At 48.1% G+C, this 72,089-nt stretch overlaps 1 protein-coding gene across 1 annotated transcript; it reads left to right on the top strand.

Annotated features, from left to right (window-relative positions):
- The first annotated feature begins 25,635 nt into the window (after positions 1 to 25,635).
- On the top strand, positions 25,636 to 67,166 carry LOC119443068 (uncharacterized). Its single transcript, XM_037708211.2, has 2 exons — positions 25,636 to 26,472; positions 63,330 to 67,166. Exons 1-2 carry the CDS (start codon positions 26,462 to 26,464, stop codon positions 65,827 to 65,829), a joined length of 2,511 nt encoding a protein of 836 aa, XP_037564139.1. The 5' UTR covers positions 25,636 to 26,461; the 3' UTR covers positions 65,830 to 67,166.
- The last annotated feature ends 4,923 nt before the right edge of the window (positions 67,167 to 72,089 follow it).

The raw sequence follows: 72,089 nt of genomic DNA, 5'->3' as shown, positions 1-72,089 counted from the left end.
GGCGAATCGGGAATATTTGCGAAGCGAGCGAAGATTCGAAGGCCAGCGCACGTTCTTATAAGACGCGCGTATACACGCGCGTCAGATTCGTTCTTTCTGGCAACGAAATGCGTTTCCGAGTCGTGCAATTTGTCCCGAGTCTGGTCGCTTCTGATTCCACACACGCTTCAGTGCAACGGCAAGCTAAATTGAATAGAGGAACGAGTGCGTGGGTATGGAAATGAGCCGTTAATTTAATGTGGTACCGCAGTGGTGCTGGAACACATTCAATGGATTAATCTACGCCATTTGATGAACCCTTTCGGTGCACAATGTCCATTATTCAGTATGTGAAATAATGTGTTCCCCAGTGTACACTATTCTGAGGCCACTGCAGTCATAAAGAAAAGAGTAACAATATATATACACGCTGTCTGGCTTCACATTTTTTTGGTGGGCGCTTCGAACGTCCGATATGCGTTCCCGGTGCAGCACTGACCTGATAATGGCAGCCAGCAAGACTTATATAGTGAAGGTTCAGTGTTTGTTGTAGCGCGGTAAAATTAAAGCGAACATCTGCTTCATTTGCTTCCTTGCCATTCTACAGTCATGTTTCGTGGAAGCGTCGGCATTGGCAGCAATTAAGGCTGTGAGATTAATTGTACGTTTTGTATCTTCGCTCCATGCGCGGCACTCTCATCGAATGGGATCACTGGATCCGTGAACACGGATGTCGAAATATCTGGCTTTCTGTAAATTGTGCGCTTGTGCGCTTTGCAGCAGCCTGAAAGTTACTCATTTAGATTTTACGCTACAAACGATTAATAAGACAAAATATCGCTACCCTGCTCAAACGAGCTGTCAGAAATATTCGATGTAGTTGTTTCAGAGACGAAACTATAGTCCTTTAACAAACGCCGGTCCTCCATATAGGCAAGCTCTCAGCACCGGTTGTCTTGTTTGTTCAACCGCAAGTAAAGATAAACCGTCGCGTATTCAGTGACGCGCTGACAGAACGCCGTAATAACGTACACCGGCAGTCTGACGCAATCATAGCAAGCTTGAGTTATTCCATTGTGAAAACTCGGTCGTGCCGGCGAGCGAACACTGAATGGCGCAAATCCGCTTTCGCTATATTGCGCGCGCTGAAACCGGACGTCATTGTTGCTCGTATACAAAGCCGCTCTCTTATTTTGGTACACTTCGTCTCGGTATAGTGCGATGCAATAATGTCGAAGCTGCCGGTCTGAACAACGAGGTAGGAAAATACGTCTCAGTGCTCGCCGTTGAATGCACTTTTTCGCAAAGTAAGCGGCTGTTCTTGCATGGTTGTGCCTATAGCGTGCTATACTATGCCTGCAGTCGCGGAGATCTACTGCGTTATGTTGACTTTGATCTTCGCTGATCTCACTAGGGAAGTTAGGGCCTGGATAATTCAATCCGAATAACCTAATAAACATCTGCTGCGTGTATTTTACCGCAGGGTAGTCAAAGAGCAAGAAGAAAAACGAACGGGGATCCCGTCAACTTCAAGTTGACGATGACTAAACGGCTTCTATTATACAGGCGCCATTGTCATTCAAGTCTTCATTCCACAAGCTCTGCCTGTGGACGCCGAAAATGCTCAATTCAGGGCTTGGTGTTTAAAGTGCGTTTCTTCCAGCCACCAGAAATGCACTAGTATTATTCGTCGCTTATGTAGGAAAGCCGCTACCGTATGGTTATACATTTAGACAGTATATCTTATAACCGTAAGTAAGGACGCTCACAAGTCGTTCCACGCCCCGAGCATTCATAGTGCATGCTGCACGTTACAAGCGAGACCAAAGAGCCCTGGCAGTCCGAGCGATACGGTTCGCGAGTCGATGTGGTCTACGTAGTAGTAGCAGGTTTTACAGCTGATCAAAGACCGCCGGAGGTCAGCAGGGTTTCGCGGTCAGAGAGGCCTTTTGTCAAGAGCGAGAGCCTCGTTTCGCGTTATGGCGGCTGCCTGGTCGGCGAGTCCCTTTGAGGATTCGCTGACCACCACGGCGAACCCTCCTCCACTCTCTGCCCTACTCACGCAGAGCAAACATTCTGGAATGTCCGCAGTTATTTTGCTTTTATTACCGCACGCAGGCTAGTCCCAGCCGTATAGCGCGGCCTTTCTTCCCCTGTTAATTTTTTTTTTTTATGCGAGAGCGCCAAATGGCCCATTGAGCGAAAAAGCCGGCGGCGTCTGTAGCAGCTAAACTGCACCTAAGTTCCCATTGGCTGCAATGCCGCGTCACGTGACGTGCATGTCTAGTGACATGTCTAGTGTCTAGTTATCGCTAAACGAAGCTCGGATGCGCTCGGCGTTGCGAGCGCAAATCTACGTGGACGAAGCCTGGAACCTGCAAGCGATTTCTTTATATACTTTTCGCCCGAAGGAGCGTGCATGCTTTCTCGCTCCATTTTAACCAAAAGTTTCGTTCTGTAACGAAACTTATTGCATAGTGAACCTCTCCGTTCAGACATCTAAGACCATGGTCAAGCAAAACGCAAATTCAAAATCCTATGAACTGAAATAAACTAAAACTCTAGGCCCTTCGGTAACATTGCAGCTCGAGGTTCGGAAATCATGTAGTAATATCCGCGCGGCCCAGATGACACACGGCGCCTTTACGCGTTCGCTTTCTTTGCATTAGCCAAGATTGTGTCACTTTCGTTCTTGCTCTCATACAAGCAGGTTAGTGTTTCACTTGTTCAGGAACCTGCACCAAGTTAGAGCAGCCAAGCCTCACTGCACGACTTCTTGCTTTCTTGTTCGGACGGTGAAGTTTACTTGCTTATAAAGGTTGTTTCCCATAATTGTGCCCCGCCATTTCTTGCATCATGTCTCCTTCTAGGAAATAGAAAAATATTACTAAATTTAGGCATGCGCATGAATATTTCCATGTGTTTTCAGTACATTTATACCCGAATTGTTAATAAGAATTTTGCATGCAATACGTCGGGTTTTCGTAATATATGTTGCAGCACTCTGCACTAACGGCTCTGTGACTTAGTCTGGCTATAAGCTGTAGCCGCAGTTATTCCAAGTACTGAAATCAATAGGAGGTGTCCCCTGGGTCCCAAAACAACACCAATAGCCACAGAACTACGCTACAACAGCGCAGGAAACCAAGAACGATGACAGACAGAAGGAATGAACACACATCGCAATTAAGCGTTGACGAACAAATGGAGGGTACGTCTTGTTGCGATGAGAGCAATAAATAAGAACAACAAGCAACACGTGAAAGCAAGAGTGCGTGTTGTCGCGAGTACACGTCACACGACGAAAATAAGCGGGAAGAATGCTTAACACATATTTAGGGGTGTGCGACTTTTGAGGCCGAATCGAATACGAATCGAACATTGCCAGAAGCAAATAGATTCGAATACCGAAGAGTTTTTGAATAGTCTTCGAATAATCAATAGCCTTTATCACAATTAATATAGATGATCACCTCCTAGTATATTTAAATTAGCGAGTTGCTGTCATTACGTAGTACATTATGAAGTGTCGTTCATTAAAAGTACAAGTGAAGCATTACGAGCGAACAAGTTGTTTCATCGCATGCACAGGACTCTTCGGAAAGTGCAAATGATCGCTGTATAGCCTTCTTAAGTTTTATGTCTTTACTGTGCCCGCGGGGCTGAAACTTCACCGTGCTTTCGCTCCCACTTTATATTTAATGGCATGGACGCACACGTTTTTAAAATATTCGAAAAGTATTGGAAAAATATTCGCATTTACGAATAGTAACTATTCGATTCGACGACCGAATATGTTCGAAGTTTCGAGTATTCGCACACCCCTGCAAATCTTTGTTAAGTATTTCCGCCTGGCGGAGGAGGGAGGCAAGACTGGATCAGCTGACCTCTGGGGGCCACACGACCCGGGCACCTCAGGCGTTAGCCGGAGGCGACTGACGGGCCGCTCGAAAAACGCGAATATCCCGTCGCACCACTGTCTCCGGCGGCGTGAACGCGTTCACGGCAGGCCTTGCCAGATTGCATAATTCGACACGTCGCCATCGGATTGAGCGCAATCAGATGGGGAGATCCACTTCCGTGTTTTTGCGGCTGCCCCCAAGATCTCACCTGTTACGTGCAGCGCTGCGGAAACGGAAATTGAGCGAATACACACGTCTTGCTGCTTCGTGAACAAAAAAAAAAAAAAAAGACACTGTCAGGTTGTTAGATTCCGAATCCGAAAATTTCATCTCTACTGCGCTGACTCAATCGCAACGGTTTTGAGAATTATTTAATTCCTCTTTCAATTGAAGAGCGATGATGGCCCCACTTGGCAAAGCGAATTCGCATTTTACGTGTTGTTCCCGCCGTACTTGGTTTTCAAGCAAGGAGCTGCTGTAGTTTACGCTGCTTCGCAGAGCCACGTGAAATGTCTGGCTCAATTTTTCATAGCCAGAAAAACACATCTAGTGCCTATTGAAATTTGCCTTTCTCGCTATACATAAAGCGATGTTGATCACTATGCAGACTCTCGTTGCAAAACATTATGTGCATGAACGCTTCGAAGCTAGAAGAGTAGAGGTTTCGCATCACGGTAATTTAACACAGAACCGAAATAAGCGCATATGGATGTCAGCAGATCTGACCCGAAAAAGAAGAAGCGCGTGTCGCGCATTGCAACATCAGGTTGTCCCACACACGTCACAAAATAGAAAGTCAATGCCTACATTAAATGTCTTATTCCTTCAAAAAATGTGTGCCGATCAAATAAAAATGAACATCATTACCTACTATATGCGTCGAAGTGAAATTGCTTTCTGTCATGCAGATTGTTGCAAGCAAAAATATACTCGGTGACATCAGCTTAGTCAGATGCATAGTTTTGAAATATGTTTACGGCTCTCAGTGAGTGAAAGTGCCGAGGTATCTTCGTAATACTAATTGCCGCAGGAATTGTTTTACACTGTAAGGAATTTTCTCTTGATACGCTGGGCGAAGGGCAAATATAAGCACCGTTTCCCCGTGCATTAATACCTGTTTGACGAATGATTTACGTAAGGTTCTAGTAACGTGCCGTCGGACAATTTTGCCTCCTCGCTCACCGCACGCGACAGGGGCCGTCTCTGAATTGAGCTGTTCGAACGTCGATGCGGGACAGGTTTGCCCCGACCGCACCTTCCAGGGTATGAGGAGGCAGAAGGCGGCTCGCCCGACAACAACGCTTTCAAGGTGGGCGGAAAGCGAAAACAGCGCTAAATGTTTGTGCAAACGGGCTCGAAACACCTGTGCCTGTGCGCAAAAGCTAGTACAATTTAGGAGTTATTATTTATTCTCGTTTTGCAAATTATGATTATTTTCTAAAAGTATGCTCATAACCGTCTAAATTACTACGAATTCACGGCAGGCATTTTCCGGGCACCTCGTTTATATAGTATATTCCACATCACCCCAGTTTGCTTCCGTTCTCAGATCCACAAGTGCAAACATTTTGTTTTCCTTTGGCACAGCAAGGGGACGCTGTGCATGCCGCCTATTGCTTTAGCGTTCTACGAGCACATCAATCGGCGGTGTGTCAAAGCTAACGGGAAGTGCCAGTCGAAGAGGTCATGAAGTGCTCATGAAGCGTACGTTGCCGAAAAGTTCAAGGTACTCGTTATTTTCCGTGTAAGCGTTGAAAGCTGCTTTCTCTCTTGACTGTGAGAGAACAATAATGCGCGAGGCAGGTGTTTTACTTCGTCGAACTTATTGAGAAACGTTTACTTGTTTGACATTTAAGCAGATACGTTCTAAAAAAAAAAAAAAAGATGAAGCAAGAAAACGTTAACATGGAAAAGGTAGGCTGGCCTCTGCCTCCGGAAGTGGCACGACGCGCGCCTACCTCGAAGTAGAGGGGAAGGAAGGAAGCGCTGAATCAGACAGCACAGCACAAGACATAAGCCTGCACAAGTCAGCACGAAACACAGCGCTGACAAAAGAGTGAAGTTCACATAACTGCAAGTACAGTGTGGTGAACTGAGTCTTCAAACACTCTGAAAATAAAATTTCAGAAATTGCGCCAAGGTTAGTGACACATTAGTAGTAGTAGTAGAAGTAGTAGTAGTAGTAGTAGTAGAAGTAGTAGTAGTAGTAGTAGTAGTAGTAGTAGTAGTAGTAGTAGTAGTAGTAGTAGTAGTAGTAGTAGTAGTAGTAGTAGTAGTAGTAGTAGTAGTAGTAGTAGTAGTAGTAGTAGTAGTAAACAACTTTATTTCGGAAAACCGTCGGTTTCCTACGATATCTACATCCTAAATATCTACATCCTCACCATCGCCTTTGTCTCACCTGTACATACAACGCCCACTCATTTTCTCGCTTTTGTTTTTCCTTTTCCCACCCTTATTCTCCTCCTGGGACGTTTCTGTGCCCGACCATTTTCCCTAAACAGAGTAGCACGTAGGTCACTGCACAAACGCCACCAGAAATCTCCGATTTTCATTGGCTGTCTCTCTTGTTAACACGAAGAAAACAAAGCAAAATAGATCAAATGAGTCTCATATTCGACAGTGCCGCTTAGATGTCTAGAAAAAAAAAAAAAGCTGAACAAATATATTCCGTGCTTGGTCTCGGTGAGATGCACATGCGCTCGGGAAAACAATGCTGTGTGAAGAAGTGCGGTTGAGACCACAAATGCGATATTCACGAAAGAGCGTCGCACGTTGTTCTGCAAAACACTCTAGCCGAGGAAGTGTTTTGCATGTCAATGCAAGCTAAACACGTACATACTCGTTGCGAGCCGCTGCCGAACCTCTTCAGCCACGAGTATACGCGTAACAGACGTCCGATCAGAATTTGCAGTAAAGAGAGAGAGAGAGAGACAGAGAGAGAAGTCATAGGGGAAAGGCAGGGAGGTTAACCAGGCTGAGCCCGGTAGGCTACCCTGCACTGGGGAAGGGGGAGAAGGGATTGAAAGAGGAGAAGGAAGAGAGAAGTTCACAGTTCACACCTTGCACATGTACAGTCAAGCGTTCATAGCTGATTTTCATCACAGGCGGTCATACAGGCTTGTGCACTTCAAAAAACGCAGCAGCGCCTTTGTAGCCCTGTACATAGAAGACGCACGAGGCCACGGGCCCAAGATCTTCTCCTCCGTAAAAGGTCTGTCGTCTAAGTGCCCCAAAGCAGTCCGAAGGGCAATCCTCTCTTCTTCGTATCTAGGACAGTCACATAAGATATGTCTGGTGGTTTCCTCAATACCACATGTGCTGCAGTTGGAAGTGTCCGCCATTCCAATTAGGAATGAATAGGAGTTTGTAAAAGAAACTCCTAATCGCAGGCGGCCACAGTAAGGTTTCATCATGTCGTTTAAAACCGGGTAAAAGTTGCAATTGCATCTGTGGATCCATGGCATATAAGCGCCGGTTAGTAAACTCTGGTGTATTCCATTTTCTTAGAGTTATAGAATGGGCAAGACTGCTGAGGTGCCGCGCTGCATCCGTTCTTGACAAAGGTATTGGTATTCTTTCATATTGGGCATGTGCTTCACGGGCAGCTTTGTCGGCACATTCATTGCCAGTGATGTTGCAGTGCCCTGGTAGCCACTGAAATACAATGTCGTGGCCTCTGACCACTGCTTGATGGTAGCGTAATCGTATCTCTGCTACCAATTGTTCATGTGGGCTGCGGCGCAGAGCTTATAAAAGTGACTGTAGGGCTGCCTTCGAATCACAGAATATAGCCCAATTATTTGGTGATTTTTCGTGCACATAAAGCACAGCGCTACGGAGGGCGGCAAGTTCAGACCCTGTCGATGTTGTGACGTGGCTGATCTTGAATTTCTTGCAGAATGATGCCGACGGAATAACTACTGCACCAGTAGAGCTGGTCAGAGTCGAAGATCCATCTGTATAAATGTGAATACGATCAGAGTAGGAATCATGCAGCAGATGTAGAGCAGCTTGATTCAGGGCACAAGTTGGCAAGTCGGACTTCTTTGTAACTCCCGGAATGGAGAGCCGCACTTCTGGCTGCCGGAGACACCATAAAGGACAAGGTGATCTTGCTGCAGGCGTGAAGTCTGATGGAAGAGAAGATCGATAGGAGGTTACAATGCCTGAAAAGGTTGCATCTGGTCTACTTTCTGGGAGAGAAGCAAGGCGTTGAGACTGTAGTCGGGAAAGGTGTAGAAGATGATTTCGAAGGGTGTCTGTGGCGACATACGTTCTGATGGGATGTTCCCTGGCGATGGCAATTGTTGCAGCTGTTGAAGCGCATCGCGGTAGGCCAAGACAAGTTCTAAGTGCTTGAGCTTGCATGCTCTCAAGCACTCTGAGGTTTGTCCTCCGGGCGCTTGACAACACCGGGGTGCTGTAACGCAAGAAACCCATAAAGAGTGCTTTGTATAATTGCAGCATAGAGTGCACCGATGGTCCCCATGCTTTTCCGGCGATGGCTTTGAAGAGGTGCAGTAAAGATGTTGCATTATGAGTCGGAGCACGGCCACGAACGCGAGGATCATGCAGCGGCACATGGATCAAGACGCTTTCGGAAGGCAGGTCGTGCAATCATAAATGAAGCGTCTTGAAAGTTGCGTGAAACTTCATTCAGAGCATTGGTCACAATCAAGGTAAATTGAAGTAAGCCTTTCTCGTTTCCTTTGTACCAACCAAGCAATGGAATGAACTATTCAACAACGGCTCCTCTGCTGGATTTCACAGGCAGTGCCTGCGACGCTCCTGACGAGAATGACTGTCGGCGTTTACTTTCTAACAGGCGACTGAGAGCGGCACGGGAGTCGTCGAGAACGAGGAAACTGCTGCCAGGAAGTTCATCGAACACTCATTTTGCAGCCATGCCAATTGTAACTACTTTTGTCATCGTTAGGGAGCCTGTGAAAGGCATTTGCTCTAGTTGGCGGTGGTTTGTTGCGGAACAGAAAAACCTTGCATCGGTGAACACATAAAAAGTGGAGTACTTTTCTGCTGAAATGTGGGAGTCGTGCAGTAAGAAGACAGCGTTAGTGGCGGTAAAAGATTGTTTTTTTTTTTCTCTACAGAACAGTAGACCGGCCCGTTCAGTCTCGGATGCGTATGTGATGTAAAGCAACGTTTTAGAAGAGACGCGAAATGCTGCGTCAAAGCGTTTACGTCACAAGCACGCCACAAAAACTGGCAAGAGGAAGTGAGGTAGGAAATGAGTGACGAGACAATATAGCGAGGAAATTTGTAACAATACACAGAGGCACGCGTGACTGATAGGACGAAGTGGAAGTAGCTCGTCACACACACCGACCATGAACATAAATAGCATGCAGCCGAAAGGAAAAGAATCACTTTGTCGCTGTCGAAAAAGCGCTTGGTTTAAAGCACATTCCTGCCCAAACTCGTAGAGTGTGTCTCCAGCGTGACGCGGCTTTTGCGCAAGGTGAACATTGTCGTAACAGAAAAGCACAACTCACCCTCTTCAGCACGACCAGTGATATAGTAATATAGACGGATGGCATCTTTTTGCTCTTTACCTCGACCACTGGTTGGCTCCCTTTTACTATGTAACATGACATATTGCCCCGCAGAGCTGTGACTAAACCGTCGGAGTATTTTCGCGGGCGCTGTCAGCTGCTGCTAGGTGTCGCGGGCATCCACAGTGTGAAGATGAATGGGTCAGCGTTTTCATACTTCTGGACACGAAGCGGCAGCCTTTGAACCGTATCTGTGCGCATAGCGATGAAAAACGCGTTGTTGGCAGGACGCCATACTTCACGGGCGGGGACGCCATACTTATGCGGGGAAAGGGTTTGAGGAAAAAGGGTTCTTGCTTCAAAGCGACTGTGTCTAAATTCGGCAAAAAAGTAGCAGTTTGGCCATCATTTTCACCGCTCCCACGACGTCACTGTCACACACACACACACACACACACACACACACACACACACACACACACACACACACACACACACACACGCACACACACACACGCACACGCACACGCACACGCACGCACACACGCACGCACGCACGCACGCACACACGCACACAAACACACACACACGCGCGCGCGCGCGCGCCAACGGAAAGGGGGAGGCTGTCTGGGCAGCGAATGGACCGAAAGGAATATAATATTTGACAGGCAAAATTGTCACCCACCCGACTGTAGCATAAGCGACAATTTTAACTATCATGAATCTTCAGCCGCCGCGGTGGCTTACCGTGTATGGCGTTGCGCTCCTGATCACGAGGTCGCGGGATCAATGAGAGGTCGCGGGTATTTCGATGAGAGCGAAATGAAATAAAAAGAAATCCCAGCAGAACCCTTCTCACGATGAATATCGACGTTAATGCGATCAGCAATTATGTAGCGATCACACCATATTGCCAACGCCGAAACGTGTAATGCAGCCGGGTTCCTCGCGCTTCCCACTGCACACGCTCCGTACTTGACGCACTTTCCGGTGGCCACTTATTTATGTTTGTATGTAAGTGTGTTTGTACCTAACCGTTTTCCTGCCTATACATACCTGGTTCAATGGGTAGTCTGTGGTCGAATGGGTAGCGCACCTTGCTGCTGTGCTGAGGGAACAGGGTTCGAAGCCAACCATCGGACCAACTTGGGTCATTGAGTATGCGGCAATGTGGACACACGTGCCGCTCTTCAAGGAACCTCTTTCACGCCGACATGGGTCACTGTAGATGATTAACTGGGTATAGGCACCGCTGTTCGAGGAAACTCTTTGACACTGACTTGGAGCACTCGGTCTGTGCTAGTCTCCTAGTGCACCTCTTTGATGGATGCTCCTTAGGTCACTGAGTATGTACCAGTAGGTGTGTGCCGCTCTTCAATGACGAAAAAATGTCTTACATTTCTTCGATGCTGAGCGGTATCGAACCGACGTCACAATGGTTCCTCAAGGATAGCAACCCGACGCATTAGCAGGCTGCGCCGTGAATGCACTGGGTACGTGCCGTTCTTCAATGAACATCTGGCCAACTTGGGTCACCGATCACGTGCCGCTGAGTGTGCGGCAAGCGAGGGAACAATTCTCAGCGTTCGCAGGCACCGGCGCATCCCGCTTCTCGTCTCGGAGGCCACGCGCGGACTTCTCGGCAGCGCCACTAGGTGGTGCAGCGTGTCCAAAAAGAACCGCGCGAGAGAGAAGCCCGGCATCCACATGACGCGTTTCTGAGCGTTTGCACGCGCCGGCACACCATGCATTTCTAAGGCCACGCGCTATAGCTTCGTGGCGGCGCGTCGAGATGGGCCAGAGTATTAATTTCTAATAGGCAGCCTACACGCAACGGCGTTGCATGTAGGCTCCTTAATTTCTAAGGCCACGCGCAGAGTGGCGGCGTTCCTAAAGTCTATCGTGAAGCCCCGTAGATCGCAGGAATCTTATAGTAGCGCGAATAAGGCCTTCTGCGCGGATGTTCTTTGAGAGCACTAGCCCAGAGCTTTCAGTTCTGATAGTGGACGATTGTCCAATTGGTCCATCACTCTGTACATCACTTGCCTCTCGGCCCTATAGAGCGGGCAGACACAGATAATGTCTGCGAGCGTGTCACCACTGCTGCATGTGTCGCACGTGGGGCTGTTGGCCATTCCATAAGGAAGGCATTAAAAATTTGTTTAGGCTACGCCTAGCCACATTCGGTAGAGCATGATCTGTTCACATCGTGGTAACTCTGGCGGTAGATGCATCCGTATATCAGGAGACAACGAAAGACACATGGTGAAAGCGTTCGAGTCCCACAGGGGCAAAGCACGTTCACGGGACATCAGTCGCAGCCCAGCCGCTGTCTGTTCGCGAAAGCAGAATCAAGATACATTGAGCACTTTCATGTGCAGATCGGACGGCTTCATCGGTGTAGTCATTACCGCTGATGTTGCAATGACCTGGAAGCCATTCAAATATTATGTTGTGTCCCTTGTCATGGCTGCGATGATATACCTCTCGTATTTCTGACGCCAGTTGTTCATTGGGTCCGTGGCGCATTGGGCTTTGTATGCACTGAGGGGCTGCCTTGGAATCACTAAAAACTGTCCACTGTTGCGGTGTTTCCTGATTAATGAAATCAAGTGCAGCACGGAGTGCCGCAAGCTCTGCACCCGTCAAGGTTGGTAACGCATGAAGATTTTAACTTGATTTCTTGAGATTTTGCAGCGATGATGACTGCATCGGCAGAGCTGTTGAGTTTCACCGAATCAACTATGTAGACATGTTGCCGAAATCGTGCACGCTGTAAATGTGTTCCAATGTTGCTTGCTTCAAAGCTTGCAACGGCGTCCCAGCTTTCTTTTTAATGCCCGCAATTGTCAGTTGTACTTGCGGCGGGTGCAGACACCACAATGGGACCGACAATCGTGTAGCAGGCGTGAATTGTGTTGGCAGGTAGGACTCTCTCTCTCTCTCAAGTAGGACTGATGTCTTACAATACTTTTGGCAACTATTGAATGTGGCCTCTCTGCTGGCAAGCAAGCAATATGGTGTGAGGGAATCCGAGTCACGTGTCGGATGTGTTCTCTCAGCACATCTCTAGCAATGTAGACTGCCATAGGAGAATCTCTGGCAATGACCACTGCCGCAATCGTTGATGTATTGTTTGGGGAGACCAAGACAAGTTCTGAGTGTTTGTGCTTGTACACTCCGAAGTCTGCAAATATTAGTAGTGCAAGTATTTCCTAGTACAGATAAGCTGCACCACAGGAAGCCCAAAAAATAGCACGTGCTTTATATAGTTGCAACATTGATGGTATTGTTGCTCGATCCCCAGGACTTCCCGCCCAGAAACGCGAGAAGGTCCACAATGGCGGCCAAACGCTTTGTCATCGACGAGACGTGAGGGCTCCAAGACAAGTCTCTGTCAATGATGACGCCAAGAAATCGGTGTGCTCGTCTCTATGGTACATTTTGAAGGAGTGTCCTTAGGGACGCCCGAGAGAGGAATCCCCTGCAATACACGCCTCATACACAACTCGTTTCGACGGTAGCAATACGTTGTGTCGGTATATTGATTCGATGCTAAACGCGTTACCGTCGACAGTCATTGTGAGACGGGTACCACCGAACTGTCATTGAAGAGCGGCACATTGGCAGGCACATGCCCACTTACTCAAGTTGGCGTCAAAGAGGCTTACTACATAGCCAGTGCTCCAACTTGGCATAAAAGAGTTTCACGCAACAGCGCGCCATACCCAATAACACAAATTGGTCGGACGGTTGGTTTCTAACTTTGTTCTCTCAGCACAGCGGCCCAGTGAGTTACCCATTGGACCCACTCTCATTCTACCCTGTCCCAGTGACCCAAGTTGTCAGGAAAAAGGTTAACGGCACAGACAGATAGACATACAGTCAGCCCCCAAAAAGTGATTCAAGTACCTTAAAAATGCTAGTCGCATTAAAACGCTCGTGTACCGAGCATTGGGTGCATGTTAAGGAACCCACAAGTTGTCGAAATTATTCCCGAGTCCGCCACTACCGCGTGCCTCATAATCATGTCGTGATTCTGGCACGTAAAACCCCAGAATTTATTTTATCTGGAATATTCCTCCAACTTGAGGGCTTCCGCACAACTGAGTTGCTATTTCAGTAATTATTAGTTCACAAATGTTCGCCTGGAGTGGTCTAGATGTAACTTATCAACAAAGAGGGAATTCTATTAGGGAACGAAAAAGTGTACGAGTCAATATACCGTCTATATATAAACCTGCAAATACATTTTTATAAGAATGATGCGCGATGAAGGCGCTTCTGGTCATACTAAGGGTAACAACACTTCGCCAGTCGTTGCATATAGGTTTGGGTGGGTTTATGCGTGTTCATGCTGTGCGTTCGTGCTGATGGTGTGCGCGTAAACAATATTTCTTCCGTCATCTGGAGTTGTCTGCCAGACCTGCATGTCTGGTATCTATGGTTGAACCAAACTTTCAGCTCGTATACTCGTTATGCCTCGGTGCCCGCGGTGGTTTCGGTTGAACTCGGAGAGATAAAATAAAAATAACCAAAAACATCATAAACATTTCGTCTCGGGAGGGAGGAGCGGCGTGATTGGTTATAACTGAAATGAGGTTGATTATACGCATACACTCTTTATCAAGTTTCGCGCACGCACAACGTTTAATAGGAAGCTCGCGCTCGGCCGCAACTACGGCGCCACCTATTCAAATGCATATAAAACGCAGAAATGTTTTTCTGAGATAACCCATTGGCCAATTTCAATGAAATTTGCGGCATTTGAGAGAAACATTCAAATTCCAGTTACTGTCGGAAGCGGAATATTGATTTAGGGCATGAATTATTTTACAAACATTCCCGAAAATTGGTAAGATTAATAAAAAAAGTAGAAGCACGAAGTTTACTAATCCGTAAGTCTGCACCAAGGACAGATATATCAGTTTTGTAATTTGCATTCGTCAGAACATCCAAAGCGGACAAATTTGATGTATAAGTTTATATCTTACGAGAATTTGTTACCATGTTTACGAAGGTTTTGCAAAATGCTACTCACATATTAGTGGTGTATTCGAGAGCCATGTATAATACATCAAATTTGTTTGCTTTAGATGCCCTATTAGATGCAATTTATCGTTTTGTTATTGTTGAGTTACAGTGTTCGTAACTTGATGGTTTCGTTTCCTGAAAGTTTGCGTTTTTCAGCAATTTTTATTAAAACAATTGACGGCCTAGATTGAAAATTCGCTACCAGCAGTCACTAGATTTTAACTTTTTATTTTCAATCCAACAAAGCTAATCAAATTTAGTGCAGTGATTGCCGAGAAAAACCATTTCTCCTTTCCCGTGCATTTAGATAGGAGCCCCCGAGCTTCCTCTTAATTGCAGAAGCATGCCGCTGTTACCCGACAGCCGTGCGCACTTGTGCGTATCGCAAGTAGCCGCGAGGCGACTTCGCGGCTCCAGCGTGGGACCTCAGCGTTCGGGCGTGGCCCGTGTGAAGCGCGAAGGGTCGCGTCAACTCGGTCGGGCCGTCGGCAACGCGCTGATGACTGCCGAGCGCCGCAGAGCGACGCGGCCAATTACGCGCCAAGTGGGCGACACCACCTTCGGGGTAGCGGGTGTCGCCGCAGCACGACGTTTTCGACGAGGGCATGCGATAACGCACCGGCCTCGCTGGTCGAGGGAGAGCAACTCGCATTTCACCGTGGGACGCTCCAGTAAGCGAGAGGTCCCGTCCGCGTGCCGCGCCTAGCGGATGTCACTTTTGCTAGAACGCCCTCGATGATAAAACGGTTTTGAGGCTGTCGGTGAAGCGAGAAGTGTAAGGTGGAACTGCTCGCAAGGTGCGACATGCTAACTTCTCTCTGTCACGTATTACTCGGCGTTGCTCGATTCAAGCCTTATCCTCGCATAATCTCGTTCGTATCTCACTTTAATACGTGCAGTCTCGTCGTGAAGTAACTGTGCTGAATAAAAACACTGCTGTGCTGATTGGCCCGAGAATCACGCCTCTAGTCACCTCGACTATCTTCGCTGCGAGTTCTGCAGCGGTAGCATATGCGAAATATTGCTGAAGACAACTCAGACGCAAATCAAGATTATGGCACCGATTCACATACAAATTCAAATCAAGTATAGTCTTTAGATAGCTTTCCTGTAGAATGCAGCTTATTTATAATGGTTATGATAAACAGCATGCCCCAGCTATTTCTTCGTGAGCGAACACTAGCAAGTACTACGCGATCATGTTTTTGGGCTTCGGATTTACTGCGGTAAATTGCTCTCCACGTGGCAGCTATATGCTGCAGTGTTTGCGTTCATCAATAATCACGACAAATCTTCCGCAACGACAGCAGAAAGAACGATGAAACTTAGTATTGCCCAAATGAAATTGATACTTCTGTCGACCACTACAACGGTTATTTCTTCGTTATACGTAAAGATGTGGGAAAGAGCGACGCGTGAGTGAGGCGTCTAAGCCACACAGGCTCCTTCTTGTCAAGACACTTGTTTCAATCACGTAACCACGTCTACCTTCGGTCCGAAGGGACATGTAGATAACAAAGTAAATACGTTTCCACATATTGTGCGTATTTCCGCCTGTATAATAGGCCGGATATGCGAGAGAGCGTGTACAGCTCCTGACGTCACTAGAGAAAAGAAGAGCTGCTCGCGGCAGACTCCGCGCGTCTCGTTGACGAAAAAGAAAAGAGAAGCGCCCTGTAAAGCTGCTCGCTGAAGGATTTCAGCAGCGTTACAGTCCTTTCCCCGTAACCCACGACGCGTCGTCGCAGGAGGAACCGCAACCTACACTTTCCTTCCTGTCCCGCTGTTCGCAGCTCGAGGGGTGCGCAACACGGGGAGGAACAAGCGAAACGTGCGGGCCGTAAAACGGCCACTTTCACGCCCGGCGGGCGCGAGAGCGTGATTGCGCGCCTGTTGCCGCGCGGCTCCTGTTGGCTTCGCGGCAGCACTGCGTGCGACCCGCGTTGTGCGGACGCGTGACGAGCGAGGATCATCTCGTCTACACCTGTCGCGTGGGCCTCCGCGCAGTGTGTAGACGTCGCACGCGCGGACTGGGCGGGCGTCAACCCCACCTATAGACGTTACCCCAAACTGGCACCAGCGCCACGATACACCGCCAAGCCAATAGAGCACATGTCTATAGTCGGAGTGGTTTCTAAATACATGGATAAGTCATTTTACTACAATATATGATCGGAGGACGCAGCGTGGAGCTCTACAGGCGATGTTTTTAGAGCCTGTGAAATACACCACTCCTTATAAGAACGCCAGGGTAAAGAGTGAATACTGCCGCGTCTATTCCTCATCGAACTCATCATCATCGCTCATCAGCGGCCTCTGCGCTGACGTCACGTAGGGTAGTGATATTCTGACTCACAATCAACTCGACTCAGGCACAGGTAATTCATTGCCGTGCGTGTGGCGAAGTGCAAATGCTAGCAGCGAAATGGGGGCATTGAAGCTACATACGTTATTTTTTTTCCAGAAAGGCACTGCGTTACTGATGTTGGCAAAGGATATGTCGAAATATGCGTTATGGCTGGGATTCTCGCAACGAGTACATACGTGTATGCCCTGGTAACTTACCGGCCTCAATTTGGCCACGGCAACGCGCTGTGCGGACGCGTGACGACCGCGTTTGGTAACGGGAGCGCGTCCGTGCGTTAAATTTTCACTTGAAGAGTTGATTAGTGACATTGAACAAATCAAAGAGTTTGTTGGCGATTATTGCACCATCTACGCCACTGCAACGAACCTTGTCCAGCGAGCACTGGCATTTTGTTTCGAATCTCTTACATTTGAGTTGAGGCAGACGTCGCTGAAAACCCGAGCACCTCTGTCTAGTTCTCACCTGAGCAAAACAGAAAAAAAAAATAAGTCGTGTGTGTCAGCTTAGAAACGCTACGCATTTAATAGCGGTGAAATCACATGCCGAGGTCGATAACTTCTACAGTCGGACGCAAGAGATTGGCACTACTCAATTAATCTCCAACCTTCTTTAAAATTCCCAATTAAACAATACTTTCATGTGAGACTGAAATTGCTTCGTAGGATGGCGATCTGCAGTCATGCACATAGTTGCCAACAGAAAGGACGCCATCATTCTCACAGGGCGCCATCAGGTTGCGGGCCGTTGGGTGTAGGAGAGCTCCCGCGATCTGTTCGTCTTTGCCCGCACATAGCAGAAGGCCAGCGGGTTGTTTGACGGCGTCATCGTCTTTAATCGCAGTTAAAACGCGGAAGTCTTGTCGTGCTCAACGCGAGATAAATCTTTTTGGCCCACGCGACCCTAGCATATTACGGGACGCCTCAAAGTTGTTGGGGGTAATTGCGCAACAGCTGGAACACGCTTTCGCTGCCAATATCACTTGACGTCATGTATATAAATACAGCATCCTGGACGTGGGAACAATTAGGCGCTCGTTCGCGAGATGTTGTCGCACGTTTATTATTTTCTTTCGCTCTTAAAATGTTATGGTAGTTTGCAAAAACAAACACTAGAGGTTAGTTATTTGTCTTTAGTTTCATTGTTGCACATAAAAGGTGCAGTCATCGACAATGCACGCGATTCAGAAAGAAGAAATAGTCGACTGCCCGAATGTCCGTAAACTTCGCTCGATGCCATTAACATGTGAGAAGAACCATATAACTCTTAATCGTAACAGCTAGTGTTCATTCCGAATTACAGCCATCGACAGTGAACGCAGGTTCGCAGTGTGCACAACCAATACCAGATACTACGTCGACGATCAGCTAGCAATAATGTTGGCTCGGCATGGTCAATGAAGCATTTGCGGATTGCAGGAAAGTTAGATTGAAATGCGCGAAAATATAATAAGGAAGGCAGGTCACGTTAGAGGACGCCGCAGTAACGGCGTAGGTGAAATAACGCGAAAAGAAAGAAAGAAAGAAAGAAAGAAAGAAAGAAAAAGAAAGAAAGAAAGAAAGAAAGAAAGAAAGAAAGAAAGAAAATAAAGAAACGTAGGTTGAAAGCGAGAATACCTTACTAGACATGCAGTTAAAGACTGTCCTGTAAACGTGTTGGCCCTTGAAGCGCACCAACCGTGTGGCTATCGTCGCGTCGGTAAGACAGCAAAGGTAAGGAACGTAATAAAATTACCAGCCGCAGAGCAAGCGAACCAAGTAACAACATGATTTCACATTAGTCGCTCCTGCAGTAGCTTAGTCTATAAAGTATTCACCATATTCGTTTCTTTATACCATTACACCAAGTCACTAATTCCATTCCCCTATGGCGGAAACGGACTATACGGTGAAACATTTGCCACGGGAACATCTCACAGGCGACCGTAATTAACACAGAACACTACAGCGTATACATGACGTTATGCGGGACTCAGGTGGGCCACGTCACCGTGTGCTCTGCGCGCCGTTGCAGATCGCGGTAGCGGAATCGAGCGCCGCGCTCTGCTAAAACTCTCGGATGCCATCACTGCATTTCACTGGAACGTTCGGCGATTTGCGTAACATGCATACTGAAGCGTAGGCCACCCTTTCTCTCGATGACGGCCTCGCTGTCCTCGGAAGCGAGCACGAGGTTGGACAAGCTTCTCGGCACGCGCTGCGGACTCGGCGCACGCTGCCCCAAGAAATATGTCCTTGCCTCGCATCGCGCGGGCGCACGCGCAACGACGACCGGCGAGGCGCGGGTTATGTATGGGACAGCGGTGAAGCACGAGCGAGCGGGGCGACAGCAAACGCCCCTGCGAGAAGCCTTTCGTCGTGATTGTCTCGACTCGCTGTACACCCCTTCGCATCGCGGGCAGTAAGTGTGCGTCGGGGACCGTTTGCATGACGAGCTTCCTGGCTGCTTGCAGGACCTGCACGAAATACTGCCGCTGCGAAGGCCACGTACCCGATGCCGGGCACGGTTGAACCCCCGCCTCCTACGTGAGGCGTGCATTCTCGAACCCATGAAGGTGGGAGCGTCCGATACCACACGAACAATAATAAAGAAACCTCCTCCCTCTCCCTCCCACACTGAATAAAGTATAACGTCGAGCTGGTGCGCGGCAGTCTTCTTGTTCCGTTTGGCTTGCTATTTCACAAGAATGTGGCAGGCGTCTAACTTCTCATGGCGCTATTATGAGCAAACTGTGGCTGCCTGTGCCATAACTGTCTTCTCAGTTTATGCAGAACTCGTGTTTTGAACATCTGCTACTCATCATTACTTCCATCTTTACGTCAAATGGTGCACACACGGAGCAGACCTTCTTAAACGCGCTGCGTTTTTTTTTTTTTTTTTTTTTTTTTTTGCCCACACGTAAGTTGTGGGTTTCCGGCGCAGCAAATGAGACAGCTCTAACGAACATCGTTTCCGTGCGTGGTGCTAATGCGACGGCTGAGGTCCACGTAGCTTTACCCTATGCTATTTTCAGCGCATTCTTTAGCTTCAGGCAGTACCTAGGAAATGTAATGCTGACACTCAAGCTTGGTGATCACTGGGGCTCCTTTCGAAGAGGCAAATGGGGGAAGCTACTTATCTGCAGTTATACAGTAGCATGACCAAGAGTGTCTAACTACGAGCGCTCCTCTAATTTATGTGCGCTCTACCAGACAGGCTGCTCACCGGAATTTATGCCCGCAGCCTCTACAACGCAGTAAGAAAGGCTGTTCCAAAGCGGCTGTATTGTATTTCGCCACAAAAGTGCAGTGGCTTTCGGCTATGAAATTGCTCTGCCCTGGCACTGAACGTTCAAGGAGGGAGAAGCGAAGCAGACTCGTTGCTTTGCTTAATACAGTGGCAATAGCGTGACTCTGTGTTACAAGGTAAAATATACCTGCGACGGGAATGACATCTTAGCGCACCTCGTAAAGGCTCGGAAAAGGCTCACCTCCTAAGCTGGCGAGCCGGCAACATATCTCGCAAGAGTAACGTAGCTATTTGCTAAACTTACGCAGCAACACCATCGTGCCAGCGCAGAATCGTCTCACAGGTTCGCTTCTTTTACTCCGTGTGTTCGTTTTGGGACAACCAACGCCCACCAGGAGCTGCGCTCGCGCCAACAAGGTATGCAATGCCACTTCCTCACCCGCCGCTTTCCCGGCCCCCTCTCGCGGAATGCACGCCCGCCCGCGCGCCAGCGATCTTCGCCGTTTATAACGGCGCCTGTTGCCGGCATTACGACGCGTGTGGGTGCATCGCAGACGCCGGTCGCCCGCGCAAGTGGCTGGGATGGGAAGCCAAGTGGCTCCATCCGAGGTGCTTCTTCCGCATGGGCGACCTTAACAAAAGGAAGCGCAAGGTATACAGGCATACTAATATGCATTTGCAAAAGAAATGGGAAAACACAGCACCGCTTGGATCGGGCCCACACTGCCATTTCGGAAAGCGAGAGCGTGGGCTGGCCGCATAAATCTTGGATCCTCGCATGAGGTTTTCTTAGTCCCGTCGTGTTGGTCGGTGTTTGGGAAATGTTGGCAGCTAGCACGAGACCGTCCTTATTGTCACTGATGTTGTCTCGGGCTCGTGAAACTCCGATAACAGTGATGCGTGGTCGCTGCTTTAGCTGGCTTCTCTAAGGTCAGAGACACCATCGACGCGGTGCGTGAAGCCAACGCAACAACGACCGAGGAAATGACGACCGCTGACGATAATGGTGACAGGTGTGCCAAGCATCTGTTGCAGGGCCAAGTAAATATCGAAAGCGAACGAGTGCCTAAAACTACGTAGTAGACCTCTCAAATGGCTAAGACAAGATGCATGCTGGAACTCTCAAGGATCACGTGCCTAACGGCTGCATGGGAGAGCGAGGCGAAACGAGGAAGTAATCGGCGCTTGCATGTCGGGCCGGTTGTATGCGCTAAGAGGTGCATGTGAGACGTGTTTGCTGCAACCGCTACGCATCCGTCCAGCCTACGCGCCGTTGGAGGACGGTTCCAAGTTGTGCCCTTGGCAGCTCGAGTAACGGAGACGTGCTGTTACGCAGAGCGAAACAAGCCAGTCGGGCTCCTGGCGTGGGAGGACGCCGCACAATACCTGCGGTGAGGAGACGGGGCGAGAAAAAAAAAATGAACACCGAGCGAGCGCCGGAAACCAAACTTGCCCTCGTCGGGCAAGGCCGGGTACCGAGGAAGAGTGAGGCGTTCCGGCGCACGATTGTGAAACACGTCTGACCACAATCTACCGCTATAGTCGCACTCCGGATAACCTGAAGCGAGCGAGTAAAAGAGTACGCGCGATACTGTTAGACAGTGTTAGCTTCAGTTAAGTTATGGGGTTTTACGTGCCAAAACCACGATCTGATTATGAGGCACGCCGTAGTGGGGGACTCCGGAAATTCGGACCACCTGGGGTTCTTTAACGTGCACCTAAATCTAAGTACACGGGTGTTTTCGCATTTCGCCCCCATCGAAATGCGGCCGCCGTGGCCGGGATTACAGTGTTAGCTTCAGAAATTACGCCTAGGTGTCATTTAATCGTGAAGAAGCTTTGTGTGCATATACAGGCACAACATAAAGAGCTGGAAATAAACACAAGCTGTTGCAGGCAGGCATGTGGAAGGCCCTTCTTCTGTAGGTTCTTAAGAATAGCGTCCGTTTCACCACGGTAGCTTCGGCACGACCACAGAAAGTGTTCGACATCTCCCGTCTCACTGCGCGCAAGGAAGCATCACGCCTTATTATAATTTCGAAGAGACGCCGATCTGTTCGACAGGTGGTAAATACCCCTATGACGCTGCAAGAGACGCTCAGGCGCAATTGCCGACCTCAATCACCAGACTAAACCCGCCTGCAACTACAACACACCACCGCCGCATCTGAAAACAAGTTCGCAGCAGGTAACGGTAAAGCATTACAGCGTAACCGTAGTTTACCATGATAACCTCAAATGACCGTATGACCGTATCACTAACTAGCAGTGCAACTGAAAAGAAGAGATTCCGGAACGTTGCTCCAGATGACCACATGAAGAAGTGCGACATAATGCTGTTTTCGTGAAACATTGGTATTGCACACATGAATTTCGATGACTGGTTAGTTTTCCTACGTTATGTGCGCAGATTTCGGCTTTTTGTGGGTGCAATCATACTCCTTCACAAAACCTAGTTACGTTCACACATGCTCATATTATTTCGCGTTAACTCGTCTATAGCCACGTCTGCCTTGTAAACGGAGCACAGTATAGCTTTTAAGTCACTAAATTGCTTTTTGACTGTACCCTCCAACATAGATGATGTTGGGAAAAATCGTATTGAAACATGTGTTTCACAGGCGCACGAATGCGCAGATTATACGTATATGACATGCATGAATAGAAGCCAGTCTAACTGGCATACCGCTGTGCTTTCAACAAAACAGTGTCTCTGCCGTTTGCGAAATGGCAGTTAGAAACCACTTTGTAGAATACCGTACCACTATCGCATTACAGGAGAGCAAGCGACCCTCCGTCTGTTTTTATGCTTCCTTGTGTGTCAGTGCTGTAGGAAATTCATATCTTAGTAAAATTTCGACGCTAGCGGGTGCAGATAATCGGATACTTCCGAGCGAATCACCTGGCACATTTTGTCCTAATTACTACTCACGTACAGCAATGATCGGCCAGCCGCTTCTGTCCGCCATTCGGTGCACACATGGTTATTGTGGTTTTCGAGGGGCCGCCTGACGTAATATTTCAACACGTCACACCAGCCTGGCAGCACACCCTGTATCTCGAAATCTCTTGCAGGCTAACATTGCGGACACATGTCACGCAGTGCGTCGAAACGATTGTGAATGAAGCAAGGCGTCAGGCAGGCCCAGACGATGAGCCATTAAAAAATGCGGGAGAAGACGCGACCAGAATACGCCGGCGCTCACCAGGATTGCGTTCCGCTTATACGCTGCAATGGCTATACGCGTCAAAAACGCGAAGAGTAGAACGCCGGTTGCGAAGTCACCAGCGTCATTTCGAAATTCGTCAGTACGACATCGGCTGGCTGAAATTGAGACCTCTATATGGCGGTCGGTGGACGTTCTTCGCCGCTGACGTCAACCGGAGGGAATGTCTGCAGCGGCTGCACATTCAGGTGTTCGATACATTCACAGTATATAGTTCCTTACTTTTAACCTCGAGGCTCAGGTAGCTCTCTTTTCTTTTGATTTGAATAATTTACTGCAGAAAGGTTAAGTCACTGCATACCTGTGCTTTTTATTTCTCTGCTTTACGCAGTAAGCTGGAAAGGCAGATACGTAAAGGCGGTTGCAGATCGCAAGCCAAATGTAGATCAGTACTTAGCTATTTACCTGTTAATCTATGTAAGCGTCGTTGTCTGCGCCCCCTTATTCCGTGTTCTTGATTGACGCTTAAGACACTACGATAAAGTTATTTATATCAATTAGCCGAAATTTCAGTGCTTCGTCTGAAGAATAAGACGGGATTTTGCTTCCCTTTCCAGATATGCTAAAACAGAGAGTATACCACAAGATGCCAACTGGACTCAAAGCGAGTCGGCAAGCCGCGGCTCCTATGCGCGAAGTGCCTTTGTTTCTTTTCAGGAAAGCTGTACATGACAGTGTGTACGTGCATACTGGTGCAAAGTGAAATGGTGCAGTGAAGGACACCGAAAAGAAGCCACCAAATACATGTCGCCCCTTGCTTGCTTTCCGTTTCCTTTCTTTACGGCTCTGTCTATTGAGTCCAATACACGCGGAGTTTCCTGGCTCAGAGGGAAAATTCTTTGGCTTCTACCTATGACGGTATCCAAAGCTACATCCCGGTGGTTCTGAACGCAACATTTACTTCGGCAATAGCCCAGGTATAGCACGCATACAAGAACAGAATTGCGTCCTGGCAAGCTCTCCACATTGCCGTAGCTTTCGGTAACAATTGTAAGACGAGCGCCTTTAAGAGCCACGAAAATAGCAAGCGTGAAAATCGCGCTTAAAGCAGACTTCCGCTGAAGGAAAACGTGTTATATTCCACATGCCAGCAGTAGCGTGGAGCACGTGCGAGCATTCCCCAAGTTCATTTGAATTTACCTGCCATCGACGACGCCCAGCGTTCAAGTATTCCGTCGGCTTCCCTTCTATTTCTCTCGCTCAGCAAATTTTTCTTCTCGGTCTAGACCACCTCGTTAGGTTGCAAACCGCCACTTATTTCGACAACGAGCATATGAAGGAAAATCATCAATAAGCGGATACTCGTCGCTTGTCGTGCCGTGTATAGTGAAAGCGGTGCATTCCAGTCCAGAACAGATCATGACGTCGTCGTGACCCAAAGGGGAAAAAAGAAAAGAATAAGGAAGAAAACCCGCGACTTATTTTGCAGCAAGCAAGACAGCCGGAACAAAGACAGCCGAAGGTTACGCCATTATCGCTGATAAACATAGCAGACTTGACCTTCAAACCAAGAGCGCAGCGCTGCTTTTCGACGGACGCGAGACAACACCGCCCTTCGACCGAGTCGCCTTGCGATCGGCCAAGGCGGGCCTGAGGAAACACTAACGGGCCGTCGGACGTGCCGAGCAAGTAAATAAACGGTGACACACACACACACACACACACACACACACACACACACACACACACACACACACACACACACACACACACGCACGCACGCACGCACGCACGCACGCACACACGCACACACACACACACGCACACACAAGCACAAAAACATACACAAACGCACACACGCACGCACGCGCGCGCGCGCAATAAAAGGCATGAAGACCGCGCAAGCTTCTCGCAGCCAATGCAAACAAGTTAGCGCTCGCACCGTGGTCGACCCAGCGGCAAACCGCAGACAGGGCGGCCACCAGGTTGCGAACCCTGGGTGTCTCGCCTGCCAACTTAGGCTTCGCACACAGCGCGCGGGATCACGAACGAACGCTCGCATATACGGCATTCGCATAGAATAAGCCTTCGCGCGCGCGCGTTCACAAGTGGAGGGACAGAAGTCTATAATAAAAGGCGACAAGAACCGCAGTGGCGACGTCATCTCCAGAAGTTTATTCCAAGAGAGTCCTTTTCCGCGAAGACCTTCTGCACCCCTCGTATCGAGGAGCGTTGCGGCCCTTGCTATTGCTACTCGAAGAAGGAGAAAAGAGAGAGAGAGTGAAAAAAAAGAAAGAAGCAGAAACCGGCAAAGCCACGAGAAAGGAGAGAAAGGGAACTTATTTTCTCTTCAACGCGCTGGAATTATCGAAAAGACAAGCAGCGAGGAGGGCAGCTGGCCCGCCGGCGGTCAGACTCTCCAGGAGCGGTCGCACGCGCAGAGAAAGGCTAGAGAGAGTGAGCGAGAGAGGGTGAGACGAGCTGTCCCGCCGCAACCGGTGGCGAGCGCTTTCGACGTCGTCGCCGGTGCCCGCCGAAACGGGGTCAGCGCAGCGAGAGAAACTCTCCGCGGCCGCCGTTACAGGCTGCGAAGCAAAATCCCGAAAGACCAGTTGGCGGCGAGCCAGTCTCACCAGCGCCCGTATAAAACGCAAGCCGGTTTGCGCGGGCGTCTCTCTCCTTAGCGCAGCGCACGTCCGCGGGAGAGCGAGTTCGAGGCAGATACCGCTAGCCGACGGCCGGCAAACAACGGTCGCGACAGCCTCCGGCAGAGGCGAGAGAGCAACAGCCACGTTGCCACTGCGATAGCCTTCACGACCACAGGACGACCGAGTGCCTCCGCGGACGGCTGTTTCTTCTGGAACGGGTGCATCCGGGAAACATGGCGTCGACCTGACCGGCCGGCGTTCCGCCCCCATTGCGCGTCTCTTCGCAAGTATAGTGACTTGTAACGAAGGAAGAGACAGGAGGCCCTGGTCATCTCCGTGACCGCTTCGCGCCATCCCTGTGCCAGTGAGAGTGAGTGAGGTGACGAAGTATTGTGCAAGTGACACGACATTCGGCGCTTATCTGTCTCCGAGGTGCGCGCCGGCAGGATTTTGCGCTCTCATCTCGCTCGGCATCGTCGCGTGCTCCTGAAGGGCGCGGGGAGGTGACGCAGTCGTAACCTTGCGAGGCCGACGTGCTGCTCGTGTTTCGGGAGAAAAAGGATTGCATCGCTGTTACGTTTTCTTTCCCACACCGAAAGCCGTCCAGGGACCGAAGAACGGCCGGATAATGCAGCTCAGGTAGGTGGCGCTGCTCACACTTCGCGGCACTTCGCGGCACACAATCGATTCGCGGCACGAGCTGTAGCTTTTTTAGGCGGGCCCCAGGCAATCAGGAAGCAGGATTAAGTATTGAACATAGCGAAACACCAGTAATGGCCCATACGCGCTCAATCCGCACGCCCGCTCCGCACGCCTCCGCCCTCTTGCGGACCAGGGCGGAAGGCCAAAAGGCGGATCGTGTCGAAAAAGTCGTCGTTCGCTGCATCCGCACTAGACTGATCCGCACGAGCGGATTGCACGCGCACTCCGATTGGACGACGCGGTCTGTTGACAGCTGGCAACCATTCGGCGGAGCAAAGTGTTCAAGGTTGGCAACTACCTTTGACAGCAGACGACACTGGCATATTTTTGCAGATGCGACTTCAAGTTTCCGCGTCACGGTGAAAATGCGACTCTAGGCTGTCACATTCTGTTCTGCAGCCGCATGTGTTGCATTGGCGCCGTCATCCAAACACCGCATAATCATCCTATCTGCGCCACCTTTAAAAAATGTATTGCAATCGCCTCATGTCGCAACATGGGACGTATTCTCGCACTATCACTTTTAGTGCACGCTGCCTTGGCTGGTTGAGCAAAACCTCTAGAATCATCCAACGTGCCGCGTTCTACGTTACGCGAAAGCGATAGTATCGCCGAGCGATTCGACCAAAATCCCCGTGTTCGGTGCGATGGCGCTGTTTCTGTAGTGCTAGTGACAGTTAGCAAGAAAACAGAACACACGCACAACTGTCACGGAATACAGCTGCGTAGTCGACACGACACCCCTCTTTACTATTCAGCACGCGTCTGAGGCTCCGAGTACACCTTGCTGATATTGACACGTGTACGTGTTTATCTTTCACCGGTGACCGCTTTTCACCGACTACCAAATGTTAAACGTTATAGCTAGGCGCAGGACGCGCCTGCATGTTTCCGAAGTTTCTCGAACGTTATCGATGCTTCTATCCGTTGTCTGTTGCCACCGACGCTTACGTAATGTGATTGCATGACGGATGCGAATTGTCTAGAACTTCCTGGAAGACAAGCGGGCACCAGGGAATAATCTGGAACCTTCGATGACTCATGCGTAAAAGCCGACGCGTTTCGCCGCTGATCAGATTTTCGACGATCGCCGAGTGTGTTCGCCGCTATCGTTGTGCTTCGAGTGTAAATACTTGCGTTTGTGGGCATAGGTTCGCCCAATAAAGAATCAGTTTCGTCATACAGTTTTACGACTGTGCAAGCAAATGCTTGCATCTGCTTGTTCATGCTTTTTTTTTTTTTTTTTGCATATATAAAACCACCGAAGACGAAGCGCGGCATAAAACGTGCCTCTCAGAAATTGAATACTTGCTGCTTGTAAGCTTTCCAAACAAAATAAAACCTTAGATGGGCTCAGTCATGGATGAAGTTCTCACAGTGTGTAAAAAGGTTGTGCATAAGTGCTTAACTTGACGCAGCAAGGAATTGAAGGTTAAGCAGCAAGTGTACAATTCATTACGACAGGCATAAAAGCAATATGTAGTCCGTTTCACACTTAGGGGGAAAACGGGCGCTCCAAGTTTTCCCTTAAGTGTGAAACAGACTGTACGTATAGTGGTCACCTTATGCAGACACATACTCATGAGATGTTTTCAAGCAGAATATTTATTTGAAAGCTAATAATAATTTATATTGCTGATAAGACAACTTATTTCGAGTGAAATCAAATAATTACATTCTTTCTTGTCAGCCTGGGTGGCCAATCTGTTGCCCCTTTACTATTTAGAGAGAGAGAGAAAGCTCTTTATTGAAAATTCAGAGTGTTCAGCAAGAATATTTTTGCCTACATGCTACTCTGCAGCGAATGGGACGAAGAAGTAAGGCCGTAGAAAAGGGTAAGCAGAAGAAAAATGAAAAAAAAAAAAAACATGCAGCTCGTGTCATGTTAGCAGTAGAGTAAGTGTTCGAGGTGATGAAGGTAGACGGCCAATGCAAAAGAAAATAAGATAACAGTCCTGATGAGACGATGCGCATGAGTCTTAGTATATACAGCAAACCTTAATACATTAAAGCAATAAGTCCAGGGCTTAGTGCTGTTTTGATGGGCAAAGCCAGGAACCCAACACCCATGTCAATGGGCCTTGGTCGAGCTTTTCTATGTTCATTTTATATCAATGTCGCTCGTCTCTTTAAGCTGGGCACTCCAGCAAGATGTGCTCTAGAGATTGCACGGTGCCACATGTAGTTGTCACAACATGGGTTTGTGGACTGGCCATTGCAAAAAAGATTGTTCATGTATGCAACATTCAGTTGAAGCCGGTGAAACAAGGTCTCCAGATGCCGTGGTAGACATTGTGGTAGCCTTGATTGGAGTTCTGTGTTGATGTAGAACAAAAACTTGCAATTACCTGAAGTTGAAGACCATCTTCTATGCCGTTCATTAAGTACATATCGGCTCGCCAAAGCTGAAGCCTCACTTTTAGTGAAAAACACTTTTATAAATTTTATGTGATCATGTCCTTTGCGGGCTAACTCATCCGCCTTTTCATTACCTATTATACTGCACTTATACTAATTCAGCATTTACACAATGTAAAACACATTACCAAAGTGCACAAAAATTAAGCAGTACCATGATAGTACCAACAGTACCATGAAAAAAATGCATACCATAACAAACAGTTGGCCAGTACCTGTATTTTATTTGACAGCAAACCAAGATTATTAAATGACTTAGCTTCGCAGTGAGCTCAGTGATCACTCGTGGTGTGAAAAGGTATCTGATGTAGTAAGTGGTTTTGTTTTTGTCTTTCTTAATTAGTAGCTGCTTTAACATGCACATGACAATGAATTGAAGCAATTTAACATGCACATGACAATGATATGGTGGAAGACAGGCCCGCACAAAAAGTGAGGAAACATTTATTGCCAATTTTTAGTTTCATAACAAACCAACGAATAGTTATTTTGGTTCAGCTTTGTGAATAATGCGCGACGTGTTCTGCCTAAAAGTGCAAGATTGGTGCGCTCCATTATCTATCTATTCACTATTCAAGTAGCCAAATGAATGGTACCCCCATGAACACCGTGAAAGAGATCACTGAAATTTGTAGTCAGGAGGCCACAGTGGCTCAGCCTCTGTACAAAACATAAAATCGTTCCAGAAGAAAACAATACTGGTGAATTGGGTATGCATTCACATGTACTATTCAAATCCGCACATCACAAGTAATCTTTCATTGCTTGCTGCATTGCTCACCATTGTACAGACTTTATTGCAGCGCTGTGTGTTTGTGCAGTAAAATAACTTGACAAATCAAAGCTGTGGCTTTTCAGTACACTGAAAGCAACTTTGCGTGTGGCTTAGGTAATATAATGCTCCTACATATGGGTCAGCTTAGTATCAGTCGATTTCTTTACTAGTTGTTCACTATTACGCTTGGAACTATACGGTGCCACCAGGCACGCGAGAACAGCTTGGCTATGCACAAACATCCCTTTCCATCACACTTAAATTAAGGTGGTGCAGATTTGCTGGCAAAATGTGCTTATCATCATAACTGCCTAGCATTCAAAAATGCGTTTGAAATGTAAGGGTGATTGCTGGTGTGACATTTTACATTTATAGTGCAAAACCACATCACTGAACAGGAAGGACACCACACAAATACTCGTGTTGTGACCTCTCAGTCATAATGCAAGTAGTTTCCCGAGGTTTCCTCTGTGGTTTTTAGCTGTAAACATGTGAAGCAATCTGTAAATTCGAAAGTGTATTAAGTAAACTAAGACACTATGAAATGCACCATAGCACTGCACGACAAGCAATATAACACTCAGGTGTACACAATTTTTTGTCACATCAGCTCTTTGTGGTGCATATATATATGCACTATTTGTAGCTGAAAACAGCATGCATTTCACATTTAGAGCTCAAAATGATCAGTGCAAGAGATTTTTAGTGCGTCAGACATTGACACGGTCACTTGTCCATTGCTTTGCAAATTGATAGCTGTGTTTGGTGCAACTTGAGTAGCATACATATAATGGACTGCTACATACAACACCCGTTTTTCACTTCTACTTTGACATTCTACCCTCCGACACAGAAGACAAAAGTAGACTGGAATTTTTATTCACATCAATATTCAAAAGGCAAGCAGGTTTTCGGCACCATACGTCTCCATTTTTCTCACATGGCACTTATTGCATGTTCTGAATGTGCATACATTGCCGGTGGAATATCTTCTAATGTGTTCTTTGTTTGACGTATTTACACCTGTATATTTTTTTACTTACCCATAAATTCTCTCTGCTCTACATGTACAGATACCTCCTTCAGTAGGGGTACGTGTGCAGTGCCTTCATTAGTGCAGTAACCGTTATGAAAGCTGTGAATTCATAACATAGAAAGGCTATTAAATATAAACAAGAAACCAACAGGCAAGAGCATCATGACAAGCCAGCTGAGATGGTGGCACTATTGTACAGCTTATTTCCCCCTTGTGCTGTCATACGGTTGCAATCCGATAAGCTCACAAAGGTTTGGGTCATTCCCATTTCAAGTGATGAGTGACAGTTGCATAAGTACATCTACATCTGCCTATATCAATGACTTAACTATATGTAGCAGCTTCAGCTGTGTGATTATTGGTGTAGCTGAAGTGATGTATCATACATAGTTTCCGCACACAATCTGATTGGATAAAAGCATGCAGGAATTCGTCTTGGAGCTATTGGTTCAGTGGTAGCTTTCCACTAAATTCGCTGTTGGATAGATTTCACTTCATCGAAAGGCCCAAGTGAAAATGAGCCTAGAAGTCATGACACCAAATGCAGTCACCATTTATGATTGAAGAACAACATGTGACAGAACGATGATCAGTGGAAATATCTCACTAGTGTGCAAAGTAGTGCAGCTGTGTTCAGTATTTCAGTGCTGGTATACTAAACACAGAACTTTATACGAGTTGTTTAGACGGCATAATCAACAAGACCCCTCTAATAAGTGATGGCAAAGGATAAATAAAAAGCTGCTGCCTCAGGTACTGTCATTGGCCAAAAATACGCATTCTCACATGCAGCAGATACAGTTCATAAACTGGTTTACATACAGGTAAGAAATGTAACCGCATCACGTGATAAAATTTAAATAAGACCAGCTGAGTACCATATAGAGCATCTTTCATGGGGTCAAGTTGTAGTGACAGGTCTTGATATTAGAAGTTGTGCTGTTTTATTCACACGCATGCATGTAAACGCAATGTACGCATGCAATTTGTGTTTACGTGTTACTGTGTGCATAAAATGAACAGCACAATTTACACAATCAATACGTAAATACGAATAAGTTTTTTTTACTGGATTAATCACTATTAGTTTCGCAATGATTTCTCACATGCAGCAACTCAACTGCATGCATACGTTAAGCTGATGTTGCTAATATATGCTGGGCTTGGCTACCATTTCCAAAATATGACAAAATAAAGAAATGTCCATGTGTATGACTAAAATTGATGGTTTGACAGTATCTTATGTGCCTGGGTAGTAAACTTGTGCAAAAAAAAAAATGCAGCACACTGACCAAAACATTTCGGCTAATATAACATAGGGAGCAAATATTCTGCCGGCAGAGTCACTTGGAAAATTTTGCCACCAATTCATTCTCATTGGCTCTCTTCAATCACATATCTAGTGCTGACATAATTATGAAATTTCTGTTTAGAATATTCTCATGACAGCCAATAGGCACCCACCCTTTTTATTGTGATAGCAGCTTAATTCTCAGGTGCAATGCACTGTGGCCATGAAAATGCTTAAGAATGATGAGGTGAGGCACTTCTTTCCATAGTCTGGCAGCGCAGCTGAAGAATGTTCATTTAATGAGTGGAAGCATGGCCTGTGCAAAATAAAGATCACCGAGATGGCCACTCATAGTGTCCAACATCCTACATCCACGAATAATAGGTATCAGTACACTTACAGCTAGATGAAAATGCACCGGAAAAACACCTAATGGACATACTTTGCAGGCTCAAGTCAGTTTAACACACATTGTTTGGTAATGACTGTGGGCAGAACGAACAACAGGATAAAAAATATAGCACTTCCTAGTCAGATAATGCTGGTCCCTGTGATAAATAATGTTTGCATTAAACTGAAGGCTTGTGCCAAAACAGGTGACACGAACCAGAGAACGAAATAGGGTGGATGCACACAGTAACGGCAAACTTTCGTTTAGCTTATTCTGCCTGCATTACTAACGTGACCATAGCTAGCCAGTGAGGAAGAACTCTGGGCAAAATTTCTTGCATGCGGTTCTGCTGGCTGCTAGCAGAATATATCACCACACCTGTGTTGTCTTATTTTTTTTACATGCATATTGCTTTTTGTCAGGGAACGTAAATTTGTACTTAATCATAAGGAAGTATCCAATACTCATTCATACCATATTCATCTACAATACCACTGGTTTCTTCACAGACTCTGCTTAGTCACCAGCAAAAACCAAGCAGTTAGCATTCTTGGGTATGCAAGCCACTTGCATCACAAAATATAAAGCTATTTCCTTCGTGCAATCTAGAAATACCTGATATTCACAACACTGCCTACATGATACAAATCAAGGCTGCTAGAAATTTGCATTCACAGCATTAGTGCTCAGGCGCATCCACATTTCAGGACAGCACAGTATGTCTTGACGTATGTAACTATTATGATGTTCCCTATATTACCCTCACCGATAGAAGCATCTTCAAAAGTGCCGTAACAACTTTTGCAACAAACGACACATGTACGAAGCAGAAAGGTCGGTGTGATAGGGCTTCTCTTTCGGGGTACTACGTAAGAAAACGCGATCGGCAACACTTATGCACAGTTCACTTCTTAGCATACGCACATCACATAAAACGAGCACATTTACGCCTAGTACCACTGCGGAACATATATATACCCGATTTGTAGCTTGCGACCACAACAACAGAGCTCGAACCACGGCGCATCGCAGGCGGCAAAACGGCTCACGCAGTATAGCACACGAGGAATGACAGCGATAACGAGGAAACAAATCTTATCGTTACTGATCTTGTCATCACTTTTAAAGGTTGTAAAGGACTGGCGTTCACCACTTCGCGGCAACAAACTGCATACACAGAACACATACAAGTCGCGTACGCTGTGTGCCGATCGGACACTTTTCACTTCGCCACGCCCTGAATATGTGTTAGAACACACGGGTATGTGATGGCCTTCTCGTTTGCAATTCACACGCGAAGCACGGCACAAGAAATCACGAAGTCGACGGCTTGAAATATTTCTTCCGACGCTCGCGCAAACACCACACTTCCTCCGCTCCGTCTGATTCTGTCGGCGATCGCCCGCACTGATGAAGCCTGGGAGGGTACACCGGCTTGCTGCCTTCACCGACTATCTTCGTGGGTGCTGGATAACTCTAGTAAGAATCACAAGAACGAGCAAAATAGACTGTTTCTGACGCGGCTGTAGCCTAGGCCTCGCGTCACCGCTTCGCTTCGCTTCGAGCAAGCGCCATGTTTGTCGTGATGACGTCCTACGCCGTCCGCCTCGTACCAGCCAATGAGAGACGAGCAGGCATGCGGATGGAAAAGTGCGTCCGCCCGTCCAGACGATCGGACAGGCTTCCGCCCCAGTCCGCATGCATGCGGAGCGGGCGTGCGGATTGAGCGCGTATGGGCCTTAAAGGGCAGAATTAGGCGACCAGGAGTCAGGAAAAGACGCAGAAAGGATAAGAATAGAGAAGGTAAAATTTGCTACATTAACATGCAGGGTGGTCGTAAGCAGGAAAAATGGCTGGAAATTCAAACGCAACTGAATGATGAAGCGATTAGTGTGTACGCCTTGACCGAAACGCATCTACGAGATTTGGAGCAGCCGCCTGTTATTGACAACTTTGTATGGGAAGGGTGCAACAGAATGACCGGGTCAAGGAAAGGCGGAGGCGTAGGCGTACTAATTAGGCGAGGTCTGAAGTGGCGAAGGGTAAACGAGACATGTAAAGAGCATTTATGGATTAGTGGTACATGGCAAGGTAAAAGACGTGGCTGGGAGTAGCTTACCTGTGGACAGGAAGTGATAGCAGGGAAAAAAATAAGGAATTGGTCGATTGCATTAGAAGCGATGTTAATGAGTTCAGTAACTCGGGCCAGGTGATATTAGTGGGAGATATGAACGCGCACATGGACGATTTAGACGGATATACTGATTACAACGGCTCTCTAGTGCTGGATTTGTGTGATGAACAGAACCTTATAGTAGTTAACAGGGAGAATAAGTGTCATGGACAGGTAACGTGGCAATGCGGAAACAGGCAGTCATGTATCGACTACGCCTTAGTCTCAGAAATGGTCTACGAACAACTGGACCACATGATAATAGACGAAAATGGAAAAAATAGCCTGGGAAGCGATCATAGACGTTTAGCATTAAAGTTTGGGAGAGATACCAATGCAGAACACGAACCAATAGCCTCAGAGTTTTTAAAATGAATGATGAGCAAATAACAGAGATCGCAAGAAACATAGAGAAGAAAATTGAGGCTTTTCCTACAGCAGTCTGGGAATATAAGGAACTGGTGGAGGTTATGCAGCATGAAATAAGGCGGACACGGCAATACAATTGTTGGATTGGAAAGAGGAAACCACGTAAGTGGTGGAACAAGGAAATTAAACAAGCTATAGAAGAGCGTAAAGAGGCATCTAGGGTTCATCGAGAAGCCAAAAAGTTGGGATTACAAGAAGAAGAGGTGCTCCTTAGATGGAATACATACCGAGAAAAGAAAAGGGTTGCGAGTGAGCTCGTGCAAGAGAAAATTAAATGCGCAAGTGAACGTTGGGTGCATAACATTCACAAAAGAGACAAAGGCGCCCCAAAAAGATTCTGGAACCATATAAAAGCACTCGGAGCTCCAACTAGAAACTCGCAAACGGCTATAAGGGATGAAGACGGTAACATCTATGAAGGCGATGATGCGCTGCGGTACATCACAGACGTTATCAGGCATAACTTCGGTACGAGAAAAAGCGTAGTTCAGACAACAGATCCAGCAACAACAGAGAGGCCTGAGAGATCAAAATTCAGCATAGAAAGCTTTTATTGGAAAAAGGCAGCAGAAATGTCCCTAACAACACGGCAGCAGGACCCGATGAAATCCCAATACAGCTAATCAAAAACCTCGGTCCAAAAAGCAAGGCACTGCTGACTAATGCCATAGAGCAAGTGATTAGAACAAAGAATATTCCCGTTGGATGGCGTGAAAGCAAGATGAATCTTATCTACAAAGGCAAAGGAGATAAGGATAAGACGAGCTCGTACAGGCCAGTTACAGTAACGTCGGTGATATATAGAATGGCAATGCAAGCCATAAAATTAGAACTGTCGAAGTGGGTGGAGGAAAACGGTGTATTGGGGGAACTACAGAATGGGTTCAGGCCAGGCAGACGCTTAGAAGACAATATGTTTGTACTAACTCAGTGCATAGAGATTTCAGTAGCTCAGAAAAGACCTTTATGGATAGCATTTCTAGATATTAAAGGAGCTTATGACAACGTAGACAGGGAATTGTTGTGGGATATTCTTCAATACGAAGGCATAGATGACGATTTCGTGGAGCTGCTGAGGGAGATATATCGAGACAACCAAGTACAAGTGGCATGGGAAGGCCGAAAAGGAAATGAAATGGTGGGAATTCACCAAGGATTGAAGCAAGGATGCCCTCTGTCACCATTGTTGTTCACGCTTTACGTCAAGGGCATAGAAAGACGACTGGAAAACAGCGAATTAGGTTTTGATTTATCCTACATGCGTAATGGACAAATGGTGCAACAGAAGATCCCTGGACTGATGTACGCAGACGACATTGTGCTACTAGCGGACAATAAAAAAGATTTACAGATACTTGCGAATATCTGTGGGAACGCAGCGACAAATCTAGGCCTTAAGTTTAGCACAGAGAAATCAGGGATTATGATCTTTAATGAGCACACGAGTAACTTCGTGGTGTCAATTCAACAGCAAGTAATACCCATAGTGAAGCAATATAAGTACCCTCGGCGTACACATAAACGAAGGAAAGAATTACTCAAGCAACCACCAAGATAATCTGAAAATAAAGGGGAAGCGGAATGCAGCATTAATGAAACACAGAGCACTGTGGGGCCACAATAAGTATGAGGTGGTGCGTGGAATCTGGAAAGGAGTAATGGTGCCAGCGCTAACATTCGCAAATGCCATTATATGCTTAAAATCGGATATATTGGCGGGTTTGGAAGTTAACCAAAGATCAGTAGGCCGGTTGGCTTTGGGAGCACACGGTAATACGACAAATGAGGCAGTGCATGGAGACATGGGTTGGGCCTCTTTTGAAGTCAGAGAAGCACAAAGCAAAATTAGTTTTGAAGAAAGGCTCAGGAACATGGATGAAAATAAATGGGCGGCTAAAGTGCACAAGTATCTCTACATGAAAAGCGTGGACACAGAATGGAGGAAGAGGTCAAGGAAGTTGGCAACCAAGTACAGGATAATCGAAACTGTAAATAGACAACCAGGGGTCATCAGAAAGAAAGTGAGAGAAATAGAGACCGTGAATTGGATGCAAAGAATGGAAACGAAAAGGACAATGGAGATTTACAAGAATGAGAAGAAAGAAATTAGAAGGGAAAATCTGTACGATAACACAAAGGGCAGTGCCTTGCTATTTGAGGCTCGAGCCGGTTGCCTAAGGACGAAAACATATCGGAACAAATATTCGGAATTAGATGAGACATGTGTATGCTGCAGTAGAGATCCAGAGACCACTCAGCACATCCTAATGGAATGCGACGGGATCCACCCAGCGAGAACCGTAGGTAACGTGCAACTCCCAGAAGCGCTTGGGTTTAAAGTGGAGGGAAACATAAACAGATCAGCCGTAGAGATCAGCAAGAGACGATTGGAGTACTGGTGGAAAAAAAGTAGGGAAAAGATGGATGCGACCTGATCTCTTAAAATCATAGGCAGCGGTACAAGGTAAATTTTGAAAAAGAAAAATAATGATAGGTATACAAAATGCAAGATAAAGAACATGTATAGTATACCTGATTAAATCAAGCAGGCTAGGTGACTATTTGTCGCCGCCCCGTTTCAAAGGGGATGCCAATAAATCATCATCATCATCATCATCATCTACGCTTCGACTGCGCTTGTGGTTGGGCACTTCCGGCCTGCACGCTGCTCTAGGCTTGGCTTACTGCAAATGGCATTCACTGTACACCTTAAGTCATCGAAATCTTACAAATCAGGTGCGGGTAATTTTCTACTGTCGGTAGTTTTCTTGTAACATGGCTAAGTATTTCATGTGTGTGCGTTTATAAGCGCTAGAGAAAGAAATCTGCGGTGCAATTAAATTTTCGTTTAAAGTACGAATTTTATTTCCGTTCCTATGTAGGCTAACTTTTTTTAGTTATTTTTTATTTTTTATTTTTAGGGGGTGACACTTTTCAATAAAGCTCGTGACTCAAGCTAATATAAGTTTTGTGTGTACAATGCTTACGCAAGCTGTTCAACGTCACTTCGGGTCTGAGGATCGAACAGCGAGCGCTTCCAGCCAAACAAAAAATAGCCACAACTGCAAGCTGTTTTTCCCGCATGCCTTATCATAATGTGGAAAAGTATCTCTAACGCAAAGCGACAACCAAATGTAACTTTACTGGAGGGTTCCGAATTTTGTCCCAGACAGCATAAAATGAAAGCACCAGGTTTTCTGTTCCTGACGTCACATACTTAGTCTTAAAGAACTCTTGCTTACCGGCGTCGTCGCGAAGGCGAGGCGCGGCCATGTATGAAGACTGATATGACTATACAAATAAAACAACCGTGATGTACGATGAACTCTCAGGCTGCTTTCAGTTTTACTGTTTAGAGCAGTTGATGACTCTGGGGAAAGCCTGAAGGAACGACTCGACGTGACTAGATTGTTAAGTATGCAAATGTGCGCAGACACTTTCGCGAACGCATCTAAGATAACACCATTACAGCGTCGGCTTCGTACCATCATTGAGCACGACGCAGTGATCGCAATAGGGTAGGCCCTCTTTTTAAATTTTCTTTGCTTTGCATGAAGTGCATTCCGAAGCGTAGCTGCTTTTATTAACCATGGGAAACTATCAAGGATCGAAGTCTGCCGAGCGAGCCCTTAAAGATATCGTTCTTGACGTCCTTCGACGGAGTCTAGGTTGCACGAGCCTTGGTTTTTATGTGGTAAAATAAAAAAGCTCTGATGCTTAATGTAAATATTTTTTTCTTTCTGCAGTACCCTGCAAATAGACTGCAAGTAGACTAACAACCCTCTTAGTGCTTAAATGAATAAACGGAGATTCATGTAGCTTAGTTTATTCAATAATAGAAATAGTGACCAGCTGGCCAAGTTGGAAATATCGAGGGCAATGTCCGCCACGTGACTCGTAGCTGTCAGCAAGATAAACCACTGCGGCTGTCGCCAACGACTCGTACGTCGGCGTACCAGTCATAATCATAGATATAATCGAGAAGAAATCAGCACAACAAGCATTCATGCACAAAATTAGCTTTGTTTGCTATAGCGCCTAGCTGACATAAAAACTATGTGGCTAACGTCGTGATAAGGTGATGACTAAAACACCGTGTACGCCAGTCTTTTTTTTTTTACATTTGAACAGTCAGAACCGCATTATTGTGTCAATAATATTTACGCTTAGAAGAAAACGTTGTCACTTCAATAAGATACGGTCAAGTTCTAAGATACGGAACGTTGAGGCGGTGGCCCTGGGGCAGCTTTTATTTAACTGCAGTTCATTTATCTCTGCGACCTTGTACGCCTAGCCAGGAGAGTTCCAAAACAAGAGAGCGGTTAACAGGAAGGTGGAGGCTTCAACTGATCAACAGTGGAGGAATGTCGCTGAAGCTAACTTTCCGACTAGGTGACTTGTCTACGTCAGGGCAGCCCTGGCGATGAGAAGCCCCGATGAAGCCCTGATGACAGAGCTTCACCGGACAAGCCCGGATGACAACACTGATAAGGCCAACGTTTCGACAAGGGGACTTCAAGTACCTTGTCGGTATACGTTGGCTTCAGCGACATTCCTTGTTCTACCACGTGTTCTACCACTGGGAGAGTGCACTTTGCGGTATTGAAGTGCAGGCTCGATGATCACTATATACAAATGCATCATCACAGACGTTCTGCCAATCATGCTGTAACAAGGTTACGCGTTCTTTATTTTCCTTACTGCGCGCGCGCGGGCAAACTTGTCCCATTCTGTGTGACAATGATATGCTTTTCTTCGTCGCTGACACGGCACAGAGTACGACGCGGTGCAGCAAATTTGACGAAAGATAAACAAATGATCGAAACCTAAAAAAAAAAAGGGAGCGGCAAGAATATCTGTTTGAAAGAAGGCGTAATATTGAGCAGGACTCGGAGAAAGGTAAAAGCTACGGACCAAAGGTGACGGAGCGCAGACATTTCGTTGCGGCTACCGACGCAGATGACTGCAGTGATATCGAGCACGCGGGCACGCGGTGCGAATATGGCATGGCTCGCAGTCACTATGCACTGTCTGCTATAAGAGCTGAGGCGTTGTCGATGACGACGTTTTAGAAGTGGTCATGGATTTAAAAAAAAAGGCACTTCAAAGATAGCCGTTCTCTTTCCAAACTCTTCCTCCGTGGCTCACTCATGGACCAAGTACCATCACGTCGTGCGGTGGTCAACGAAACGCGGGACCCTTTCCTTTTTTTGTCACTTCCCTGGTCGCACAGATAGCGGGAAGAAGAGGAGGTGAAGGAGAAACTTGGGCAGCCCATATACTCTCCACACGCAGGATACGCATAGAGGTGAAAGCGGGGATAAAGAACGGTCCTCGAAAGCACCCTTCTCGTTTTCTCGAGTTTGTGATGAGACTCTGGGAAAGCTGCCGGCGAAGGGCAACAAAACGCCAGGGGAAAGGCGATTACCGGGTTAAAGAAAAACAAACACGCAGCCCAGTTACAACGCCGCCAGCAGGAAACGAAAGGAAACCGCCGGCGCTGCTTCATAAGTCTTTTTCGCAGTTCTATTTTAGGGCTGCGCAACGCTTCTTTCATTCCAGCGAAGCGGGTCACACGCACACTTCTTCGAGTAGGCCCGGAAAGAGAAACCCCGCCGAGGCAGAAACGAGCGTCTCCCTCTGCGCTGACGCCACAGCTGATTTCCGTAACGCGGTGGGCACATCGCTGCTGCTTTCTATATACCGGGTGTCCAGTTATAGCCGCAGACCAGACTGCTATGTGCCTTTCCCACCTCTATCAATCTACCCAGCTTCGCATTCTATCCGCCTCAATACTGCCCATCAAACGTCTGCCATTTCTTCCTCGTGTCGTGTTTAGCTCGATTTGCTTTGGTCAAACTACGGCTAGATTCTTTTCTTATTTTCCTTGCTCTTTAAGGACGGCGAAAGAAAAAAAATTCGGCCCTTCTCGTTCCTTCCCATCTTTCTAGTCGCTCTCTCTCTCTTTCTCTCGGCAGTTATTTCTTTCCGTTGCAGCGCACGGCTCATAACCTGTGCCCCATCCGCTAGCTGCGCGCAATAAAACCGGCCACACGCGTGCACTGCTGGGCCCGCACTGCTGGGCCCGTACTGCAGGAGGCCGGCGTCTGGGCCCGCAGCAACACATATCGGCGCGCCACCGCTCGGAATCCCGCTGCCTCGGGAGGCAACGCGTAACGTCCCGTGTGGCCCGCGCCGCCACCACTTGATTGCTTTCCCACCGCCGGCACTGAACCGCAACAGAAAAGAAAGAAACGGCGGAGGATCAACGCACGCACGGCCGGCTTTCCGATTCGTGGCCCGTAACAATAAAACCCGATGTAGCCGTACGCGGAAGGAGAATCCGCTTGCCAGGAACGTATACGCAATATGCGCGGCGTGGAAGTTGTTGCGGCGATTGTGTAAAAAGAGACTGTATACGAGGAAAAGGCGATTTTCCGCCCGGCCGTCTTTCTTCCTTTTCATTTTTGCGGTTGTTTTGCATTCTTCTTTACTTTTATCGCGAAAGACGGTTTTAGCGTTTCATTTTTGGAAAGCGGGCGGCTGTATATGCCTGCGATCTTGTTGACCCGCGCAGATCTTTGGATAGCTGCTTCAAAGTGCTGCGCATGCCTTCCTCGCATCTGCGAATCCTTTGGCACGACCGCCTCAGATGCCGTTACGGTTTGTGGAGCAGCGGTAAACGAGAAAGAGCACGATAAAACAAGAGAACGTGGAGAGTTAGGCTGGCAGAATGGCACAAAAAAAGGCATATTTAATGATTCCACGTGGACGCCCGCGCCAACGTCGCTGCGTGCAAGTTAGCCTGCATGCACCACGGACAGACTGGACTCACGCGCGCGGTATCCAGTCCGGCCATGACTGCACCTTCGTTCGTCTTCATCCGCCGATCTGTATCATTGAAGGATATCCGGCCGCACCGAATTACAATGAAGTTCACGTAAAGCCCTCGTATCTCTGCAAATGCATGTAAAACCGCGTTGATTTGCCAGACGTATGCATGCGTACGGCGTCCCTGATGTTCGAGATAAAATTCCTGCTTTTCGCTCACAAGTAAAGCTTTACGGCGTAGTCGCATACGACTACGTGAGTAAAATGTCCGATTTATTGGCACGCAGGGAGAAATGCGTTCGTTTAGTGCCGACAACAAGGAATCGATCTGACAAGAAATCTCTTGCGGGAGTAATTCACATACACCTCTTTTGAAAACTCTCAAGGCGTTAACCGCGTTAATTAACCGAAGCCAATGGACGCATTTTGTACTAGACAATTAACTGTTGAAAGCATTTAAACAGCATATAAAGGATGCCTCAGTGGAAGCTGCCCACTGCATATCATTCAACAGGAATCTTCTTCGTCTGAATGCATGACCGATTAAAGATTGAGCTAGGGAAGCAACATGCTAAAGAACTTGACAAGCGTCACTGTTTCCATAAACTTCACCGTTTCCTCCAACAAAATGTCTGCGTTGTAGGAACGGGATCGATGTCTTGGTGGCATCACTTTTCGCTAGTGTGGTGCGATTCAACGATCATGTAACGTCAAGCAACCAAAGAAATCTGCGGTACTTGTTTTTGCGCGACTACCCAATGAAAATATGACCGCTATAGCGCCAGGCGCACAGACGAGACTAGGCTATGAATTCCAACAAGCGTTGGCAACTGCTCGAGTCCGGAAGCCGCTGCAAAGACTTGGCAGCGAATTTCCATAAGCACGCTAAGCTAGCCGTGCCAACGAGTATATTATTTAAAATACTGCCGTGGGCCACATCTTGAGTAATGCAGAAGCTGCATTCATCTCGTAGTTCTTCGGCGTCTCCTCCTTGTACCTTTTCCAGTCTTGCACTACACTCTAGCACGCACTGAAGCCGAATGAGAGAGAGAGAGAAAAGACCGCTAGCAAGAAATGTAAATGTGGGCTACTGCGTACGAAGTATAGCCGAATACTCTGCAATCGCTCGGATTCGTCCTGATGCGTGGCCGCTTTCTGTGACGTGCGCCGAAATATTAATGCAAGGGCGTTTTCTTGTCCCTCAGTTAAACAAATGGTTTCGACTTGGCCGAGCATGAAGTCCATGTCCTTGGAAGCTGTGTGGTGACGCCCAAAACGGCAGAGCAGGAACAGAAGGAGCACTGTTTTGTGCTCTGCGTCTGTAAATGATCAGGTGGTATAAAATGTAATTAATTGTCACATATTATAAACGGCAGCACTGCTCAAAAAGTTGTACGTATATATATATATATATATATATATATATATATATATATATATATATATATATATATATATATATATATATATTAGCAGCTGTTTGCTGTAACGTGCGAGCCTTCTCAACCGATGCCAAGAGAAAACGCAGAACAGCGTTGACGCGAAGTCGCAGAGGTACCCTCAAGCGCAAAGCGGACGGTCACATTTCACCTAGTAGAGGACACCGTGTGCCGTTCATCTTGCTTAGTGTTGTGTAGGCCGCTGTTTATTTATTTACTTATTTATTTATTTATTATTTATTTATTTATTTATTTAGTTAGTTAGTTAGTTAGTTAGTTAGTTAGTTAGTTAGTTAGTTAGTTAGTTAGTTAGTTAGTTAGTTAGTTAGTTAGTTAGTTAGTTAGTTAGTTAGTTAGTTAGTTAGTTGATCAGATTGCGAATATTGGCAACTTGGGCCGCTGTTAAGTTTGTTGCTATTGTCTGACCACCCGTTCATGCTTCTGGCGCATCGTGTATTGTTACATACACACTTTTCCAAGCTCACGAGACAAGCAGGAAGCCACGTGCCATAACAATGCAGCATGGCTGCCTTGACGTTAGCGGCGCTTGTCTACAACGACGACATAGCGGATAGACGGCATAGACCAAGCACTGCAGCCCAAAGCGTGAGATGCGATCTCGAAGAGAACGGTGGTCTTCGTCATTGCGCTTTGGCTATGCGAACAAGTTGAGAGCGCCTTCCCCTCCTTCTGTTCGTCAAACCATAAACCACACCGGCCCGATCTCCTGGCCTGGCTCCTCTCGCTCTTCTGACAGGGCGCGCACTTCACACGGCGTGCAGTGTGCACGGCGCAGCCTTCACCCAGATCGGTCGTGCATCGAGCGCTTCGGCTATAGCGTCACCGCTGCGCGTCCTCGCGCATTCCACGTCTGAGCGCCAGCCTTGCGGGCTTCGCGCGGCAGGCGGTATCGCGCGCTGATCACAAGCTCGATGCGAATCCGTCGTGCGGCTATAAGCAAGGTCGACCAACGGCCTTTTCGGCCCAAACAACCACAGTGTTTACGAAAGTTCGGCAAATTATCCGGAAAACTCGTTCGCCAGCGATTGATAATGATTCACACTGAAAAATGAAAGATCAAGAGCGTCTCATAGACGTGCGGCCCTCTAGCCGCTCATGCCAAGTCACCCAAGGCGACTGCGCATGCTCGAAAAGTGGCTCTTCTGCGAAGTTCGTTCAGTGTGTCTAGGGCAAGGAAACACGACTTTTCCTCCGTATTTTCCAAGACAACAATTGTCACGCTGCGGTATAGGCAACGTACTCGTATTGGCTGCTCGTTATATGACGAAAAGGGTCATACTATTCAAGAACTCCACGGCCCGAACCCTAGCGGGCAGCCTCGAGTGCTTTTACTATACATAGGCAGCCGCGACGTACGCGCATTAACTTCTTAAGATGACCTTCAATACAGCCTGAGTGAGCGTACGTAGGTCAAGAAGTAATGGACGATATACTCATAGTTTACAGAAGGGGTCTCCATCAGCGCATTGTGCTATTTAGATTCCCTGAATGTCCACGAGAGACTGTGCCGAACTATTGGTGTTACCCGAAGAATATTCATAATGCACGTTCCTGCTACGGGTCGCTGGGTGCTTCGTCGGCTATAAGAAATTGATGCCAATCTGCGGAGTTCATTGTTGCGTAGGCTTCATTTACTTGCTTGGTCGCTACGCAATTCGCTCGCCACTTGACATCTCGTAGGCTAGAACGGCTATAATATCGCTGCACGTATATCACATTAGCTAAAAGTGCTAAATGCACAGCCTTAGCACGTCAGGGAGCAAGAGAAGAATCCGAAGTGATCACGGAGGTGGTGGCATCAATATGCACGACAGGTTGGAATGAGGCGATCTAAGATGGTCAGGGAATGAGGAGCATCGAAACGCAGTTCCTCTTATAGAACTGGTGTTATATAGTAACTCTATTTCCTCCTGTTGAATGTGCTGCAAAGCGTATAGCCGCACGGAAATCGAACTTGTGGCACGCCGTGGTATCGTCTTAGGTTTATCGTTCATTGTACATACGCATATATTATTTATTTATTTATTTATTTATTTACAGATACTATCGATGCTGGTTAGAACCAATATAGGTGTGGTATTAGACAAAAAAATACGATAAACACTATTGATGTAACAGAAATGACTAACAACGCGATAATGCGCGAGTCGAGAATGTTGGGGGCTTTACAGTAACAGTTTAGAACAACGGAAGAGAACACCTAATGATTTTTTATATTCACAACATTTGCTGGAAGCCTGTTCAGATCTCGCGCTGTTCTTAAGAAAACTTAACAGCGATAGCAGTAGATAGCGATGGATATTAACATCATTACTTATAATTCCTATTAGGTGGCGCGTAAATGCCGTTTGAAAGCCAAAGTGTAGTTTAAAACTTAATTTTCTATCGAGTTACCGGTGTATTTATTAGATAGAAATAAATACGGGCGGTGGGACGCGCCCATGCACTGAACTTTGCAAAGCGTCACGATTTCGAAACCGACAGTAAATTGCAAAGATTGGATACTTGCAAGAGTTACTGAAAATGAGCATCACAGTTACATCGCACAACGCTAATGCTAGAAATCTCGGATATACAGCTTCGAATTACTAGAGACTTACAAACCAGCCCATCTTTCTATTCTCGTGACGAATTCCCCACTGTGCGAAGCAGCCTAGGTTTAACGGTTATACGGCGGCACAGCTGCATCGGTCCTTGCCCGCGGATTACTTAAAAAAGAAGAAGAAAAAAAAAGAAAGAAAAACCGGGCATTGCCTTCGCGTCGCCGACTTAAATGGAGGACTGGGCCACATTTCACAACCGCCCTGCCATAACGCACCAACCACGCTGGCTGGGAAGTTAGGAAAGTGCACGCGCTGGAACGCGTGTCGAGCGGGCGCGTTCATGCAGCCCATCAGTGCGCCCCCGCTGCGGAGGTCGGCCGCAAAAAGAAAAAAAGGCGGTTGCTGCCGCAGCGGTGTGGCAGCTGGCGACGCAATCGGGTCAGCGAGCCAACACCCACAGGCTCCGGGATCCGAATTACATGCAATAAGGCTCCGTGGGCAACGCTTTTGCAGTGCCCAGGGGAGAGAGAGGGGTGTAAGGGGGTCGCGGGCTCAATTCCGCGGCCGGCTACCCGTTGGCGGGGCCTGTGTTTACAGCGAGCTTTCTTACCGCCCTTGCCTCGGCGAGTGCGACCGGCAAAGTGCTCGCAACCCATGTTTGTGTGCGTCGGCAGCCGGCGTCGAAGTCGTACGCGGAGACGAGGAAGAGGAGGAGGCGTAGTACGTATACGCAAAAGACGGCGCTGTCCCAGTTCGCCGAACTCTCGCCGCCGCTTGACTTCCTCTCACCGTGGCCGGTGTGCCAGTGTCACGCCAAGGCCACGCGCCGAGTTTCGCACGGCGAACGCTGGGAATGCGCGTCGCTGTCACGGAAGACGGTGTCCGCTGGGAGACTGAGAGAAAACGCCGCGTGAAGGTGGAAACTGAGACGGGAAAAGCCGATCCTTCGGTGCCGGTGTGCGGAGCCCATTTGTTTGAAAAACAATTAGGAAAAGAACGTAGCCGGCACAATGAGACGAAGACTCGGTTAAAGTGTTAGTCGCTTGAGCTAATTTGGTTCCATATTGAAAACAGCGTTAGAGACAAGCTCGTGTTGCCTTCTGGCTCGGCCGTCTGTGACCGTCTTGACCATCTGTGACACAGCAATGAGAATTTTCATTGCGTCGGTGGCTCCGGTGCACATGGGTATCACTGACCTTCTCTCCCCCGCTTGATCTTTTCCTACCCTTTCCCAGTGCAGGGTATCCAACCGGGTCTTGTCCTGGTGAACCTTCCTGCCCTTTATTCATCCTTTTCTCTCCATATCCGGCTCGTCCTTGTCTCTCGCTCTATATTGAGTAGTAGAAACACACACCGTAACATGAAGCCAAATTCTGCGTACTAAACAAAACAACAGGGAGGCGCCCTTCCTTACATTGCGCGCACATGCCCGGGCACCCAAACAGCACCAACGAACAAACCATCGAAGCCAAAACGGGAAGACTGCATGCACGATGGAAGGCGTGAAAGCATGCCACCATGGCGCTGAGGCCGTGCAGCTGGAGTTATTGTATAGACGGTTTCATGCTCGCGATAACATCAACGAACGTGCCGCCCCCAAGAAACTTCCGGTCACGTGCCTTATCAGTCTGCTATGTTTTATCGTATGGTTGCTTCTTTGCAGTTACATTTAGCAGCTACGTCAGTGGGCAAAACCAGAAGCCGTGCAGGGCCTATGTTTGTCATCAATGAAAAGGTATATATGCTATCTTTGGTAGCATATACGAGTAACTCTACGTCCAGCGACAGTCGCGCGCCACTATCGTACCACGGCCTTAACAAGCTTTCGCTATGCAGCGACACTCCACAGAGAGGGACGGCTAGATAGCTAGATAGAATCAGCGCTTGCTTACACACATATATATATATATATATATATATATATATATATATATATATATATATATATATATATATACCGAAGGTATCACTCACGACAGAACGATTTAGCTGCACATGAGCGATCCTATGTAAGACGTGACATTGATTATGCCTCCGTGTCAGTGTGTGGAGGTACATGAAATCATCTGATGCAAATGCCAACTCCGTGAGGGCGACGTGCAACGAACGGATGTTTTAAGACGTTCTGTTTGGGACGTGTTGAATGCATACGGCTACTCTTCTCAGCAGAGTGCTAATTTTCTTACTATTTCTATACCTTACTTTGTTTGGTTTTTTTATCATGGCAGCTTGAAAACACGGGAAACCGAGTCGGCGGCATCGACCGTGCTTTCGAGGTCATGCAATTAAATAGAAGTCAATATTGACGACTTTCTTGCACATATATGAGAGCCGAACGGGGTATGTGTGAACGAACTATATGTTCCACAGTTTAAATTAAATCCACCGAAATGTCTAAAAAAATGAAAAATAAAGAAGCCCGACTTTCTGGTTTCGCTTTCTCATAAACGCTGTCACAAAGTATATACGTCTGCTTGCAGTGCCAAGTGATGATCGTGGCGCGATCGACGGCAGTGCACAGCATGGAGAGTTCAGATATAAGCCTCAAAGATAGACGCATTACGCTGTACATGCAGCATGCGGCATTCCATATACGCCGTACTGGTACGTGATTGCAAATTATCCATTGGTTCACGTGGAGGTAGCAGGAGAAAGATCAATATGTTGCCGTCAAGCGTTACAGTGGACTCTCGTTAAACGGAAGCTCAAGGGACCAGGTAAATAAGTTCCGTTTATCATGAGTATCTTTTACCGAGAGACTGACTTCACGGGTACGCAAGATGCTCTTTTGAAGAGGGTAGATACATTATTGTCAGCAGCAGATAATAGGTGTAGCAGATCTGATTACAAAACTACTTCTTACAAAGTTTCTGCGTGCACGCAACCGCTGACTACAGCTATAGCAGCAAGAGGGAAAAAAATAATATTAATTACAAAGAGAAAATAGAGTCATTTGTTTAAAAAAGAAAGCAGCCGTTTTAGTGAAGCAACTACTCTCGAAATCATCGTTAACTTTGATCTTCGTGTATAGCGTGAACGAATTGTGCGGACGTTTCTGTGCCGCCATCGGAAACGCTAAGCGAATGCGCAGCTCACTGACATAGTCAACACAAAGAAACCATGTACAGCAAGAGCAAGCCACGACCACGGTAGAAAGACACGACCGCCTTGGGAATATCGTAAAGAACTGACGAGAAAAACCGAAATATAAAGGCGCGAACAGTGATTCCGGTCGCGATGCCGCTGAGATTAGCCGCTCAGTTTCATTTTCGGTAATAATTTTAATTCCGTTTACCCGGAGTTGGAAAAATGTGGTTCCGCATAATGAACTCGTTTATTTATTTTTTTTTTTTTTTTGCAGCGCCCTAATCCAAAGCCAACCGACTATCAAGCTGTCGTTCTGCATGCTGCAGAGGCGATATGTGCAATTAGCAGAGAAGGCTCCGTAGAAGACGGAAAAGAACAGAAAGGAGGACCCGTTATAGAACAAATGTAACGCATCACTACTTGTTGCTGGGCTAGTTGGTTCGTACTTAATATAATGTCTCAACACGTAAACCAAATTACACATATCACCTCTGCAGCGTGTCTCACACCGTACCTCACATATTGCCTCGTCGAGGGACTGGCGCCGGTCGAAATCCAAACCTTGTTTGGGTGTGTCAAGCCCTCGTTTCGACATGCGAAGAGGCTCTGTCACGGGTGGAACTGATGCTCTTGCCTATGTCGTTTTGTTTGATGCGAAAGCGTCAAACGGCCCGTTGAGCGAAAGAGCCGGCGGTGTCTGTAGCAGTGAAACGGCACCTAAGTTCCCATTGGCTTCGCGCCACGTCACGAGCACGTGACGCTGGCTCGCGCTTGCTGGCTCGGGCCTCGACGGCGCAGAGCGGGCGAAACGGAACACCTGCTGCCGCGAAAGCGAGCTAGGTGTTCCGTGAGGGGACAGGGCATCGCCGCGACGCCATGCCACCAGCGCGCCTCGACGGAGCAGATACGGCGACGCGACGCGTCAATGGTGGTCGCTGCTAGTTCCTCGGTCATTCGTCGCGCAGGACGTCGGTGGCATGCGGCGTCCTTGATTTCTCAGCAGTATCGTCCAAATGATTCCAGTCTACTTTGGTTTGCGTCTTAACACATTGTTATAACGTCGGCTCATAGGCATTCCTGCAGCACACGAACCTCTTAATGGAACAGTGAACGGAACAGCTTCTTTGATTTTCTTAAATTTCTCATGTTAGGTCTACCCAATTGTTGGGCAACTAGGTGTGTGCCACCGGATGCTCCCGCTTATATACCACGTTATTTTGATTGACAGAGTAGTGCCAGTGGGACGTACTTCTGCTCGGCGTGATAAAACAATACATCACGAATCAAACCTGAGCATATAAAGTCGGCTCACAAGTATAAATATCTAAAGCGCACAGACCTATTAATGGAATAGCGAATGATATTCGGCGGTTTCTTTGATTTTCTTCAAGTTATAATTGGGCTACTAGACAATTCTCCAGAATGGTATTTACCACTATGACACGCACAAGGGGTAGAGAATGCTTAAATGTATTTAGGTTTGTGTCGTACTTCTCTGTCCAATACACCTCTCATCACAATTCTTCCTTCGACAAGCATATTATATATAGTCTTAGTCCTCGTCATATCGTCGCGCCGACGTCTCACACTGTGCATCCACCTCATGTGTTGTTTGCATTTTGGCTTAGCTTGTGAACTTGTGAGCTTGTGAATAAACATAAACATTGCATGAGATTACACTTTGCAATAGGATGGAAATAAACACAATTGTCCGCATCGCAATTGGTTGTATAGCATTTAATTACAAGCACGAAAGCTTCGCTTCACAAGGGACGTTTCATATATCGCTTAAATTGTTCGAAAAAAAAAAAAGCTTTCACGTTTACCGTTGCGCTGTTATCGCTCACATTTTGCAATAAGATCGGATTCTGAGTATATACGTCGTTCACTGTAAGCACTTGGCACGGTTATTGCATGGATTTTCAGAAAAAGATCGCAGTTTCGGCCGAAAGACGAAGCATCAATTGCGATAACAAATTAGTAGACAGCTATACGAAGTCATGATAGTAGTTTTATCAACCGTATATACTTGTAAACATTCGCCTACTAACTAAATTAACAAGCATGGTGTCACGCGCGCCCAAGCAAACATGAACACACCTCACTTAATGACCGCGCACACTGGCTGTCAAAACGCTGGAGTGAGAAAGCGCGGCGGCGGCAGCGAGTGAATTGACCTTCGTGCTGCCTCTCGCTTCAACGCGAAATAAGCAGCGCGAACACTGCGCACACGAAGCTATCGGCACTCGGTGCACTCTGCCCCCATCGCAGATGGCTTTCAAGATGGGCCCGCGCGGCCGTGCGCGGACGCGCCATACGCAGCCGCTGCTGAAGTAGAGCACCCCCTCCCCTCGCACCGTTACCTTGCGTGCGACGGAAAACGGCGCGCTTCCTCCCCGCTTTCCTCCCCGGCGCGCGCGAGATTGAGCCACCATCGTCGGCTCACCCTCGCCCGCTTTCACTGGCACATACAGCATATGATGTTGTATGCATTTGGACTTCATACGGAACATCACGGCGACGCCGACGGCAGAAATGCGCCTGCCTGAAGTGTCTACATAATTGATATCTGAATAAAAAGTGCAAAGTTGCCTTCTTTTATGGAGATACGAGCTCCTGCCGCGACTGCGCAAGCATTAACTTGTGTCGCCGCCTGCCGGTAGCTGCAGAAAGCAGCCGATCAGGGAGGGTTGCCGTGTGTTGCCCTCTCCTCTGGAACACGCGGCAACCCTCCATGAAACGCTGCTTTTTGCAGCTGCCGGCCAGCGGCGACACAAGTTTATGCTAGCGCCGTCGCGGCAGCAGCCTGAGAATTCGTCACAGTAATACAGTGGCTAACAGTGTACCCGGTGCTGGGTACACAAGCGTTTTGGTTGCCTCCACACAAACAGCGACTCAAAAGCAAGCTTCCCACCCCGTGTACGCCAACCGGCTCCTGACGCTCACAAAGAAGCTTTGAGAAGACCGCAGCTTGGTCGAGAAATGCGTCAACTCGGACACTGCGTTCTTCAGAGGTTTAGTTGAGCAGTTGGAGGATAGTGTACTACTGTGGTACTACTGGGCTCAAATGAAGAGGAACGTGTTCGAAATGATCGAGCAGGCACGCATACAAGACAGCACTCAACCTACCACGACATACGTCCAATGCACGCTTAATCCTCATGGGAGTGCACAATACACTGGACGAAATCGTGGAAGCTCACAAGACGGCACAGGTTGAACGCCTCTCTTCCACCGGCACAGGCCGGTACATTCTCACAACCTTGGGGCTCAACCCCACGACATCAGTACACCATACGTATCCCAGCCCCAGAGAAGTGCAGGATCTTCTCACGATTCATCCGCTCCCTAAAAATGTACACTCGGTCCATCACCAAGCTCGGAGAGAATCCCGAGCAAAAGCCCTACACAAGCACCATCTACACAACACCGGAGCGGTATATGTAGATGCCGCCCAATACACTCAACACAGAGCCTTCGCGCTAAGCGTCGTCTTCTCTTCTCAAAGGGCAGGCTACATGTGCCAGCCCTCCGAATTCTCAATTCTTCGAGACCCCCTCATAGACCAATTGAACTCCTCTGGGTACCGGTGCACGCGGGCAACCCTGGGAACGAAGCGACCCATCACTCCGCTCGAGCGTACGTCAACCGGGCAGGGCCAGCTACAGACCCAGATAGCGCGCGAGACCGCCTGGTCACATTGAATGAAATTACCCTACACTATCGGGAGCAGCGCCTCCAATATCCGCGTCCACATAAGTCGCTGACCAAATTCGAACAAGTGACCTGCAGGCAGCTCCAATCCCGCACATTCATATCCCCAACTCACTTAGCTCTCATACACCCAGGCCTCTATTCACCGGAATGCACCCTATGCGGTGCCCCCAGAGCAGACTTCCCATCATATTCTATACATTTGCTCTGAGCTCCAACCACCATCCGATTGGCAATTAACAGACCTAGAGAGATGGGAGATCGCGGTGTCCAGCTCCGACCCGGCTGCGCAAAAGCAGCTGGTGGGCTGGGCTTTGAGAGTCGCCGAGGGTCACGAGCTCACGGCCACCCTACGAGATCGAGAGCCGACCCATTCGTAGGTTGTATATAAGGCTCAAATACTAACTAAATGTTTTCCACCACCACCAGCTAGGCAAGCCCACGCTCTTTCTCCCCTTCAGCATGTCCGAAGTCTACAGTGAACGCCTGCTCGAACTCATCGAGAGAGTTGAAGAGCTGATTGAGGCAAAGCACCGCAGATTTGACGCTATAGCCAGCTACCTGCAAAATGCTTCGCATAACTTCGATTCCCACAGTACGTGGAATGTGCATAATGTTTTTCAAAACGTTATCTTTCCGGCCAGCACGTTCGATCTTTTCATGCTACGTTCTTTCTCAAACTAGCTTTTGGAAAGCACGAAAAAAAGTCTGCCCGGTCTGTGTATATGTTTTCTGTAGCTGTACACAGTTCTTCGATTTGCTTTGCGAGGAATCAAAGACAAGGTAATATAAAGACGGTCCCTGCTACTGTGTTGTTATTGTTACCGTCTGCTTCAATGGATTGTGAAACTTTCAAAACGGCTTCAAAGAAACGCGAGAATAGAAACGGTGCCGCCGGCACACGTTCAATTCCAGAAATATTCCTGCGCATCGAATAGGCTTCGCTGCAGAAAACTGCGATGACGAGACGTAAAAAAAAAAAAAAAAAAAAAAAAAAAAGGGGGGGGGGAAGAGGAAGGGAACAGCAAGCGCCGGGCTATTTAATTTCCGAGCCAAAGTAGGTCAACACAGAAGGCTCGCGCTTGATGAGAATTCTTCGGGACTTGTCATGGTAATTCTATAGTATGCAAATTTAAAAGAGCGGTACACGTTCGATTCGACTCTGCAGTGTGTGGCAATGGTAGCGTGAATACGGTTACATGTTCTCACACGCTAACGCGTCTGCGCTCCCGCCAAACACCGAGAAGCCGGTAATAAGGAAACGGCGTAAAGGAAGAAGAACGCAGGCGCTCGGGAGAGATGTAGCGCAATAAATAAACACAAACATCACGCCGCTGGTAAATTTTTTAATGCACTCAAGTCATGGAAATTGATGCACTATAGCTGGGAATTGTTATTTTTCTTATCCGCAGAAAGCGTTTATGGCTAGCTTTCCAGCAACCTTCCGGTATATCAGAGTGGAGCGGAAAGTATACGTCTCTGCCCGACATGGCGGCGCTTATCCTGCCCACTTGAGCCCAAACAGATTTCCATTCCTGACCAATTTGCTGCCTCCTCGGAAAGCGGATACACGCAAAGTGCCTCGAGCGGCCAGTCGCGCGGCAGTTCCGCGTGCATTCGCGGGCTTCTTTCGCACTCGGAAAAACACATTTATGTACTACGTATTGAAACAGAAAGCTGTATCGGGAGTTTTTCATGTTGCTCTACAATTTTCTCATTGACACTTTGATAATTAGGACAGTACTTCTCGAGTTAGATAATTAATTACAACTACATCATTAAATCTCAGTAACGAAAAAAATTACTGGCGGCTACTCCACTGTACTGGAAAGAATACGCACTATAGGTTTGCTTTCCGTAACGCCGTTCCTCTTTTTTTTTAAATCGTGCTTCGTGATAGCTGGGACACCATATATATATATATATATATATATATATATATATATATATATATATATATATATACACAACTGAGTTCTAAAAAATGTTTCTCACTGGTTCAACTTCGCGTCAGCGCAATTGTATATAAGTTCCGTTAAATATTATTACAGGAAGTTTAAAGAACAGTTAGACAAAATGAGTTTTACAAAAATGAACTTTGCTACGTTCGAATAAAAAAAAAACCAAGGAAGGAAAGCAGATAGACAGGCCAGCGCAAAGTACCGAACATTGTTCGAAAAAGGTAACCAGACGGAGACGTGGGAATTTCGCAACGCGCGCAAGTGCCCTTAAAGGATGAAGAAAAGCATACAGTGTGCAAGGCAGCTTCGAATTTATTGCCAAGAGCGCAAGCACGGCACCTAGTCAGGAGCAACTTACTCGTTCAGAAGATAACGCCCAACTTAGCATAGCGCGCACTTCATTAAACTATACAGACGAATGAAAAAGAAAGAAACACACGCTTTCTATTCACCAGGATGCTTAGAATGCAGACAACGCAACAGAATCTCTCTTGGGCGTTTGTGCTCTTGGCAAACGTGTAAGAGCAGTTCATTATTAACGGAACAAAAGGCGTGGGCTGCACGTAATGTTACAGCGAGTAAATAAGTTCCCTCGCTCCATCGCACTTCACTGCATGGCATCGTATTGTTCTCTCATGGGCGCACAGCGAATGAAACAGCTCGCGGCCCAACTTGCCTGTTTTATTCGTCGCAAGTTTCAAATTACTCGGCGCCCTATTGCAAGCACACTCTTTTATACACCTAACGTTCCGCTTTAAAATCTTCGCTTGGAGCCCTTGTGAAACCCCTACGCAAATGGAACAAGTGGCTCTTATTCGCTGCTTAGCGGCGACTTCGCTCGGCGAGTATGTCATAGCAGAAGCCTGCGGCTTTCTGTTTTTTTTTTTTTTTTTTTTTGTAAAGAAAATGTAAATTATGTAGACGAATAAAAAGGTAACCGATATCACTAAGAACGCCCGGAACTGTGGAAGCCGGACGTTAGTTTGAACAGCAGATGATTAATTGACAAACGTGCTCGTTAAGCTTTAGCAAAGTCGATCCCATCGACAAAGAAAGCAGGGATTGCTTAAGCACATTCTGCGACGAGTGCGCCGCTTTGTCGCTTTGTGCAAGTTCAAGCATGCGTTCAGGCTCAGCTTTTGTCCTCAAGTGTGTTCACAGAATAAAGGCCCTCTGGATTCGAGGTTGCAGTCAGAACAATGACTTTCTATCTCTCGATGAAAAAGACAAAAAAAGAAAACGCGTTTGTAGTTCGGGGCCCCGCGACTGCATGGATGTCTGCGCTTTGATGGCGCCCTTACTTTCCCCAGTGTTTTCAAGAAACTGAATTCGTCGCATATGAAAGCAATGAAGCAACGACGAGTCAGTCGTGCCGTTTGCTCGAGCGCGTCTGGTTTAACCACTCCTTAACTAAAGGCGCGCAGAATGGCGGCAGCAAGTACCTACACGATTTAGTTTCCCTGGTCACGTATTCGTTTCCAAGGCCGCCATCATGTTCTAAGCGGGGTAGTCAAACAGATAGATGAGGAAGAAAGACGGAAAAAAGAAAAGAATGCCTTCGCCACATCGTGCAGGTACTTGCCATTGGCGAAACGAAGGACTCTTCATTTGCAGATGACCTTATCCTTGAAGCTGCACCGACGGTCTTTGATGTGTAGCGTCGTATGTCGTCGAGTTTCATTAACGACACACGCGGCAGTAAACATCCACGGTCCATTAAGTCTCTCCGGAGTCATCACCGACATTTTGGCGAGAATGCGCTGCCAAACAATTAATCGACAGCACCTGCACTCGGACACGCCTATGCAGTGATGTGATCATGAAGTCGTATATAATGACGCGAGAAAGACGGAAGACCATGGCGTGTATATAAATCAGTGGTTCTGTGTGTGACCTTGCCAAGGTAATACAAAATTAAAAGAAGCGTATGCGTCCATGAAAACTTGACAGCCCGGTGTTACGAGGGCTTCGATAAGAACCGTTATGCTCAGCTAACCTTGGGAAGCGAGCGCCGTTGCAGCGCGGTAAACACTTCCCGCTTCTTTGCAGGCGAATTCTCGGAAGCGTCCAGCGCCCTGAACGAAGGGCGAGGTGAGCACAGCGGGCGCTCCTTAATTGACGACAGAAGATGGCAGGTTACAAGCGGGCTGTTGGTGCCAAATCACGATTAAGAGAGCGACGTCCGATAGGCCCGCGCGCATCCGCGCTAACGGACTTGACTTGGCCGGGTGCCCATGAGACGTCATCCCTTATATGACAATGCGCCATTTATTAACTTTTTCCCTTTTTTTTCCTGCCATCATCGTCCCTTTGTGGCCTTTGCAGTTGCCAATGCGAGCGCAGATTGCCGCGATTCACTAAGCAGCGGTACAGGAAAGAAAAGAAGGTAGTCTGCATGTTGAAGGTAATTTAATCAATATTGAAAGCTTGTCTCATCGAGGGCCCGAAGACTCCCGATGCGCCTATTTGAAAATCGGGCACTTTCCACTGTATGTGAAGAAGAGTTCTTCAGGCATTAAGATGGTTTTTTCATATATATTCCTGTCCATGAGAAATAGAGACGAGAGGGAATCGCGATATCTTGGCAAGCACATTGCAGCCGATTTGTTTTATATCAGCGGCATGCAATGATGTCAGAAAGAACCTACTGCGACAATGTATGTATGTGCACCGTATTTTCTTACGCCAGAGTCGTAATGAGCAAGGAGTACGTAAAGGAACTCATATTGTACACGATAATGTCGACATTCAGTTAAGATCAACCATACGTGGCTCCGTCAAATGCTTATTTGGTTGCTGCAGAAAGGACAAAAAATTATGCAGATTTAACCCTAACGTTGTAAGCCATACGGAGCGAAACGGGCAATTAAAAACTGTACAACAAAATGCGATGCGTGCAATTGTGGTTATTTTTATCCTATGCAACGGGTAATCATAAGCAATATTTATGTTCATGCTCCGCACAGATCGCAACTTTAATGTCATGCAGTGTTTTGTACTACACCGTTCACAAGTAGTGGAGAAATGCAAACGACAAATCAGGCGGGTGCGCAATGTGAGACGATGTATGATGCTTGTGGACAACATTTATTTAGATACATCTAAGGATTCTGTACAGCTTGCGTCACAGTGGCCATATCCATTCTGGAGGATTGGCCGAGAATTGGCGCATACCCAGTTGCTCAACAACAGGCTAGCGCAAATATACGAAATTAAAGAGAATCAAAGAAACCGTTGAATATCATATGCGCTATTGCATTAAGAGGTATGCGTGCTTCAGAGATGCCTGCGAGCCGACATTAGATCTCATGATTTATTGTTTGATTACGCAGAACGGAGCTGCGTTCATACTTTGGCACATACTTTGTCGGTCAGCATGTAGTGCCATATACATAAGCGGCCTTTGGTGGAGCCGCCCCTATCAGACGAGAAACCGATGACCCACGCCAAGGCCCACGGTGGTCGGCATTGAACGCTTTCCTTTAAAGAACGACAGAAAAGACAAGGTACAAAAAAATATTCCATCGCCGCCTGCATCATCCTAAAGGTTGATCTTCACGACCTGAATAAAGTTTATCATACCATACTATCTCCTGGGTACCCCTTATCTCGAGAGATCTCCAATGGACTCACGGCAAGTTGTTCGTTAAAGGAAGTGTTTGCTTGCTCGAACTTTACTGCTCGTAAGCAATACAATACTGCTTGTGTAGCACTTCCTGTAATGTGCGGCACAAATACATTTACGGTTGCAGGCAAAGGGACATCAATGCGCTTCGTGGAGCCATAACTCCACAGGCAGAACCGGCGGACATCCGCAATCGGGCAAACAGAACAATGCATTACGAAACGTGCTCAGATATCTCAAAATGAAAGCACACGGCCGTTATATTCCACTCGAGTTTCAAGAGTACTTGAGCTGCGGTCAGTCCGGAATCCTCAGACGGTCATTAAAGGCGCCGACCAACGCAGCGCCAGACACATTCGTCTGATTGTGGGAGCAGTTTTGTTGAAAAACGACCATCGCATTGGTACCATAACAGCATTATACGCACGAACATCGCTCCAAGAAGCATTCCAGTCACGTACACGCAGAGACATTCAACAACCGCTCTAGCAGAGTATCTTGTTCAGCCACAACGAACGAACTCAGTTGAAAGCGTTCTTCGCAGACATGTAAGAGAATGGAGAACCGCGAATGACCGCCTCGGCTTACATCTCGCACAGCTTCGGAGGGCGTGTACAGTAATGTCTCAGTAATGGAAGAAAACAGCGGCCGTTGCTTGGAATGTAAGCGCAGTTCCAGAGACCTCGGGGGGGGGGGGGGGGGGGGGTGACTATGAAAATCCGTTGCTCCAGGTATTGTTTCGCAATAAACACTCCTGCAGAGCTTCACGACGAAACAATAGCTGTTCGTCCATGGCATGGCTCGTCTGAGTGCAGTTTGGTTGAGGTCATCTCGCGTGAACGTTCATATATTGGACCGCACGGCCTTAAGCGAAGGCGAACTTTCGTTCAATCGATGTTTACCTTCTTTTTCACGACCATTGGACAACGGAGCAAGCGAAAAAGTTTGATGCGGGCAATGTTTGCTGCTCTAGAAACGACGAACGCGCCCGTTTACCCAATCAAGTAGCAGCCTGAGACGAATCTACGTGCACTTTGACTGCTCTTGTTGCAGCGGCGTGTAAACAAGAGCGCGCATGCTCAACAGTTATGCAACTGTGTGGCTACTTGCTTATCCGAGGCTGTCGCTACAGTTTCACGTCATTTTCCCTCGTGTTTGTCTTAGTCCGCCGGTCTTGAATCAATTACCCCCAATGTTTACTGTGCTTCGCCGATGTCTCGCCATCGTAAACTCCGTGAACTTTGCGTTATAGGAAAGAACCTCATGCGGGGAAAAAAGAGGCGATTGCGTTTCCTCATAGAAGCTGCAGGGGCGCTTCGACGAAATCATTGGACTTCGCCTGCGTTTTAAAGCGCACGTAAGAGGCTGTTTCATGCGATCCAGATATGCGCAGCGTCACTGTTAACTGCGCTCACGCACATTAATGTTGAAAAGTAAAGTTATTTATAAGCAAGTATTTCTCACTTGAAGATGAGAAATGTCCAAATTCTGTGTTGAATGTTCTACCCTGGAAGATATTATTTTGGCAGCCTATAGAAAAGCCACTCGCATTTATCTGGAAAGTCTACAGATGTCCACGGATTAATTTTATGGACTGTTAGTAGTCCGGTGCATTCTTTAAAGGCAGTCCATGCACTTTAATCTAGCGCTTTTCAACTACTGTCCATACAAAATATGGATACGTTACGTGCCGACAAGAGTAAAACGAAAAATTCGTAGTAGCGTAAAGTTGTTCTTGAAGTGTACACAGGCAGTGGAACTGTGCTTCGGCAGATATTTTTATAAAGTAAATATTACACGTGCTGTTTTCTTGTCCCGGCGGCCCACACCGTGACGCGTGTAGTCAAAATGTTAACCGGCACCTCATGTGGCGCTCGGTGCAAGGTCATTTCTTCAATTCCGTGTGCATGTCAAAGGAACACCTACACATTTCTTTATGTCGTTAAGGAAAGAACGAGTGCTCTTTCAACGTGCTCCTTATCAGAACTGCACAGAATGACAACATGGCATCCGGTGCTGCCAGATCAGGACCTATATTCGGGAGAACGTCTCTTACGTAAGAACATTTTCTTATTGGCCTGCGTTAGGACGTCGGACAATATAGCGATCGGGATGAAAATGAGACTACTACTGCGGTGGTGGCCAATCGCTGAGAGCACTTAAAAAAAATTAAATTCTTGGTATAATGTGCCAAACCCACGACATGATTATGAGGCACGCTGTAGGGGCGTCTACGAATTAGTTTTTGCCACCTGGGGTGCCTTAACGCGCACGGAATACACGGTAAACGGGCGTTTTTGAATTGCGCCCCCATCGAAATGCGGCCGCCGTATAGCCGGGATTTGATCCCACACCCGCGGGCTTAGCAGCGCGACGCGCTGAGAGCACTTGCGAATACAGGTTTGCGAATACAGTCCTGGATGCTTAATATTATTTTCAGTACAAGCCACTTTTAACAATTCTGAAAGAATGTTGAGCTCTCATAAGTTTTTCATGACCTCACGGTTGAGTCGCCCGACACGACGGTGACCGCAACGTCATGCACATATAGCGAACTAGAATTACGCACCTCCGAAAGTAGCGAGAATAGAGGCATGAGAACATCCTCCTGTATGAAGATCGTCTGCTATAGGCTCGTCTGCTCGCCTGCTCGACGTAGCCCCGTAGCCCCTGCTTCTTATATGCTTCCAACGCAAGCACAACTTCACACATGACCTTTTGAGCAAGCGCCGTGTAACTCCCATTTGCTACGATTGACCGTCGTCTCCCGTGGTTCTTGTGCGCACACAATTGTTACCATGAGCGGTTACAAGAAATAGATTAAAGCAGTAGAGACTATGTCGCGTTGTAAGGAATAGCCTAGCAAACGATGGTTTGGAACAGAGCATATATTGAATATACTCGGCACGCATTCGCCTACTCCCGCTACTTTCGCAGGTGCGTTAAGTGACAGGGAGCCGTAATCGTTATATTACTCCCACATCTTTAAAAATAGAGCGCTAGCGTTGAACACATGGCATGTCAGTGGCTTATAACGGTCAAATCGGAGACACTATGCGCAAGCGCGCAGAGTACTCTGCAGTGCGATTGTCAATCTGCTACGCTGTTCACTTTAGGAGGAAACGCGCTCTATCAAGGTTACCTGCGCGGTCCCGTTTGCAAAAACGGGTGTCAATCAGAACACGTGCACAACTAATGGTACATTCGGCTGGTTTTCGAGCGCTCGGTAGACGTTCGGTTGGTTCTTTCAGAACTCGGAGGCGCTCTGATCTTTGAATTGAGAGCGCGACCGAGATTTGGCGGAATTGCGGTCACGTGACTTCTGCAATTTCCGTTGGCCCTGCGCCTGCAGCAGGGATATAATTGGCATAGTGTATATGCAGGTCCGCGCTGTTGGTCAGTCATGTTTATTTACAACAGAAGCGCTGACGTGTTCCCTCTATCGGCATCCAATTTCTCGCCAGCAGCCTCAAATTGCTCTGGTGAGCGAGCAATTGGAGGCCGCTGGCGAGCAATTGGATGCCGATAGAGGCCGTACGTTCGGCTTGGGCACGCTTTCTCTGGCTCCGATCTAGAGCCGGCTCCGAGTCGGAGCGCAGTAGAAACCCATCGCCACCACCACCACCACCGCAGTAGAAACCAGCCGAATGCACGTACCATGTGTCATCCGCGATGAGCTTTCCATATTTGTTTAATGCGTTAGTATTCTTAGGGTACTTCAAGTACTTTCCGGAGGCAATGTTTGTATGTTTGTATAAATTGTATCTTCGCAAATAACCGTTCTCCCGCCTAACTTGGTCACTCGGTAGTCTGCGGTCGAATGGGTAGCGCACCTTGCTGCTGTGCTGAGGGAACAGGGTTCGAAGCCAACCATCGGACCAACTTGGGTCATTGAGTATGCGGCAATGTGGACACACGTGCCGCTCTTCTACGAACCTCTTTCACGCCGACATGGGTCACTGTAGACGATTAACTGGGTATAGGCACCACTGTTCGAGGAAACTCTTTGACGCCGACTTGGAGCACTCGGTCTCTGCTAGTCTCCTAGTGCACCTCTTTGATGGATGCTCCTTAGGTCACTGAGTATGTACCAGTAGGTGTGTGCCGCTCTTCAGTGACGAAAAAAATGCCTTAAATTTCTTCGATGCTGAGCGGTATCGAACCAACGTCACAATGGTTCCTCAAGGATAGCGACCCGACGCATTAGCAGGCTGCGCCGTGAATGCACTGGGTACGTGCCGTTCTTCAATGAACATCTGGCCAACTTGGGTCACCGAGCACCTGCCGCTGAGTGTGCGGCAAGCGAGGGAACCATTCTCAGCGTTCGCAGGCACCGGCGCTCCAGTCATTTCGGAGGCTACGCGCAGCCTTCGCGGCGGTGACGATATATGGCGCCGAGTGTTTTTAGGGAAGCGCGAACTAACCACTTTCGCCGGTTCTATACCTTGCAACGGCGTGGTTTTGTTGGTGGTCGTACCTTGCAAGAGCGTGCACAAATGTGCTGCGTCAGTGCAGCGTGTAACGGAGTGTTTTCCTCTTAAGCTTACTCAGAACCCAGTCAACATTCTCGCGCGGCGAATATGAGGTGATACACAGAGCACACTACGTTCGTTCTTAACAATAACTCTATGTGCAATTTCAAAACTGGTGATGGTGAAAAGTATCAGCAAATTTTTAGGTTTCCTGAAAATAAACTGCAATTTTGAGGCGTCAGTACATAAAACCTAAGTGCTCGCTTAACAGTGTTTTGACTAGGGCGTCTAGAATATTTTTATTTAGGGTACGCACTACGTCGAGCTGAAAACGTCGTTACAGCACCGTTACAGTTTCTTCTCAAACTCACAAAGTTGTGCGTACGTAAGATTGGTCCGAAAGGGGCCGAAGTCCTTTCTTGAGAACCACTTTTATGACCTAAAGCTGGCAGGTAAGCCCCATCAATCATGACGATGACGTAAAAGGGGCCAGCACTTAAATGAATTACCGGTCTTTACTAATAAAAGCATTGCAAATTCTCGACCTCGCTTGTCATAGCCTCAATAGCATGTTGCCTTTCTCCGCAGGTGGACCCTCGTGGCGATGGCTGCCGCAGTGCTGTCGGCACCAGGCCTGGCTGAGGACCTGGCGCGCGTGAAACGCCAGTCACGGCCGCCGCAAGACCCTTCGCACGACCCCAACTACAGCGTGTTCGTGCGGGCGCTACCGCCGAACGCCAACCCTCCTGCAGGGCCCCAGCCGCCCAACAGCCCGGTCCGCTTCGCGAACGACTTCGCCCAACCCGCACAGCAGTCGCCGCCGCCCCAGTTCTCGGTGCGCAACCAGCCCCAATACCAATTCCAGCAACAGCCGCAGCAACAGCCACAGCAGCAGCAACAGCAGCCGCAACAGCAGCTGCAGTTCCAGTTCAACCGTCAACAGCAGGCGCTGTCCCCGCAACAGCTCTTGCTTCAGCAGCAGCAATACCAGCAACAACAACAGCAGCAACAGCAGCAACAGCAGCAGCAGCAGCCGCAACAACATCAGCAGCAGCAGCAGCAACAACAGCAGCAGCAACAGTTTAGGCAGTTCCAGCAGCAGAACCCGCAGCCACAGCCGCCGCCACAACTTTCGGTACAACAACCGCAGCAACCGCTTCCCCATCAGCAGCAACAGGTGTTCAATAATCAACAGCAACAACATCGCCAGCAGCAACAGCAGCAGTTTATCAGTCCGCAGCAGCAACAGCAGCAGTTTCCTCAGCAGCAGCAATTTCCTCAGCAGCATCAGCAACAAGTGCCTCAACAGCGCCAGCAATTTAGCTTTTCCGACGGAAATCAGCAGGCCAACCTAGGCTTCGCGTTCCCGCAACAGGCGCCCGTGACGCCGTCAACCACACCGAAGCCACCTCCATCGTTGCAGTCCTTCCCGAGACACTCGTTCTCAGTATCCTCTTCGACGTCATCCGAGGATGCTCTGAGGCAAGGTAAGATCGTCGGCTCTATTCAGCCACCCGCTCAGGTCATCCAGAAATCGCCGGCTTCTGAAATCGAGTCCAGCAAGCAAGCCGAGGCCAAAGACAAGGCTGCCAAAGGCAAGGACAAAGAGAAAGATGAGTACGTGGTCTACTACTATTACTACTACGACGATGACAACAAGAAGAATTTGTCCCTTAATTTCGACGACGTTCCCAGCCTGGAAGGTTTTGACAAGACCGATGGTTCCAAGCTGAAGGGTAAGGGTTCCAGTCAAAGGCTGGCTTCGCCTAACCCACAGAACAGGTTCGAACCCAAGACAGTCACAACGAGCCCTCCGTCAGGGCAACAACCAGCGCCACCTCCTGCTTTCCCTCTGGAGCATGGTGTCACATCTGCTCCCCAGACTGTCACCCAAGTCTCGGTGTCAGTCTCCGTCTCCGAAGGAACGCACGTTTTGCTTCCAAGTCAACCGTTTGAGGCTAAACGTCCACCGCTTGAGGGCCCACCAAGCCTGGAATTCACGGGAGCTAAACTCGTACCAGATCCAGGAGTCCCGATTGGTCCTGCACCTGATGTTCGAGGACTTGTCACGCCTCAAGGTTCGCTTGTATCCACAGTGTCACCGCCGACGGACACGCAGGGAGCTAACGAGATCAGCGGCAGGAAAGGAGCGGCCGACCTCTTGACTACATCTGTGGAGACCACTACTCCGACGACGACCACAACGACAACAGAGGCACCGACCACTCTGGCGCCGACGACAACCACAACTGAGGAACCGACGACCACGACTGAGAAGACGAAGAGGCCTTTCGGAAACAGGAGGCGGTTCGGAGGAGCGCACGGGGCAGGTGCGCACGTCAGGGCGCCCGGTTCCCGCAAGTCGCACACCACGTCCACCACGACGACGACACCAGCCACATCATCCACGCGGAGACTGCTGGGAGGACTGCGGCGCAACCGGCCGACGCCACGATCGCCGTCTAGCAGGCTCCAGTTCGGCCGGCGTCCTTCGCCGATACACTCGCGGCACCAGAAGGAAGAAGAGCCCGAGGAAGAGGAGAGCACGTCGTCGCCAGCGGATGCAGAGCCGACGACGACCACCGCTGCGCCTGCAAGCAACGGCAAGAAGCGCTTCGGCGGAAGCAGCCGCTTCGGTGGAAAGTCTGCGAGGACGAGGACCTCCAGCACGGCGGCATCTTCGACAACGGCAGCACCCAAGAGACCCGGAGCTCGACCCAGCTCGGGCGGCCTGTTCGGACGCACCAGAGGAGGTCCCAGGCCCCGCACGTCGTTCACCCGCCACCGACCTGGACACAAGAAGGTCGAGGAGGAAGAGAAGCCGGAAGAGAATGAGGAGTCGTCGCCGGTGACCACGCCGGAAAGCAAGGAAGAGGCTTCGGCGGCATCTACCGAGACGGCCTCCAAGCACGAGGAAGCGGCGGCTGCTGCCTCCGAGTCGGAGGTCACGTCTGAGGATAGTCACGCCACGGAGGCGCCCGCCGTCACGCCGGAGAGCAAGCCGGCGCATGGCCGGAGTCGCTTCGGGTCCAGACCGCGACCCGCGCTCTTCGGAGGTAACCGGCCGCGACCAGTCCTGGGACGATGAGTGGTGAACCGTGGAATGCGCACGTGAGATCACGAGAACACATGTCGTGAGACTCTTTTTCTCCCCCCCTCTTTTCACGCGCAGTGACCGTGGCCGTGTCAATGGTGCGAAGCAGCGGTGGCACAGAGCGCGGTCGATGAGCTCACACCAAGTCGCCAGCCCTGTTGTGTTGTACTACTATTTTTTTTTTCTAACGTCGCCCCCTTGACAAGGCCGCAGTTCAGCAGCACCAGTCGTGTGCGCCAGTGCTGTGGCTCGCGATCACTGTTCGGGCAATGCGTGAAAGTATCGCTTCTGTCGTTTCGCCTTAGTCCACCCGTCAAACTAGTGCGGGAGGGACCTCAACTCTGTGACTTCCTGTTCGCATTATCAGCAGAGCAATCAGTGGCAATGCGCCGGAACCAGTCCAGAAGGCCAGACGCATACGTAGTAAGAGTGCGCGCAGGCAGAAAGAAGGCCAGCAATTTGCTGCATAAACAAAAACTACTTAACGTCTAATTGCTGACGGTGTTCGTCACGAAGAAGTAACAACACATTATGCAGACTTCATGGACGTTCTCAATAAGAGGGAGTCACGTTATGAGGACATCGCGTCAGAACGTATACGTATGACGGCATGCGCCGCCGGCAAATGATGGCACTGCTGATCAGATTTATATATATATATATATATATATTTCTTGCGCAGCTTTCGAAGAGCATTACAGTGAAGCTGCACACCGTTTCTTTTCAACCTATAGACCATTTCGAGACAGAGGCAGACAATTCAGGAGGCTCTGCTCAAAGTTGTTCTCCGCCGCTGCCCGAGGCTATTCTTGTCCAAAAGAGTTTCTCGGAGTCATGTGCAATGTTTCAGAAAATACACCTCGGCAAGGTAACGCACTAAGCTTTATGCCTGCGGAGTACTCGGAAGTGCACTGTACCCTGTAAATACTACTGCATACTGCGCACCGCTCTGTACTAAGCCGTTACATGCTCACGTATGTCACATGTGCCGCGAAGCATGTGATGCAAGTGACTCTCAGCGCAATGGCCTGCCAACGACAATCTAGAGAGTTGTCCGTTCGTTTCAGAGCCATGTTGAGACACACTTGCATTAGGTAGCCCTGACGACAGCTTCACTGCAACGACGATGACGCCGGTGGTTTTCGGTAGAAACTACAGCGGTTTCTACCAGTGAACTCTCGCGTTGCGTTAAACGTATGCGCTGACGTCAACGGAAGAAAGCGGCCAACATTCTACGTATGACTGTACGAGTGCTTTGGTTGTTGTACGTTTTTTTTTTTGTTTGTTTTTTTCGCAAGAGGATTTCATAAAGCGTTATTTTGCTTACGGCTCTTGTGGCTTCACATGTCGTTCTTCTTATCTCCTCTCTCCTACTAGGGGAAAGCGGAACATTTACCGCCAATGTGCCATGCATAAAAGGCAACTACAAAATGCTTGATAATTGTATCTCCACACGCCGCCGTTTGTCAGCGGTGCTCCTGGGCCCCCGAATTTATCGTATGTCCTACAGCGCTGTGTAAATATGCGGTGCTTGCAAAAAGCAATTTTCCGTAACAAATAAATTAAATAACAAGGCCGAGTAACACGGTGTATAGTGTCAGAAGCACCAACAGCCAGGGAAGGGTAACAGTGCCGACGCTCCGGATGCTGCTAAGGAGGCTGCTAAGCATTCTAAGTATTTTGTAACTGCATAAATACTTAGGGCGAAGCGGTGCACGGGTAATCACACTGGCAATCTTTAAAATTTTCGGCGCACTCAGCACGCCCACAGTCTCTTTCCTACGCTTCATTATGCGAGAAGTAGGAAGTTACAAGCCAGCAGACACGGCTGCCGCTTCCTGGTCGATTTTCTGAAGAATTAATCCTGCCCCGTTTTCAGAGCTATACGCACGTGACTTGCAAAAATGTTGTTTCGTGTTTGAAAATGGTGAGCGATTACAGGGCAAGAACAACGTGGAGCCACGCCTCTGCCTGCCCACGTCCGCATGTGCCCAGGTCTGTTTTTTCTTTGGCTCTTTCCTGGAGTTATGAGAGAGAGAAATATGCTCAGAAGGAATGAAAGGACGTTAAGTTTAGGCATAGGAAATATGCGATTCGTATGTCCTGTACTGGAGAACAGTAAAATGGTAGGAAATATGAAGAGGAGGAAACTGGAAACGGCAAAGAACTCGCACAGACCTACAAGGTGGGTCGCAGTCTATGTCGCCCTCAGGGAACACAGAAGCGACTTTAAAGACTTTCGCACTGATGTCTATTGGTATACGCGTCCAATAAATTTGTTTGTCACAGTAGACGGATGTAGAGATAAGGCAGCCATTAGAGGTCATATGTGCGGCGAAAAAGAAAGCGTGGCGGTTACTCCGTGGCACTTGCGTGCGCCCCCAATCGTAAAAATTATCGGAGCACGGAATCGCTCCGAGATCTAACAAAATTTTCGTCGCGGCCAATGTCTCTATTGTCGTATCTAAAAGCTCAGTAAATATTTCTCCGTACGACTACCACATATACAGCCCGAACCGCGGGTATGATTAGCGGTGAAAAATGTAACTTTTTTTCAGCGACTTACGTGGTCCAAAAACATATCTTCTTTTTTCTTTCCTTTTTTTTTTGCGATTGGCTGTTACATTAGACCACGGCCCATTATGCGCCGCGGCTGCAGCAAACTATGCGTCGCCCAGCCAAAAGCCGCTCGCGAGGGTGTGCCGTGCGGTCATTACACGCCGACGCAGACTGTAACCTAGACGATCGCATATTGCTTCACCAACGATGCCGCCCCTGGCACCCAAGGCCCAGCGCACATGGCTGCGTGTGTGTATGTGAAAACCCCGCTCGCACCAAGGCTCAGCGCCGTTTATTCCGCGCTACAGCGCGGGTACTTTCTATAGAGGACGTCGGAGCGGCGGACCATACGCGCGAGCCAGCCTCGAGCGAGGAGCGCTGTGGCACAGTCGTGCAGTAATAAATACGCGGCGCTCCGGAATTGGAGCCCGCGCGGACTCGAAGGCCGATTAGCGGGCCGGTCCGAAGAAGGCCGCCGCCACTGGCGAGTTCGTGAGGACTGGACCATCTGGGCAAGGCGAGCGGAGAAGGGGAGAAGATGAGAAACAGAGGCAAGCCCGTTCCAGCGAAGCAAACACCGCGGAAAGTGGAGCGGCGCTCGGGCCGCCGAAGTATAATCAGCAGTACGTATACCTCTGAGTCTGGTTCTGGCGGCGGGCCGCTCTTGCGATGCTAACGAAGTCGGACCGCCGAAGCCTGCAGAGAGTGGCCCTTACTTGCAGCCGCAAGTCGGTCAATCGAACGCGTGCGTCGCGGATTCCCTTCAAAAGCAAGGTGCTCCTCGTTGAATATGCAAAGGGCATGCGCTGTTCGCACGTGTGGCGAGGGAGGAAAAAAACGAAACAGAAGATGGGCGGCTGGCCAACGAAGAAGCGAAACGAACTGCACAGTAAAAGAAAGCGGTGCCTGTGCAAACATTATGAAACTAAGGCGTCCGTAACGGCAGGAACGAATATGTGGGATGATTAGCAAGCGCCAAACACGTAACGTAATGTTAACTCAATGACCGATGAAAAGAAACGCAGAGGCTATGGAAGCTTTGGACGGGCGTTCTCGATGAAAATGAAACTGGACGTAGGAAAGCAATCAAAAGCATGAGACGATAAGCTTCTCACTGTGTGCCCTGAACAAATGGCAAGCAGTGAGAGCCTCAGAAACCGCGTCACTATAGTTTGCAAACTACACCTGAAAGTTCTGAGACGCGCACCCATGAAGCTTGTTGAAGCATTCGGTTGACCCGTAAGAAAGGCGAAAAAAAAAAAAAAGAAAAACAGAGCACCCGACTGCAGTGAGTCTGGAGCGCGTGCTAGAACTGCAAACGTGCCCCGTTACCTCGAAAGCTGTTCGGCAGTCAAAGATTTCTTCATGCTTATCCTGTTTCACAGGACACCGCGCCAGGTCACTGTTGTTAACAAGCGGGGTTGATTGAAAAGCGAAACTGAATGGAACGGCACAGGCGTTCCCTATACTGACTGTGTCTCATCTGTGGTTCCTGACTTGTTGACCCAGACGCTGCCTGTCATGTCTGTCTGTTTACGTCGGCAGACGTATGTGTTGCGTCTCTAAAGGCCGCTGTGTTCCTTTCTCTTTGGGAAATAAGCGGCGACCGCAATCACTGAAATGAACCGCGAGCGATACGGAAGTCGTCAACGTCGACTCGAGAATGAAGAGGCCGGCCTGTCACTCGCGTACAAGCAAGCCGATAATTGCAGAAAAGCGGTAGGCCAGCCAGTTATATACAACGTAAAAGCATGCACTCAGAGCGACGTTAGCTGACAGCTAACACTTTAGACACTTTATTTAAGTTTGGTGAGAATTGCCATTTCTTTTCAAACACATAGATAATGGTGATTATGAGTTATATATATATATATATATATATATATATATATATATATATATATATAGCAAAAATCGCCCAATTCTCAATTCGACGTCATAGTCGCCGAATCAGTGCAGCGGTCCAAGAGAAGCACACGCCCTTTTTCTTCGTACTGCTTTGCGGGAACGTTGTTCTAATGCAGCGAAGCGCACGCGAGCTGGATCCCCGTCCGCCCTCCATTGAGACGGCGCCGTCTAGCCGTCACGCCTTCTCATGGATGCCCAAGTCTAGCAGACGGCTCACGACCGCCGCCACGGAAGGAAGGATATAGAGCGCACAACGTCCGCTCCACGCAGGCCGCCTCTGCCGCTGCGTGGAAGGGGCGGCCCCATCTGTCACCCAGCGGGCGCGCGTCGTGACGACAGGCAAGACGCGACCGCCTGCAAATGAAACTCGGAATCGGAACGAGGCTCATCATCCGAGCCAATTGGCATGCACGCACCCCTTCGGCCCGGCGGCGACGATCGAGCGCGCTTCATCATTACAGTCCCGGGCCGAGCGAGACGATGATGGCACTGCATATTTACGCAACACTCTGCCCAACCAACCGGCCATTTGGTCATTCTGTCCTCGTGTGTGCGAGCTGCAGTTACAAGGCCGCATCTGCGCAATCGGCGATTTGAATTCGTGGCCGCGTTCGCAGAGAGAACAAAATTTGGACGATCGAGGCTACGCGGTTCACCAGAAGCGGTGAAGTGCAGTCGAAACGCGTGGTCGTATAATGAATTCCTGCAGCGATTTCACTCGTTACGTAAGAATAAGCACCTATTCGTGACACGCGTGTGACATGTCGTTACGTGTCCAAAGTGCGCTCGCTCGCCTCATTAAGAAGCACCCGCTGTGTATACGGCACGTTCCGAATACTGCCGTGATTTGTAACAGAGCATGCAACATGCAATAAATGTATTCGGTATTACTGCTGCGCAGAACGACGCGGTGAAGTACGGCCGATGAATTCTAGATTAAATGAGGATCACTAATTGCATTGGAACAAGGGCACAAGTGTCCGACTGTCAGAGCGAAATTGCAGGCTGTTGATAACTCGCGAGAAGTGCGCGGCCAATAATTGCGTAGAAACGTGCCCCGAGTATTGCGCAATGAAACGTATGTGTTACGCATTCCCTATACCATGCGCGACGCTATCTAGAGTGTGCGGTATCAATTTGTCCGACGATGTACTAACGAAAGTAACAAACTACAAACCAGTGTCCCTTGTCGCGCCGTTAGCCGTAAATATTCGGCACAGTGCATACTAGCTGGTATTTTCGAATCCAATCACTCCCCTTCCACCGTGGTTATTTTTTTTTTCTATTCATTATTTTTCTTCAGGCCCACGATAACTAAAATAGCGGCGGGCGCTAAGAAAAAAAAAAACAAAAAAACGAAGTAGTGAATTTCCTAAGCGAAGTGCGATATACAGAAACCTCTCTTTCCGCCTTTCTGAAAGTTCCTCTGACTCTCGGTTACGGTCCAAGGTGATACGTAAAGCGTAAACTAACAGTAAAAACTTATTGGCTAGCACATATGTGTTTCAGTAGAGTTGTCGTTTGACGTGACTCTATCTTAAGTGTGAAGTGAGACCGCTAAATCTGCTGATTCTGCCGTTCTCGTTGCAAGACAACTGTTATTGGGTTCTGTTGAAGGCTGTCTGTAATGCAGGTTCTTCTAAAAGACTTAAAGCAAGATCGTCTCGTATACAATCTTGCTTAGTACGAGATGACCTCTGTGGGAAAAAAAAGAAAGAGAAAGTGAAGAGGCGAAAAGCATTGCTTAGACTCCTGGTATGCCTATATTGGGACGGCAACCGTTCATA

Source organism: Dermacentor silvarum, chromosome 2 (genome assembly GCF_013339745.2).
Source record: "Dermacentor silvarum isolate Dsil-2018 chromosome 2, BIME_Dsil_1.4, whole genome shotgun sequence".
Lineage (NCBI taxonomy): Eukaryota > Metazoa > Arthropoda > Arachnida > Ixodida > Ixodidae > Dermacentor > Dermacentor silvarum.
The sequence above is the reverse complement of the archived record's forward strand: the minus strand, read 5'-3'. Positions and strand labels throughout refer to the sequence as shown.